Raw genomic sequence first — 72,089 nt, 5'->3', positions numbered from 1 at the left:
AGGTTATCTTCATAGTCTACATTGCTTCTGACGCTGGGTATTTGCCAAACCATTAGCAGTTCAGTGGCACTAGTTCTTTCCTGGTGGTATCAGTGATTACCTAGCCACCATCTCCTCCTGTCTTTTCTGTGATGGCCCCTGATTCATGCATTGCCGTAGCTTTCCTTGAAAGTACATTAGAGGCAGAGAGGGCTAGGTGGTGCTGGTAAAAAAGGTTACCCTCCGGCCCACAGTAAGGGCCGGGCCTCTGTCAGAGGGACCTGGGATCTGCCCTGAAAGGCCGTGCTCTGCGGACTAAACACACAGGCTCTTTTCTACCTGGACCAGCAGAGATCCTGGGGCACAGGCCTGGTGAGGTTGCGCCTTGAGTAACAAGAGTGCAGAGAGTGCTTAGCGGTGCTTGTGGAAAAGGTTCCTTTCCAGCCCACAGTAAGGCCCAGGCCTTTGTCAGAGGGAACTGGGGTCTGCCCTGGAAAGGCATTGCTTGGAGATCACCTCCACAGGCCCTCTTGCATCTGGACCAGAGGTGAGCCTGGCACATAGGCCCAGGGAGAGCACACCTGGAGATCTCAGAGAGCAGAGAGTACTGTGCTCTCTGCAAAAGGGTCTGTTTTGGCCTAGAGAAAGAGCCAGGTTCCCAACAGTAGTACTCAGGACCTGTGGGCAGAGAGCTGAGCTCCCAGAACAGACTCACAAGAGCTCCCACACCTGAGCCCACAAAGACAGAGCTGAGTCACTGCCACCAGAACTCACTGATTGCACACAAAAAGCCGAACACTCAGAAGCAATTTTCTTCCTGAGCCCACAGGCCCTCAGACCCACAGGAGAAACAGGTTGCAGTCACTGACAACAAAACCACATATAATCACATATAATAAGATGGCAAGAGGAAAATGAAAGAGCTTATGCAATGGAAACCAAGAAAACCTGGCAACATCAGAACCCAGCTCTCCCACCACAGCAAGTAGTGGATTGCCAAACACTCCACAAAAAGAAGACTCAGACTTGAAATCATACTTCATGATGATGATGATGGAGATCTTTGAGAAGTATGTGAATAACTCCCTTAAACAATCACAGGAGGACACACATAAACAAATAGAAGTTCTTAAAGAGGAAAAACAAAATCACTCAAAGAACTACAGGAAAACACAACCAAACAGATGAAGAAATTGAAAATGGAAATAGAAACAATAAAGAAAACACAAAAAGAGACAACCCTGGAGATAGAAAACCTAAAAAAGAAATCAGGAGTCACAGATGCAAGCATCACCAACAGACTACCAAAGATGGAAGAGAGAATCTCAGGGGCCGAAGACAACATTGAAAACATAGACAAAACAGTCAGAGAAGATGCAAAAACCAAAAAGATCCTAACCCAAAATGTACAGGAGATCCAGGACACAATGAGAAGACCAAACCTAAAAATAATAGGAATAGAAGAGGGCAAAGAATATCAACTAAACGGCACAGTAAATATCTTCAACAAAATCATAGAAAAAAACTTCCCTACCCTTAAGAATGAGATGACCATGACCATAAAAGAAGCCAGGGAAAAGGACACGTAACATATAAAGGCAGACCAATCAGAATCACACCCAACTTCTCAACAGAGACTATGAAAGCTAGAAGATCCTGGACAGACATCATACAGACATTAAGAGAACACAAATGTCAGCCCAGGTTACTATATCCAGCAAAACTCTCAATCACCACAGATGGAGAGACCAAGATATTCCAGGACAAAACTAAATTTACACAATATCTGAACACAAATACAGCCCTAAAGGAATAATAGATGGAAAACGCAATACAAGGAGGGAAACTACATCCTAGAAAAAGCAAAAAAAAAAAAAAAAAAAAAAAAAAAAAAAAAATAACTAAGCAAGAAGACCAAAAGAAGAAAGACACATAGACATAATTCTACCTCTAACAGCAAAAATAGCAGGAAACAACAATCACTATTTCTTAATATCTCTTAACATAAATTGACTCAGTTCCCCAATAAAGACACATAGACTATCAGATTTGATATGTAAACAGAATCCAGCATTTTGCTGCATACAGGAAACTCATCTCAGAGACAAAGACTGACACTACCTCAGAGTAAAAGGCTGGGGACAAAAACTTCCAAGCAAAGGCCCCAAGAAACAAGCTGGAGTAGCCATTCTAATATCAAATAAAGTAGATTTTCAACCAAAAGTTACCAAAAAAAGATAAGGAAGGACACTTTTTACTCATTACAGGGAAAATTTATCAGGATGAATTCTCAGTCCTTACCATATGTGCTCCAAATACAAGAGCACCCATATTCATAAAAGAAACCCTACTAAAGCTCAAACATATATTGCACCACACACAATAACAATGGGAGACTTCAACACCCCACTTTCATCAATGGACAAATCATGGAAGCAGAAACTGAATAGAGACGCAATGAAACTAGCAGAGGTTATGAACCAACTGAAATTAAGAGATATCTACAGAACATTTCATCTTAAAACAAAAAATATACCTCCTTCTCAGCACCTCACAGCACCTTTTTCAAAATTGACCATAGAGTCAGTCACAAAACATGCCTCAATAGATATAAGAAGACTGAAATACTACCATGCATCCTATCAGATCACCTTGAACTAAGGCTGATCTTTAATAACAACAAAGACAACAAAAAGCCCACATACACATGAAAGCTGAACAATGCACTACTCAATGATAACATGGTCAATTCAGAAACAAAGAAAGAAATTAAGATTTTCTAGAATTTAATGAAAATGAAAGCACAATATACCCAAACCTATGGGATGCAATGAAAGCAGTACTAAGAGGAAAACTCATAGCTCTGAGTGCCTCCAAAAAGGAACTGGAGAGAGCATACACTATCAACTTGACAACACAGTTGAAAGCTCTAGAACAAAAGGAAGCAGATACATCCAAGAGAAGTAGACAGCAGGAAATAAACTCAGAGCAGAAATTAACCAAGTAGAAACAAAAAGAACCATTCAAAGAATCAACAAAACCAAGAGCTAGTGCTTAGAGAAAATTAACAGGATTGATAAACCCTTAGCCAGACTAACTACAGGGCGAAGAGAGAGTATCCAAATTAACAAAATCAGAAATGAAAGTGGAGACATAACAACTAAAACCGAGGAAATTCAAGAAATCATCAGATTATACTACAAAAGCCTATACTCAACAAAACTGGAAAATCTGGAGGAAATGTATAAATTTCTAGACAAATACCAGATACCAAAGTTAAACCAGGACCAGATAAACTATCTAAATAATCCCATAACACCTAAAGAAATAGAAGCAGTCATCAAAAGCCTCCCAACCAAAAAAAGCCCAGGACCAGATGGGTTCAGTACATAATTCTGTCAGACATTTATTGATGACCTTATACCAATATTCTACAAACTACTTGACAAAATAGAGTCAGATGGAACAGTACCCAACTCATTCATCGAAGCCACAATGACTTTCATTCCTCAACCACACGAAGACACTACAAGGCAAGAGAAAAGAAAAGATTCAGAGGAATCTTTCTTATGAACATTGATGCAAAAATACTCAATAAAATTCTTGCAAATCGAATCCAAGAACACATCAAAATGATCATTCACCATGATCAAGTAGGCTTCATCCCTGGGATGCAGGGACGGTTTAATATACAGAAATCCATCAATGTAATCCACCATATAAACAAACTCAAAGATAAAAACCTACATGGTCATCTCACTAGATGCTGAGAAAGTATTTGACAAAATTCAACACCCCATTCATGTTAAAAGTCTTGGAAAGAGCAGGAATCTAAGGCCCATACCTAAACATAATAAAAGCAATATACAGCAAAGCAATAGCCAACATCAAACTAAACGGTGAGAAACTTGAAGCAATCCCACTAAAATCAGGGACTGGACAAGGCTGCCCACTCTCCCCCTACCTATTCAACATAGTACTGGAAGTCCTGACCAGAGCAATTAGACAGCAAAAGGAAATCAAAAGGATACAAATCAGAAAGGAAAAAGTAAATATATCACTATTTGCAGATGATATGATAGTATATTTAAGTGACCCAAAAAATCCTACCAGAGACATTTTGTAGCTGATAAACAAGTTCAGCAAAGTGGCTGGATATAAAACTAACTCAAACAAATCAGTAACCTTCCTCTACTCAAAAAACAAGCATGCTAAAAAAGAAATTAGGGAAAAGATACCCTTCACAATAGTCACAAACAATTTGAAATACCTTGGTGTGACTCTTACTAAGCAAGTGGAGGACCTGTATGACAAGAACTTCAAATCTCTGAGGAAGAAAATTGAAGAAAATCTCAGAATATGAAAAGATCTCCCATGCTCATGGATTGGAAGGATCAACATTGTAAAAATGGCCATCTTACCAAAAGCAATCTACAGATTCAATGCAATCCCCATCAAAATTACAACTCAATTCTTTATAGACTTGGAAAGAGCAATTTTCAAATTCATCTGGAATAACAAAAAGCCTACAATATCAAAATCTATTCTCATCAACAAGAAAACTTCCGTGGGAATCACCATCCCTGACCTCAAGCTATATTACAAAGCAATTGTGTTAAAAACTGCATGGTACTGGTACAGAGATAGGCACATGGATCAATAGAATAGAAGATCTAGAAATGAACTCTAACACATATGGTCACTTGATTTTTGACAAAGGAGCTGAAAAATTCAATGAAAAAATGACAGCCTCTTTTACAAATGGTGTTGGCTCAACTGGCAGTCAGCATGCAGAAGAATGAAAATAGACCCTTTTTTATTTCCTTGCACAAAGCTCAAATGCAAGTAGATCAAAGATCTCCACATAAAACCTGGTACACTGAAACTATTAGAAGAGAAAGTGGGGGAAAACCTTAGAAACACATAGGCACAGGGGGAATTTTCTTGAATAGAACACCAGTGGTTTGTGCTCTAAGACCAAGGATCACGAAATGGGATGTAATGAGATTGCAAAATTTCTGTAAGGCTAAGGACACTGTTAATAAAACAAAACAGCAGACAACAAATTGGGAAAAGATCTTCACCAATCACATCTGACAGAGGTCTAATATTCAATATATACAAAGAACTCAAGAAGTTAGACTCCAGAGAAACAAACAATCTTATTAAAAAATGGGGTACAGAGGTAAACAAAAAGTTCTCAGTTGAGGAATATGGAATGGTTAAGAAGCATCTAAGGAAGTGCTTGACCTCATTAGCCATCAGAGAAAAGCAAATCAAAACAACCCTGAGATTCCACCTCACACATTCCACAGAATGGCTAAGATAAAAAACTCAGATGACAGCAGATGCTGGTGAGGATGTGGAGAAAGAGGAACACTCTTCCACTGTTGGCAGGATTGTAAACTGGTACAACCACTCTGGAAATTAGTCTGGCGGTTCCTCAGACAATTGGACATAGTCCTACCTGAAGACTTAGTTATTACACTTCTGGGCATATGTGGGAGGCGATGTGGGCCTCCATTTGTGGTATGTGTATTACTAGCAGCTACTCAGAACCGGGCAAAGGCCTAAGGGTTTGAAAGAAAGACACAAGTCTATTATTCGTGTTACCAGAAAGTTTACTCCATCTTTAACTGCTGACTCTCAGAACAGCCTGCAGTCATATATCACATAGACAGTGGTCCCAGTATTATACCCTCAGGTAATTTCAGGGGAGGAATGTAAATTCCCTAGCTGCTGGGTATAAGAGTCACCCCCTAGGTTGGAAGTCTGTAATTATCTTTTAGCAACTGGGAACAGGAAGGTCAGGGAAAGAGTGGCTTGTGACTGGGCCAAATAGCATAACAAAAGTGGGGTGTGCATCTCTTCCAGGGTCCAGGCATGCAAGCAGGCAGAGAAGCTAACCCAAAGTGGGTGTGAGAGTTGGGATGATGATTTCAACAGGCATATACCCCAAAGATGCTCCAACATACAATAAGGACACATACACCACAATGTTCATAGCGGCTCTATTTATAATAGCCAGAACCTGGAAAGAACCCAGATGTCCTTCAGTAGATGAATAGATACAAAAATTGTGGTACATTTACACAATGGAGTACTACTCAGCTATCAGAAACAATGACTTTATGAAATTTCTAGGAAAATGGATGTATCTAGAAAATATCATCCTGAGTGAGATAACCCAATCACAAAAGAACAGACATAATATGTAGTCACTGATAATTGCATACTAGCCCCAGAAACCTCTGAATACCTAGGAAACAACTCACAGATCATTTGAAGATCAAAAAAAAAAAAAAAAAAAAAAAAAAAGAAAGACCAAAAAGTGGAAGCCTCAGTCCTTATTAGAAAACAACAACAAGTGTATAGCACCCTCTCACAGTGGGGTACACTTAAATCATTAAACCTTAAATCATTAATAACTCAAGAGCTAAGAAGATAGCTTTGTGGCAATTTTTTGGTATTTAAAAATCATTGTGTTTAATCTATACACACCAAGAAAACTTTGACTATTTCCATGTTACATTTTGTTTTACATGTACTTTATGCTTATGATAACTAGTAAGATTTCAATGCATACTATCAAACCTTCAAAAAAATCAAGTACGGACAAAAATATATTCATATAGTTTTATGCCAAAATGCTTTTAAAATCTGTACATGTATCTCTCTTTTAAAATAAAGTTGTAAGAAAATAAATAGATAGGTAGATAGATAGATAAATAAATAAATCACAAATCCTACAAACAAACAAACAAAAGAAGTGTATAAGAACATTCGCGGCAAGCCTATACTATGAGCTATTTCTCAGCACTACTATGCCTTGGCTTTACTATGCCTTTCACTCCCGTGTTGTGATGGTCAGACTCCATTTTGCTTGGCTGGCCAGTCTTTCTTTCCACTACTCTCCAACATAGCAGCCTAGCAGGGGAAGATTGCTAAGTGCTGGAGTCAAGAGGGCTGAGAGTGTTCCCATATGCATTTCTTCCTATGTGGACATGGCTTTGTGCAAATTGCTTTCTGCTTTCTGTGTTACATAGGAGTTTGGCTATAAAGCGCTCTCTCTCTCTCTCTCTCTCTCTCTCTCTCTCTCTCTCTCTCTCTCTCTCATACACACACACACACACACACACACACACACACACACACATGCATATCTATGTCTATGTCACACACACAATCAATGTGATTAAGATGAGCGTGATTTCTGATGTCTCTGAAATTTCTCTCATATACATATACCTATACAGATATTGATATCTGTCTCTGCTGTCTCTTTCTCTGTTATCATACATACACAAATCAATCAATATGATCAAGATCAGCATTATTTCCAATACCATCTTCACGTTCACTTGGCCTACAGCATCAGTAAAATATATTGCCTATAGTTTCTGACACAACCAAAGCTGTGTCACCTTTGTAGCTACCCCTAGTTATTTTAACCTCTTTGTAATTGTGGCAGTGGACAAATACCACATATAATCATTAATTCTGCTCATCCCCGTGACAAGTAACGTCAATACAATGTCTAAACAAAGTGCTTATTGAGCTTTTACTATGGAGACTTAGAGAAAAGTTTCAGGAGATGGGACATTTCAGAAGACATTACCTTTTATATTTTGTGCACTTAACCGAATTTCTACACCCCTCATCCCAGCAAAAGCGTGACCTTCTTGAGAGAGTGGCTATACCTTATCCCAGTGTTTGTGTAGCTTAAATAGAAAGTGGAGACTTGTCAGCAGTTTGAGTTTCATCTCTTCCTTCTGGAGAGGAAAAACAAACAGCTCTCCTTCCATCTACACTTCTAGCTTTCAAAACGTGTGGGTGCTTTTCCCACACCACACAATGCTGCTGTGGATGATAACCAGAGGGCTTCAATTCTGTTATTACACAATTTCTCTGCAGTTAGCACTGGATCTTATACAATGAAAGCTCAGTTCTTCAAGATGGTCCCCTAATTCAGATGGCAGGCCTCAGGGTAGTTCTCACTAAGTGACTACAGGTTGGGGTTCTCAGGATCCCATCTCAGGTTCCACAATTTTCTAGGACAGTCCACAGAATTTAGGGAGATTAATTCCCTTTTGTTTAGCCTTTAAATATAAGGTACCTTTTAATGTAAGGCATATGAATGAGCTTGACTCAACAGGGTAACACATGGGAAAGGGTGCACACTTGCCAAGCTCTTGAGGCTGCCACTCTCCAGAGTACTTCAAAAGTTTCCTCTTGTAGGCATTACCAGTTATTAGCTCAGCTCTCAGCCCTTCTCCTTTCCCTGAGGCTGGAGTTAAATGTCCCAGCCTCTGATCATAGCCTAGGCTTTCTCATGACTAGTTCTCACCCAGTGTCCCACTAAGAGTCACCTCATTAGAAGAAAAGACACTGCTATTGTCTAGAACATCTCAAGGCGTTAGAACCTCTGAGTTCTGAACCAGGATTAAAGGCTAAATAGGAGAATAAGATCAATACAGCACCCCCAGAGCTCAGGAAAGGCACAGGCCTTAGAGTTCCCCTCACTATCCCTTTTACCTTTACCAAGTGTTCTGGGAGGCAAATGATACTATGTCTTTACCTCTTGTTTGGGTCATAGCGCCCTTTCTGAATGGTCCTCTGTAGAAAATGTACATGTGATTTATAGCTTGACTATACAGCATTCTAGCAGGTTTCAGAAATAATGAGGTGTTAAAAGTTAGCCCCTAGGGGCTGGAGAGATGGCTCAGTGCTTAAGAGCACTGACTGCTCTTCCAGAGGTCCTGAGTTCAATTCCCAGAAACCACACGGTGGCTTAAAACCATCTGTAATGGTATCTGATGCCCTCTTCTGGTATGTCTGAAGACAGACACAGGATACTTACATAAAACAAATGAATAAATCTTATTTTTTAAAAAGTTAACCCCTAGTGTTATATTTTAACATTTGTGTTGACATAGTTTATATACTTTAAAACTTACTTATTTGGTGTTAATTCAGTGTTTAATTAAGCACATCTACAGAGTTGTGCAATCATTTGCATAAAATATATTTAGCATTTTACATCCTCCAAAAGAAAAGCCTACTTATTATCAGTCAATCTCCATTTCTCTCCCCAGCCCTTTTGTTACTTTCCTAAGAGAAATGAGCACAATATTGGTTGTTTAAACCAACAGAAATGTTCTGTTTCACAGTTTTGGAGACCAGAGCCTGGCATTTGGTGTCAACGAGGCCTTACTCAGCAGGCTGCAAAAGGTTGCCTCCTTTGCCTCTTTCAGATGCTGGCTTGCAGTTGTCTAACACTAGCATTTCTCCTCATCTACAGACTCTTTTCTCTTATCCTCTCAGTCGACTTTGTTTGCTCCTTGTAAGGATAGTTGCCATCAAATTCAAGGCCCACTTGGATCCTCTGGTATCATGTTGAAATCCTTCATTGTAGCTCTAAGGACCCTTTCCCCTAAAAGATCATATTCATGGGCTTCAGAAATTAAAACATGGCCATATCTTTTGTAACAAGAGGGTACCATTCAGCCTAGTATGCCTAGGCAATTATTAATTTACTTTTTACTCTTCACAGATTTGGCTGTTCTAGACAGTTCACATTTTGGATTTTGACCCAAAAACTTGAGTAGATACTAGTGATGTGTAGTGATTTTAATGACATTTCCCTCAAAAGTCTTGGATGTTTGAATACCTGATCTTGAGTTGGTGGAGAATTAGGAGGTGTGGCTTTGCTTTGGAGAGTAAGTTACTTGAGGCAGGCTTTGAGATTTTGAGTCATGCTGTTCTTGAAGTGTTCTCTGTCTGCTTCTTGCTCTTTCAGATGTGAGCTCTAAGCTATTCTAATCACTGAGCCTTTGGATTATGTGATGGTTGGTATATGCTCAGCCCAGGGAGTGACACTATTAGAAGGTGTAGCCTTGTTGGAGTAGGTGTGGCCTTGTTGATATAGGTGTGTCTCTATGAGTGTGGACTTTAAGATCCTCATCCTAGCTGCCTGAAAATCATTCTTCAACTGGCAGCCTTCAAATGAAGCTGTAGAACTCTCAGCTCCTCCTGCACCATGCCTGCCTGGATGCTGCCATGTTCTCACCTTGATGAAAACAGACTAAACCTCTGCTCCTGTAAGCCAGCACCAATTAAATGTCCTTATAAGAGTTGCCTTGGTTCATAGCAATAAAAGCTCCAAGACAGAATACCATTATACAGTATAACTTTGTCTAATTAAATATTTTATTTATAGGTTGTTTTAGTCATAGCACTTTTTGTATAGCAGTAAAAACCCCAAGACACTCTGCTTACTTAGGGTAGGTAGACTGAGGATAAATAGTGTTGACTCTGGGATCCTAAGCCCATGCTGTGTTTAAAATGTCTAATGGATATCTGTTTAGTTGTGAACCAAGGAGCTAGAGACACAAATCTTTGCAGGATAGTCTGGCTGTGAATGTGGGAGTCACTGGCATTTAGGAAGAGTTTAACTAAGAAGTCACTTGGGGTGAAAGAAGGGGTCAAATGAGAAGTGTACTGGGAGCATTTGAGGGATAAGCAGAGCTGTTTATAAAAGAAACAATGTTAGAAAAAGAAACAATGGATAAGAAGGTAGGAAACTCAGGAGGATGTCTTCACTGAAGAAAAGGATTTTATTTGTTTTAAGAAGGAGGGAGCAGTTGTTTCTCCCTTGAGATTAAAGAAAAATCATAAAATATAAGTAAACACTGGGTTGGCAACTATGTTAGTCAGGACTCTCTAGAGAAACAGAATCAGTGGGACATATGTAAACATTTGAGGACCAGGGCAAAGGCTGTAACTCAATGATAGAAAAATGTCTACCATGAATAACACTGCCCCGCCCCGAGGGACGGTCAACAGGAACCCGGGATCACCTAGACGAAAGTGGGGGAAACAGGAGATACAAAGAATGGACAGAAAGTCAAATGGTCTGATCAAGCTGACAAATTTTTATTTTTCACAGGCTAGTTTTATATAGGTAAAAGAAGGAAATAAGGCATGGGACTAAGTGAACTTTCTAGCTAAAGGACTTTTCACAATACCCTTTGTGGAGAATTACATGGGGAGGAGGACTATCCAGGTGCAGGAGAGAATGTTCTGCTAAGCAGGGTCTGTTGGGTGACCATTCTACTCGGCCAAAGTGAGATCACCTGATTTCTGGGAAAAGGCCTCTCTACTGTGGGAAACAGAAACCAAGGCTGAGATCTATGTAAAATGACATTACTCAGGCTAAGGGAACTTCTTAATTCTGTCAGCTCCCAGCATATTCTCCCTTTTCATTTGTTTTATGACCCATGTGGATGTATTCGAGTAAATATATATATATATATATATATATATATATATATATATATATATATATATATATATTCGTCTGGAGAGGGTGGGCTATAACCAGAGAGGAGAAGCATTGTCCTGATCCTCCTAGATGTGTTTACATGGTGTCTTTTTGAGGAGGAGAGGGTCTAAGTATCCTTGCCAGAGATTTGAGAATGGCCAAGGAGCACCTCTGAACACCAACCTCTATGCAACCAGGTTTGCTTCCCAGGGGACTCAGAGGCAGAATGCATGGTCCTTCCCTTGCAGTGCTTTGCCTCGCACCTCTTACTGGTGCCCACACTGCTCATAAGCAAGCGCATAGATATGAGTTCTATGCAGATCCCATAGGAGGGTCACTCACTGTGGGTTCATCAAGTTGGTGGTCATGGACTTGTATATGTTTGGATGCCAGGGAGTCAATTTGCTGACTCATGGAGTTTATCCACCAGCAGTATCAGGAAACCTACTAATGGGCCAAGAATGGAAGGGAGAAGGGTGGTAGGCCATGAAAAGGTGGGTGAGAAGCTCATCAGGAAGAACAGAGCAGAATATGTTGCTTAGCAATCTGACCACAAAATCCATGCAGGTGGTCTGAATGGCCTTGTGATTTTTATACAAGTTGAATCATAGAAGCTGAAGTAACCTACTAATCTAGACTTCAACATACTTGTTGTTGTGAGGAAGTCACTTGTAGACAGGCTGTTTTGGAGAACCCTTTGCTGGGTCTCTCAACTGGGGCTACTGGCCACAATATAAACGTAGACTTGTTGCAGTAAATATTAAAAAATAAAAAATGGTTTCTCTCTCTATTGGCTCTGAGGTCTCACTCCTCAGGCCTGACCCTGATATGGTGCCCCTTGCACCTCTGGTGCCTGGTCCAAGCCACCACCACAGCCCAACTTGTCCACACAACTCTCTTCCCTGGTGGTTTTCTACCACCTGTTCTAGGCCTGTGCCTGTTCCTCTACCTCAAAATCCCACAAACACAACTCTATAGCCCAGTAGCTTTTCATTCAGGTTTATATATTCAACTCTTAATCTACAAACCCTCTGCACAACAAAATTGCATCAAATAGACAAAGATACAACTCCCTTTCTATATGAGATATTAGACCTATAAATTCCTTAATGTTCATAGCTATTTAATACCAATCAGTCCCACCTGGGTCTAGCTGGTCCTTGGATTACTCCATGTTGCCACGATCTCTACCCTCTGTCCTCTGACCTCTGAGACCTCTCCTTTCTCCACCTCCCTCTCCCTGCACAATCACTGGTTTTCCTTTATTTTACTAATTAAAATTGGAAGGTTCAGATGACATCACCTCTTGAGTACATGACTGGGCAGCCCTTCTTGGGAGGGGGGTGTGGAATTAACATTAGAATACAAACAGCTTCAGGACAACCTACTTTTTGGCCCATGCCCTGCCAGCACTGAGGATGATAGTGACCCAGGAGAGTATGTTTATGATGCTGCCTTCTGTAGACTCATGATTCAGCAGGAAATTCACATGAGGAAGTGTCTTACTTAGTGTTCTACTGCTATAAGGAGGCACCAGACTAAGGCAACTCTTACAAAAGAAAGCACTTAATTGTAGGCCTTCTTACAGTCCAGAGGATTAATCCATGATCATCATGACAGGAGGCATGGTGTTAAGCATGCATGGGGCTGACAGCTTATACCTGATCCAAAGGCAGTAGGCAGGGTGAGAGAGACTAGGCCAGGTGTGGGCTGTTGAAACCTCAAAGCCCACTTCCAGTGATGCACTTCCTCCAGCAGGACCACACCCCTTTATCCTTTCCAAAAATTCACCAGCTGGGAAACAATTGTGTAAAAATTCATGAGACTATGGGGCCATTGTCATTCAACCCTCCAAAGAAGGAGAATGGGATTATTAACAGAGGTGTGATGTTTGTTATCTTTAGAAGTGAAGTGCTGGCTGTGCTGAGCCCAGCTGGAGCCATCCACTTCTCCTCCTTAGTATCGTCTCTTTTGCCCTTCATGTCTACTCAGTGCCTTTTCTAAAAACATGTAGACCTGCTTTACTCTGTAGTTCTGCAGAATGCAGATATGCACCCACAAAGCCTCTTTCTCCCTCTCTTCTCTGTCCATCTCCAGGCTATTCAGGTTTTCAGAGAAGTGACATGGTTAGAAGATCTAGTTAGCTCACATTCACCAGCTGGCGAGGTGGTTCTCAATTTGGGCTCCAGTCACATGGGGTGGGGGTGGGAGGCCTGTGGAACTGGGTAATGATGGGTAGAACTGCTAAACATTCAGCATGTGTCAGATGCTGTTTCAGATACTCATTGGTTTCATTATAGCCCAATAAAGCAGATGCCTGTATCACCATTTAATGGATTAGCAAGTAAATATTACATCCTCAGGTCCAGACTTATTACCATGGGGTAGTACAGGTAATATGTAGTAAAGACTCAAATCAAAACACTGTGGCTCTGGCATAATTCTTTCAACTATTGTTAAAATTCGAGTAGGGCAGGATGGTCCAAGATGACCTCATGCATATGCCTGACAATTATCTGAGGCTGTAGGCTCAGGCCAACTCCTCCAAGTGATCTTTTCAAAGGGTACTTTGGATCTCTTTGTTTAGCAGCTAGATGTGAATTCCAAATGTCATCCAGAGAATTATGTTGACACAGCAGCAGCCTCTAAATATGTCACCAAACTGAGTTGTCCCATATGCTATAGAACACACAGCCAGACAGGCCAAATCAAGATCCTCCAGTTACATATATACATATACGAATGTATGTATATATACACAGAGAGAGGGGGGAGGGAGGGAGGGAGAGAGAGAGAGAGAAAAGCATGCCTTTAAGTTCTTTTGTCCCCAGTTAGAAGTGGGGTATGTACACTGGTGATGCTTAATCTTGATTGTCAACTTGTTGGATTAATAAAGGCCTAGGAGATTAGAGACACACACATCTAGCTGCTTGTATTGGCAGACTCAGAGACAATTAAATCATGAGAGCTCAGGCTTAATCAATAGATTGATCACTTGATGGATTCATGTGATAGCAGTGCTGGGAGGTAATAAAACACAGGATTGGAGCCTTCTGGGAGGGAGTCTCTGGGGGCATGTCCTTGGGGCCATCCTCTGACTCTGTTTGTTTTTTGTTGTTGTTTTATTGGTATTTCCCATTTCTTTCTACTTCTCCTTCCCCAGCAAGTGAAGACTGCTCTGTGATACCTACTCTTGCCATCATGACGACTTCTCCAAGCACCTGAAGCTAAACTGGACACTCTGAAACTGCGAGTCCACAATAAAACTTGACTTCTTTGTTTCTTTGAGGCATGGTCATAGCAACTAAAGAAGCTGAAGAGTCCCTTTCCTTTGATGCTGGGCTGTCTTTAGTGGCTTGCTTTCCCAGAGAATACAGAGAATATTACATGAGGGATGTTACTTGACTTCCAAGGACCAGGCTGAATAGGCCACAAGCCCGTTTCTTTCAGAGTCTCATGCTGGGGAAAGCTAACGGCCAGGTAAAAAGTTTGCCATGTTGGAAGGGCTGAATTTCCAGGTAGCCAACAGCCAATGTCACATGGACAAACCAATTTAGATGTCTGGCCTACATAAACCTTCGAGTGGCAGCAGTTGCAGTTGATATCTGATTGCAGTTAATTTAGAGACTTCATGAAAGAATTGCCTGAGGAAGCCCATCCTAAAGTTTGAGCAGCAAAATTATGGGCAAAATAAACTAAGCCACTAAAGTTTGGTTCACTGGACGAACAGCAATTAACTAGAACAACTGACTCACTGAAGCCTGGGCAGTGCTCATGGGCCCCCTGCTCCTATGCTGTGCTGGTCTTCTCTCCAGAGAGTATGGTTATAGAACTAACACAGGGCAAGCATGTCTGCTCATTCCCAGCTGGTATGATTTGAGTGTCTCTGGGATTTATCCTCTTTATCTTAACTTTACCAGAGACTATGTAAGACTATAACTGGACTGCAATGAGTGTTACCAGTAGGTGTTCAGTTTAGGGAAGACATACCTATCAATCTAGAGATAATATGATTCCTGCCTTTATTTTAGCTTTAATCTCCACACTGCTTAGGATTGAACCTAGGACCTTGCATGTGTTTGGCAACCACGGGGCACCACTCGGCTACATTTTCATCCTGAGTGGAGAGGAACAGGTGCACTCTTTTTGAACTTCTTAGTATTTAAAGTTTACTCATTTTTCCATGACTTCTCATGCAAATCATTCTTTTAATCTAGTTTAACACTTACCCATTTATTCTAAGTGCAATTGGCCTCATAAGTAAGTGTCTTGCTTATACATTCTATTTTTCCTACTATTTTACATATAAAAGGCAATACAGTAAGTCCTATTGACAATCTACTACTTTTATTTTAAGGAAAGGGTCTTGTAATGACTATTCCTGGTTGTCAACTTGACTGTATCTGGAATGAACTATGATCTGGAATTGGAAGGCTCACCTGTGATCCAGATTTTGAGGCTAGGAGACACAAGTTTCTGACCTGGATCTTGGCATGGAGATCTTGAGGCATAGTGGCTATGAATCCTAGGAGACTAAGTCAAGGAGATCTCTGAGTTCAAGGTCAGCATGAGACAAAATAAGTGCCAGATCTAGGCATGGTGGTATGTACCTTCTGCTGGAGACCTACATAAGGACATTTGAAGAAGAAAAGACTAGGACTTGATTTACTGCTGTGCCTGTACATTATGCAGATACCACCCAGAAGTGGACAGCTGCAGCATTACAACCCTTTTCCGGGACAACCTGGAAGGATACAGGTAAAAAAAAAAATCTTCATAGTGGGCAGAACTTTGGGCAGTATACATGGTATTACAGTTTGTTTGGAAGAAGAAATGGCCAGATGTACAATTGTTCACTTACTCAATGGATTAGCTGGATGGTCACAGTATCTGTTCACAGCAGTAACACTCTAAGACAGAAGTTGATAGCAGGAACTGGGGCATTGCTGTGATAGGCCTGACTTTTTTTTTTTTTTTTGTGGAAAAATGTGTATTTGGAACTTTGGATTTAGAATGCAGTGGGATACTTTAACCGGGGCTTAATGGGCCATGCTTGTGGGAATATGGAAGACTTTGTAGCTGAGAGTGACTTGAACAGTGCAGACCTGGCCCAAATGGTTTCAGTGTAGAAGAATTTCAGTATGTGGCCTGGAGACTGTTTCTGTGGTATTTTGAACATTCAGTGCAAGTCTTATAAGGGTCAACATTTAATTGGGGCTGGCTTACAGGTTCAGAGGTTCAGTCCATTATCATCAAGGTGGGAGTATGGCAGCATCCAGGCAGGCATGGTGCAGGAGGAGCTGAGAGTTCTACATCTTCATAGGAAGATTGCTAGCAGAATACTGGCCTCCAGACAGCTAGGACCAGGGTATTAAGGCCCACACCCACAGTGACACACCTACTTTAACTAGGCTACACCTACTCCAACAGGACCACACCTCCTGGGCCATTCCCTGGGCCAAGCATATATAAACCATCATAGGTCTCATGTAGTTTACATTGGCCTTGAAATTGCTATGTAGCTAAGGCTGGCTTAGAGATCCTTGATCTTCCTGTCTCTGCCTTCCAAGTGCTGAGATTAAAATTGTGCATCACCAGGTCCTGCTTAAGAATGCACTATTAACACATTCAAGCAATGGCTGATAAGTGTGTCAGGCAGGTTCTGCAGAGAAACAGAATCCATTGTGTGTGTGTGTGTGTGTCTGTGTGTGTGTGTGTGTGTGTGTGTGTCTGTGTGTGTGTGTCTGTGTGTGTGTGTGTGTGTGTGTGTGTGTGTTCCAACAATGGCATTTGTATGCTGGAAAGGCAGAGAACCCAGGAGCCACTTAGTACTGTAGAAGGAACAGGTGCTCAAAGATAAACATGGAGAAACCAGGTTGTTTCCTCCATGGAGAAAATGTATGTTTTCCACCCAGAAGGCTGGGAGTTGATGCTTTTAATAGCTTGGAGACCTTTGTTATCTTTAGAGCTAGGCTACACTCAAATCCATCAGAATGTTTATCCCAGACTCTCCCTAGACCTCAGTCAGTGGAACCCATCCTAAGAGGAGGTGTCATGTGCACTTCATAACCTGATGACCTTTATTCTATCTGTAAGACCAAGATCACACCAGATCCCAGGCTCTTAAGCTAGAGAAGGATGGCAGTAGTCACATTTACTTTACAAAAGAGTTTCAATGTAGTCATGCCTTAAACTTTATTGTGCAGGTGGGACTGGGATTATTGTTACCAAGAAACTTTCCCAAAATTGTACTGTATTTAAATAAGTCTAAAATAAGCTGGCCTGGTGTGAGACTCCAGAAGTTTGAATCAGCACCAGCTGACTGCTGAACTGAGGTACCTTCTGCTGTAGAGCTTGCAGGGACCCACACCTTCTACCCCCTAACCACCCCCACCCACACACTCTGACACCTTCTACCCCCTAACCACCCCCACCCACACACTCTGACACCTTTTACCCCCTAACCACCTCCACCCACACACTCTGACACCTTCTACCCCCTAGCCACCCCCACCCACACACTCTGGCATGATGCTGAATGTGCCCACAGACCAAATCTGGTGCTTGGGACTGGGAAGATTCTTGGTCTTTATTCCAGATTGGAAGGCTGCAGAAGCTGGAAGGCGTCAGTGGAGGATGGCAGTAGTAACAAAGATGGACACGTTCACAGGTAAGACTTGAGTGTAGTGTAAACAAGGGGATGGAGTCCCCTTTCTCTCTAGGTCACAGGGCATATAGTGCCACCCACTCTAGGGGACGGTTTCCCCTAGGGGGCAGTTGACTCTTGAGGGCATTAATTTTAACCGAAGGGTTTGTAAAAATATACAGCTGATTGGACTCTCTGACATATCTTCTCTTAATTATAATAACTAGTACAGTGCAGGTGCACAGAAATAGTTGTTAATGGAATAATGACAAGGAGAAAGTCTGCACATGCTTCAGGCATATGCACCTTTTCCCCCAAGTACTTTTGGTCTGAGGTCCACTGCATTTGCAAACTCAAAACCACAGATGTGAGGACCTGACTGTGCTGTCTCACGTGCTTATAGCATATTCACTACTGAGGTTCTGACCTGTTTAGGGTAAAGAAGGGATTTGGATCTTAATTACACTTGAGTAGATTTATCATCTAAGCAGATTTATTTTTCTAAGATAGGGTGCTTAAGTGTCTTTAGATAGGTTCAGATAAAGTAGTAGTGATCTTCCTTACTAAGAAGGGAAAGCTTCATGGAGTAGGTGACATTTGGCCCCAGCCTTGAAGATATCTAGGATCTGGAAATGAGGGATGAGAGAACCACAGAACTCCCTCATCTGTGTGGCACCAAAAGAGGGACATAAATCGCTAGAGACTCCTCGAAAAAAGATTTACAACATTTTTGCCCTGGCTCCACAGTTAGCAATCTGTATGTAAAGAGCTGTCAGGTCAGGAAAGAGTATTCTCTCCAAACCTTAAGTATCAGTCTCAAACCCTCCTCTTTCTGGGACGGGTTGGACCGGCCCAGCCTTCCTCAGGGAGCTTCCAGAGAGGGCGTTTCAGCGCCGCACTGTCTGACAGGGGTGGGCACTGGCTTGGCGAAGGGCGAGGCTCTTTGTGATTCATATCCCACAGGCCTGGGAGGGTGCGGTGACCCCGCGAGGTTCTTATCCGTCCCGCATTTTCTCGAGGGTCGTCCGAACTCCAGATTTAGGACGATGCCTCCGAGAGCAGTGGGGTAGCTGTACCACCCCACCAGGCATCCAGCCCTCAACTCTTTCTTGCTGCTCCCTGCAGTGCACTTAACACAGGCTGACGCCCTCTGAGTACGGGCCCCTTCCTTACCTTGCCACGCAAGGGAGTGGGCGGAGACTCCTGGTGAGCGGCTTTGCGCCTGCGTAGCCCCGCCCAAGACACACCCACCACTCACTGTCACCCCGCCCTCCTATCCCGGGCTCCACCGCTAGAGGGGTGGCGGCGGCTGCTTCGGCCTGACAGTCACGGCGCGGTTGCTTTGAGGGCGCAGCAACCCTACAGTGTGGGGCCGGCTTGAGGCCAGAGGGTGGGAAAGCGGCCGACGGCGGAGGGCGGCGCCGGAGGAGGGCGGCGCGCGGTGACTCATCCCTCTGGAAGATCTGACACGCTCGCCTGGCTCTCCCGCGCTGCCGCTCCTCAACCAGGAGGCGCCCGCACCACCCGCCCGCTCCGAGCTCCGGGCCCGGTCGCGGTACAGAAAGTTTTCCCGGGCTCAAGGCCTGCGGGAAGCGGAGCGGACAGGGCTGGGAGGCGGTCGCCGCGCGGGCCCGCCGAGTGCATGGTGCTGGGCGCCCCGGCCGCGCGTCAGGAGGACCCGGGGCGGGGCCGGGTTGAGCCCAGCTCCTGAGCCTCTCTCGGCCCAGTTGCGTCCAAAGAGGTCTTCCCTTGGGACTGCCGCGGGGGTCGTGCTCCAGCGCCATGTCCCGGCTGCTGCCGCTGCTGGGGAGCCGGACGGCGCGCAGCCTGAGGCCCGGCCCTGCCGCCGCGCCCCGCCCGCAGTCCTGGTGCAGCTGCGGCCGGGGACTGCTTGCGCTCGGAGTCTCCGGTGGTCCCCGGCTTCTGGGCACACACCCCAAAAAGGAGCCCATGGAGGCGCTGAACACGGCGCAGGGCGCGCGCGACTTCATCTACAGCCTGCACTCCACCGAGAGGAGCTGCTTGCTCAAAGAGCTGCACCGCTTCGAGTCCATTGCCATCGCACAAGGTAAGCGGGTGGGGCCGCCCGGGAAGACCCAGTTCTCGGACCCCTGAGGCCTCCCCACACTCTGGCCCTACCCCTGGCACGACCGAAAGAGGAAACATTCCACCTCCCAAGTGTCCCCAAGACAGATAGGACACGCGCGGATCGTGCCAGGCTGCAAGGGCCGAGCTTGGCTGGTGCCTTCCAGGCTGTGGAATTTAGGAGCTTCATCCTAAAATGCCTGCTGACTCTCAGGGTTGCGTTTTGGTTTGTCTTGTGCCTCCTCTCTCTAGCCCTCCATTCCCCAAGCCTTCGGTGTCTTCTTGAGAACCTGTACCCATGCAGGTGGCATGCCCTGCCCGGTTTAAGAAAGTGCCAGGAACTGGGCAGGCAGGAGGAAACTTTTTTGAAGGTGTGTAGCTGTCTCTCTAAGATGCTCTAGGTTGTACATTGCTTCTCACATCTGGTTGTAGAATGGCCCAAGGAAATCTTTTCCTTTTCCTGGGAAGTGGAAAGATTGTATCAAGCCAACAGCTGATCGTGTACTGGAAACCTGGAGATTCAAATTGAACTCCAGAGTTTGTTTCCTTGGAGTCTGAAAGAATGAAGTGAGTTTTTGGGTGGTTGGGGTTAGGGAATATGTGACTTGAAAATGCAAAGCACACTTCTACTTAAAAATAATTGGGAAAGGATGAAAGGAAAACTATTTTTAAACAGACATGTTAAGAAAGGATATTTTTAAAACAAGTGGGAAATGTGGTAGGTCAGAATTTGAGTGTATGTGGCGAAGCTAACAGTTCAGAAGAAGATTTGAAAAGATGCAAAGACCATAATGGGTTCAGTCTTTAAAGTTTTTTTCTATGTAAATTCTGTTGTATACACAGAAACACAGCTAATATTTTACGTGACATTTAGATGCGTTAGAAAGTTTCAAATAGTTGAAGTTGGTACCATGTAGTAGTAGTATGTAAACATTCCATAGGTTCTGAAGTATAGAGCACTTAAGCACGGATTTGGAACCTGGCTTTCAGACAGTTTGGAAGTTTGCATTTGGCCTGTGCATGAGAGGAAAGTGCGTTCTTTCCTGATATGAGCAGGGCTTACCTTTGCAACTTAAGGAACTTTTTCTTAGTTGTATCTTTTACTACTTTAATTTTTTTCCAGTCTAGGGGATTGTGAATCAATATAGAGTAATGGATAGTTTCAGGCATTGCTTACTCACACACTGTGTTCAGGGAAATGCAGTATTCCAATTAATTCAGTTAGTAAATCACATTGCAGAAAATTATAACTGAATACTAGCATACCTTTAGTTTATGTGTGTGTTCTATGTGTGGCTTAAAAAGACCCAGTTCTGAAAAGATGCTCTTTGAAAACAACATAGGCAGTCATATCTTAGGAAGTCAGTTTTGTCACTCGGGTGAGAGGATGTAACCATTTTCCCTTTTCTACATCGTCAACATGCTACAAAATTGGAGTGTCCTTTGAATGTAGTTTTATAGCAGCTATTGAAAAGCATGTTCCACAATACCAATACCTGACTTGATAAGTTTTATCTAGTTTTGCACATGCCAGCCGTGTATTGGGTAGGAATGTTATGTTTTCTAATGAAGATAGTATTTTCAAATTTAAGATGGTTTTAGATATCCTTGGAAGGACCTAAAACCTCAAGTCCATGGGGTCATTAGCATCAATAAAGCTTAATTATTTGAGGAAGCCATTAGTAATGTAAATGTATTTGTTCAGCAAAAAGGGGGGGGGTAAATATATAGAAATAATTTGGTGTTTTAATGCCTCCCCTTTATAAGCCAAAGCAGTTTAAATGTTGGACATCTGTTTTTGTTGATGCCTTTGACACTTAGAGGTGCTGCTGCATTGATTTTTAGCATGCCTTGGTGCTCAGTTAACAATTTTATCACCAGTACAAATAGCTAAGGGGATAACCAGACTTGCTTAGTAAGTAACCTTGTTCACCAGTTACATAAGGTAAAAATGATCTTACTTCATTCATGCCCCTCATACATACTATTCTGAAACCAATGGGTTTTGTTTGTTTGTTTTAAATGAAAACTCTCATGTTTATTTTACTTTGTCAGCACATTATTATTATTATTATTGTACTTTAATCACGCACTTGTGTGTGAGCATGCTACTGCATGCTTGTAGAGGCTAGAAGACAATGTGTGGGAGCTGTCCAGTCTTTCCTGGGAGTTGTCCAGTCTTATCTGCCACCATACTGGTACTAGATCATCAAACTCAGGCTCTTGGGTTTGGCGACAAAGTGCCTCACCAATGAACCATATAATCCATTTTCATTCTGTAAGCTACCAACTGATGTACTAAGTGTCTGAGTACTAACTATACTTTCTAATGAAATACAGTCTGAGAAAGGGCTGTTTCTTACTATAGGAAGCCTGAGTGTCCTTGGAAAGAGGTACTTAGGTCATCCTGGGAAGCATTCTGGTTTTGACAAAACATTACAGAAAGAAAAAAAAATTATCTCTGCTTTTAGATGGGCCATAAGAACTGTCAGTCTGAAATTTGTCAGTCAGTCCTTATCTTTCTGATGTGTCTATCAGTAGTAGGCTGTGGTATACTTTGTGACAAGATAGCAGCACTCTAGAATCAGTTTATGACAGATGAGGCAGACCTTGTGATATCTCAGTGAGTTGGGTTGTTTTGATTTTAAAATTACAAACTGATTTTTCCTTTCCAATCTGAAGACAGTTTATGTTGCACTCCTACCTGCACAACTTGTTTTCTCTTCCAGAGGTAGGAGGCATCCCGTTGACAGTGGGGGTTGGCTTTGTCAAAAGTGGAGCAGATGAGCCAAGATCTTTAAAGGAAGATCTTTCTTCCTCATTCTTGCAACTAACATTTCTGCTAATAATTCTTTTAAAGCCTTTAAAAGTACACTTTGCTTTTGAAACAAGGCAGTAGTCACTGTATTCGTTGTTACCTGTTACTATAAGACAAGTTATATCTAACATACAGAAACACAAAACCTCTCAGTTTCTAATGTTCCCAAATCCCAGAGCCACTCACGTGGGCATTTCCTATTTGTAGTCTGTCATGATATTGAAATCAAGCTTTTGGCATCCTGAGGTCTTGGCTAGGGATGGAGGATCCATTCCCAGCTTGACTCACTCACATGGCTGTTGGCTGGTGATATCAGTTCTTTTCATATGGACTTTTCTACTGGACTGAGAGAACTTTCAAGACAGAATTCTTGGCTAGAGGGAGGGAGAGAGAGAGAGAGGAGGAGGATGGTGCCCAGGAGAAGGAGTTCTGAAAGCCTATCTTTTATAATACAGGCTTAGATGTAACATCTCATTTGCTGTAGTGCCTTGTGGGAGGTTCCTATACAGGATATGACTATTGCATCAGAGATTGGGAACCACTGAGGTCTTGTTGGAGGCTGATTGCCATACTTACTAAGGTTTAATTAGCAGTTACTGTAGAGTTATGTAAGACAAGAGCTTGTTTTGGCAGAGATATCTTACGAGGTGAAATTTGAAAAAAGCTTAGGGAATATTATTGTCATATACATTTAAAACTTAGAAAAACAATTTTACATATGGCAAATAAGATATATTAAGATGATAGTGACCTGGCAGAGGTGATACCATGATTAAATAGGTGGCTTTCCTAAGTGAGGCTCGCCTTTGGCGCTCAGGGCATGCTGACTTCTCTGATATACTTTGACTGTATAGTTTGTGGTAATGAGGGACTGTGTTCACACTTTACTCTAAAAAGAAAAGAAAGTAAAAGGATTATTTCTAGGTGGATAGTACAGTTTTTCCATTAGCAGCAGATTCATTAACTTTCATCTTTTTAGTTTGTTTCTCTATGTAAACAGTAACTATGTACTTCTAAAATTTGTGTTTACTACTGTTGTACTTCATATTACTTTTATAATTGTACGTTATAATATCTTCAGTCCTTCCCATTTGTGACTGTTTATTTAGGGTAGGATAAAGCACGCTGGAGTACTTGCAAGTAGACTAAAGGGTCTTAGGCAAAATGAAAGCCTGGCAGCTCCTGGGTTAGACATCTGTATAACACTTAAACGTAACCAAGTTGTGTCATGGAGCTCACTTTACTAGGGATCTTGTACCTTTAAAAACTCTTTCCCTATTCCCCACAGCCAGTTTCTCAGTACTATACGAGAAAGAAGCAGTTGTGCCTACCTCTTAGCCTCTGGGATGGATTAGGATGATCTCAACTTTTGTTCAAAGAGAACAGTATTTCCTATGCCAATTAAGACACATGAATAAAAACATTTCAGTACCTTAGTTGAGATGCTAAAAGTAGAATAAGCCCAACTGGGCTCAGCTAGAGGGAAGATAGCATGGCTTCACCAGAGGGTACAGAAGGGTTTACTAATGGGGTCTAGGCTTAGCTAGAACTGCTGACCTAGGCAGATACAGGTTTCTTTAATGACTATGACATTTCAGAATGGCTGTAGTATTTAGGTAATAGGTCAGAGTTCCTAGAAAAAAAATGTTCCAAGAGGGGTAAGAGAAGCTGTAAAATGTCATAGCAGTTTCCTATTGCTGCTGTAACAAGTTTAGCTTCCACTCAGTGCTTAAAACAATACTCTTGTAGTGTTTTTTGTTTTTTTTTTTTTTTTTTTTTTTTTTGCAATTCAGGGTCCAAAATGAGTCTAAAAGGTACTTGTCAACAGGCCCTGTCCTTCTGGAGTCTCAGGGGAGAATCTGTTCCTTGCTTCTTAGAGCTTTTAGCATTCCTTGGCTCTTGGCCTCATCACTTGAATCTCTGCTTCAGTTGTTGCATTACCTTCTTTCCCCTTGACCTTTTTGCTTCCCCCTTGTAAGGACTCTTGTGACCACATTTAGTTTTCATGAACAATAATCACGCCCTGGAAAAACCTCATGGCACATACCACTCTACAAAGCTTGTGATAACATTTAGGACCCAATGAGATAATTCAGGATGATCTCTTTCAAAATCTTAAGTCACATTTGTGAAGTCCTTTTGCTATATAGGTAGCATATTAAAACGGTAGAGGAGAAGGCTGTAGATATCTTTGAGGTCCTAGATCCAGCTTCCCACAAACTTGTTATGACCTAGTCTTGGAAGCCCACACTGTCATCTTTGCTGCCTGCTATTAATCAAGAGACCAAGTCATGAGGCTGTTCTAGATTCTAGACAAGAGAAATCATGAGATAGCGTTTTATGTGAGTGATCATGTCTAACAATTATAGTTCCTTTTATTTCAAAATTAAATTTTCTATTGAAGGTTTTGCAGATCATGTTAGTTTTTAAAAGGGTGTAGGGCCCTGTTTTGAACATTTGTTCCTCTACCAGGTACAGTGATTCTTTAGACACTGAGATGTACAGCATTCCTCTGTCTTTATCAGGATTGTTTACTTTCTAGGTGTTGGCATTTTGGGCCGGGAAATTCTTTGCTGTGGGGGCTGTTTCCCTCATGGGCTATTTCTATCCTATGCCTACCATCTGCTGGTGGTACCCTTGCATGCTTTCCTAGTTGTGTTGGCCAGAAATGTTTCTAACTGTAGCTACATGTTTCTTGGATAGTTGAGAATATGGAACTTCTCAGAGAGAGCCTTATCAAAATCTCCTGGCTGAGAGACATTATTTATATGGAATGTTGAAATTGTTTCTTACTCTGCTCCGGCCTGTCTCTCATCATCTGTAGTGCTTGCTGTTCGCTGCATGCCTTTGCGCTTCCCTCCCCAACCCAACTTCACTGTTGGTTTTCATGTGTTTGTGTCTTGATGAGGACAGAGAATAATTCCTGACCTATCTAGCCTATGATCTGTCTTTAACAATAACTGCTTTCCTCTAGTGTGTTGTTTCTTCACTTAATTAAATTCTAAACATGGCAAAGTTAGAAAATACAGCTTTCAAATAATCAAACATCGCCCTGGCTTAATATACCTCTTCCATCCAGCAGTCACTTCTTTTTCTTTAATAGCAGTTGTGGCAAGCAAATTTTTAATAAAGAAATTTGTGGATGGGAAAGTTGGAATAGTATGAAGTAAGTCATTTATAGGATCATGAAGAAGGTTGGCTGGGACTGAAAGAAACCAGGTGATCTTGAATGTTGAGTATGACCTGATATTAAATCATTATTAGAAGAGATTTACTTTTTCTAAAAATAGTGATGTTTGCATAATCACATTCTTGTCTGCTTTGCTGTGTTGTGCCTGCTTATAAAATCATTGGAACCAAATCCCTGCGTGCAGATTTTATTAACATCTTACTCAAGTCAGTTGAATTAATTAGAATGTAGTTTTATAGGATTCCAGTCTTGTCTTTGTCTTCTTGCTTCATGTCTTCTTTAAGTTAAGGCACACAGTCATGTAACAAGTAGTTACATGTTAAAAATCACCTTAATCTGGTTAATTAAAATTAATTAATTAAAATGAAAAAGGTGAGTCTCTTGTAAAAGGATTTTGCAGGGAAACTATGAAACGTTTATTCCGCTTGCTTTTTGTGTCGTATTTCTTTCTCTGTCTTAAAGAAAATGTGAGTATGCCTATCGTACCTTCCAGCAAATGCCACAGTCCTTCTGTGCTGTGTTTTGTACAGTCATTTTCTCTGAGGCTACTTCTATTTGTAGACTTACTAGTCATTACACCAAATGCCTGCAGAGCAGAGCTGTTTTAGGTGGCATCTCTTTAGACTATCATAATGAGAGGGAAGTACGTCGGGTTTAGCCTGCTCTCCACCTCCCTCCAGAGCTCACATTCAACTGTGCTCTCATTCATCCCTGGCGGCTCTTTCCTCCTCCCTGAGGAGCAGTGCTCCTCGGCACTTCTACTGTTTCTAAGGCATGTTACTTTGCTGTTGGTTACTATTCCACAGTGCTTATAATTTATTTTTCTTTTACTCATAAAACAAAACTTTGTGTCCTTCACTTCACTCCCAGAAGGTCTCATCTCCATAGACACTTCAAGGACCAGCTGCTGACGTCCATCACATGGTTATAGGTCCAGCCTTAGCGTTTCAATAAAACTCTTTCTTGCAAGTATCTGGGTTGTGGCTGGATTATCATTGTTCTAAATACCAAAACTGTAGTTGTGTGGGGGATTACTCTTATTGATCTTTAAGCTGCAGAGGAATTTAAGTTAGAATTATGTTCTGGGCTTAATCCAGATTTTCTGCTTTCCTTCTTTCTGTATTTTAGGTTAAACTATTTAGCATGTTAAAAAATGTATAATTTAAAAGTCAGTAACTTTTTTTTTCACACAAGATGAACAGTTTATTGAGTTTTGTTGTTGTTGTTCTAAAATACTATACATTTAAAGGAGTGTCTAAACATTAAGGACTTGACAGCTTTGGGTCATTCTGTGTGGCTTAGGGAACAAGAATTTCTGCTGGTAAGTTCTCATGACACACAGCCACAGCAAAACAGTGTTTGTGCTAAACATTGAAGAAATGCAAGTTGCTGATGTGTGCACCATTGCACACTGTCCCAGCTATGTGTCTATCCCTCACAACAGTCCCACTGCACCTGAGAACATGGGCAATTAGAGGAACGTGTGTGTGTGTGTGTGTGTGTGTGTGTGTGTGTGGGTTGGGGTGGAACCCTCCCTCTAACTCCAGTGAGTGACACAGGGACTGTGAAGCCTGTGACTATTTACAGAGTCCTAGGAGCGTTTCCAGTGCTGTCACGGAGCTTGGAGCCTGAGCAGTGAGAATCAGTCTTCTCAGCAGCTCCGCTCGGAGGCTAGAGCCAGCCATGCCTGTGCTTCAGTGCCATGGGCTTCAAGCAGTTGACAAGATCTGCTGTCAGAAGCCACCAGCTCTCATCCAACAGTAGGTGAACTCTATAGATTCCCTGAATATCAAATAATATATACAGACATGCATTGAGACACAACAGACTAATGTAAAGCATCTTAGTTTACAGATGCAGCTGTTTTGAAAAGTTAGTCTTTTTACTGTTAACTTTCCAAATCACTAATAAAAATTTTATTCTGCAAAAGCTGAAGCAGGGAAAGAGTAAAAACACTTTTTAACATGGAAGTGTTGGGGAACGCTGCACAAGGTTACCCCTGCAGCTGGCACTTGCCATGGAACCCCTCCTGCAGCAACCCCACATCTGGACACAGCACAGAGAAATGAAGACAGCTCACATGGAGAACATCTCAGATCAGTGTGGGCCATAATTTAGCTGACTGGAAGAGCATATAAAAAAGTATAACTGTACATTGCCTTTAAATTAAAACCTCAAACTCTTTACTCAGAAAATGGCAGGTAAGTCTGTTCATTGAACTTGCAGGTAGGGCATCCTCAGAGATAATAATCAATGGAACAAGAATCAGTTTGATCCGTCATTGACTCAGGAGAGACAAGGGCAAGAAGGTGCAGATCCATGATAGAGAGAGCTGGTGGGGTGAGGAGGGGACTGGCTCTCGCTGTTGGACCTTATCTTCCTGTGCCTAGATCTGCCCAGATGTGCTTGGGCTTGGGGCCAAGTGCCCAATGCGACCACCCGCTCATCTGCCTTAGAGCACACCAGGAAGCCAACAACAGAGCCATCGTCTTTTGCAGGTGGAGTGGATGCCTACATGGCTGCTGGGGACACTAGAGGTGTCACTGCCGGGGCCAAGGCTAACGGAGCTCCTGAACAGTCCATGTCCGTCTGCCCATCAGCCTGCCTGTGGACTGTCACTGGGTAGCCTTGACATAGTTGGCTGGGTACAGGCCCATCTAGCCGCTGTTTAAATGTCCCTCGCACCAACCGTGTTCATCTTCATCTTCTGTCTTGGTCAGCTCATCCCCAGCCTTTAAGCTCAGCTCATCGTGTTCCTGCCCCTCATAGTCAGAGGGCCCAAACTCAAACTCGCACTTCCGTTCCTGAGGTAGTGTCCTCATCAAACGGGTTAGAGTTCCCGTTGGCATCCGTGGAGGAGAAAGGGTTGTTAGCCTCATCATCAGATCAGTCAGTAGGGTAATTCTGAGTCTTCTCATAGCTGTTGACATTTCTGGCCTTAATGTCCTTCTCACTACTGCTGCTGCCCACGTCATCCTTGTCCTTGAGGGTGTTGTAGCTGGACTGTAACTGTGCCTCAGGACACTAAGGTTGCTGCCAGGCTTGATCTGTCTAGCCTGGTCACCTGTCTGGTTGATTCCTGTTAGGGTGACACCATCAGCAGCCTTCTTCTCTCTCTGGCTGAGAGTTGAATTCAGATCTGCAGACCTCTTCTCAAACTGTGGCCAGTTCATAGCCATGCCTGGCTCATGGTTAGCTCGGAATCACCTCAGGTCCTCTACCGTGTCAGCTGCCTTGATGCTGTGCTCCAGGTCTCTGGTAAATGGTTTTGTAGTTAGCCACATTGGACAGGTTCAAGTGCTTCTGAACCTCTAGCAGAACCTCCCGGAAGAAGCGCAGTCGCTTCTCTTCAAACTGCTGGCAGTGCTCGAACACCTGCTCGACGTTCTCCATGTACTTCAGTGTGTTCTGCTCAAGCTCCTGCAGGGCCTTCTCATACTTGTCCTTGGTCTTCAGAACATCCTGCTTGCATTTTTCTATCTTGTCTTGCAGTTTCTTCAGCTGCCAGGGTTGAGGGATGGATCTGCTTTGCCGTTGGCTTCCCGAGAAATGGCTCCTCTTTGCACGCCATGCGGTGTGCTTTCTTTGCTGCTTCTACCTCTTTCAGCCTCTTGGCCCAGGGCTTCTGGGCCTTCTGAAAGCCATTCTCTGCTTCCTTGGTCTCCTTGAAGCTTTCCATCATCTGCTTGTGAAAGGCTTCCTTCTGCCAGTTTTTGATCTTCTCAAAGTCTTTATTCATCAGAGATGCCTTAACTTCCAGGTGTAGCTCACTCACCCTCTCTGCTTCAGACATGACAGCCATCCAGGCCTTCCCCATGGTCCCATACTGTGGTCCCTTCTCTACAAGCTGCCTCTAGCACTCCGTGAGCTGCTGTGCATGTGCCTCCTCAATGCGTGCGTGTTTGTGCAAACAGTTCATGAGGTCACCACACAGGCGGTGGCCATCATCAATCCGCTTCACAGTTGGTTTGTAGTTCCCAACCTCCCAGAAGCTGTTACTGGACACTTCTTCCCACAGAACCATCGTAGGTGACAGACATTTCTGCAGAAGATGAGGGTGGCAGCAGACCCAGTTCAGGGATCAGATGCTCAAAGCCTGTTGCTCGCCTTGGGTCCCACTGAGCACGCCTTCCCACTGGGCTGACCCCTTTCAGTTTGCTCCAGCCACACTCCCTGGGCCTGCCCAGACCCGCCACGGCCACTTCTGCCACCAGCCAAGTCAGTAAGTTCTGAGTTTTAGCTGTGTTATTGCTGTCTGTTTTGCTGTTGTAAGCACATCATCACTGCTGCCTTGCAGGTTATTGGGTGCTTGCTGGGCGCTACACATAGAGACCTGACTCTTCACATACTTCTCTCATTTACTATTCTTGGAAGAGGTTACATTTTTATAGATTAAGAAACAGAGGTTAAGAGCACTTTGCCCAAGATCTTTGAAGCTCCTTGTCATATTTGAGTTATAACTCAGCTTTGTCTAGCTTTGCAACTTCAATTTTCACTTTTTAAAAAACTTTGTATTGGCATGAATATCCAAATAGCCAATGGAAAAAAAATCAAACCCAGAAACAAATATGCCAGTATCATCTTTTTGTTGTGTGTTTGTTTGCTTGCATTTTTGAGGTAGGGTTGCCTCAAACTTTCTATCATCCTGCCTCCTAAGTGCTGCTGTTATTATAGCTCTGCAGTACCATATCCATCTGGTAACATCTCCTAGTCTGTCTTCTGTGTATTTGCACAAATATGTATTCAATATAGAAAAGTAAGCATGGCATCATTACTTTGTTAATAGGGGACCTCAAGATGCATACTAGTTAATAAGATTGTGTAAAGGTTTGGAAAAGTAAGGAAAGTAGTATTTGAATTTATTCATAGCGTTTTGCCTGTGAGATAAGTATGGATACTATTTAGTAGTTAGTTGGGTGCCAGGAGTTCCAGGGAAGCATCCAAACTTGAACATCTTACTCACATAGGCAATAACAGGGGCAGGCAGAGTGAGTCTAGTAAAAGGGGAAGCTTCTCGAGCAGTGGTTCTCAGCCTTCCGAACGCTGCACCCTTTAATACAGTTAGTTCCTCATGCTGTGCTGACCCCAACCATAACATTATTTTGCTGCTACTTTAAAAGTTTAATTTTGCTATTGTTATAAATTATAATGTAAATATCCAATATCAGGCTATCTGATATGCAACCCCAAAAGGTGTCATCACCCACAGGTTGAGGACCACTGTCCTAGAAGATTGTTCTGAGAAACACTAATGCTTGCTGGACAGGGAGAAGAAAAAACAGAATTAGATGGTGATGAATATGTAGAGAGAGGTGGAAATAGTAGTGATATGTTCTGGATGCTAAGTAATGAAGAGAGCATTTCAAAAGAGAGAAATATGGCAATTCAGATACTGAGAGGGATACTGAATGGAATGTCCTTTGGCTTCTAGAACAGAAAGGAGCAGTGTCTTTGTGAGAAGCAATTTCTGATGGCCATGTGGGGAGTAGCCAGACTTAGTTGACTGAAAAGGAAATGTAGATAAGGAAGGGTGTGGAAAGGAGCTGTGGGGGTAGATTTTACCTGGTCTCTGTGCTCATGCCAGTTTGTTAATTAATATGTTAATTTCCACAGGTGGCTCCTGAGTAGAATTCTTGTTCGTCGAAGTCATGATTCCCAATCTATGTGTTTAGATATCTCTGCTTTGTCTCTACCACTTTTTGACCCTCAATTTATTTGCAAATTCAAAAATTTCTTCTTCTTCAAAAACATTCTTCTTCTGCTACATTTTGAAATATGGCTTCACAGCAGGATGATATTTAAACATTATTTTTCCTGTTGCCAACAACAAAAGGGATCGTGTAGGCACATGTTTAGAGGGTTATCTTCCATTGCTGTAATCTCAGAAACCTACTCTGTGCTTTGTACAGGTTTGAAGGAAACTGGAAAATAATTCAAATTTTCATGATGAAAAAAAATTTTATATATAAACAAATCACACTCTTTTTGGCAGCATTCTGTAGAAAATGTGTGGACCACTTAGCAGGTAGGATCTGTTCTTCATGAGAAGCTTGTAGGCAAAGTGAAAATTGCTAGCATTTACATTTGTACCATATGTAGATAAAGTGAGCAAAGTCTAGTTTGTATTTAGATAAATTATGAGCTGTGATCAGTTCAAACTATAAAAGGAAATTTTTTAGGGGGGGCTCAGGTGGTCTTGTGGCAGGGAGACATGAATTCAGATAGCTCTGTGTGTTCCTAGGAAGACAGGGAAGGTGGGAACTTACATGGTGAACTGGGGCATGGGCTTGTTGCTGTGGAAAATACAAGAATGTGTTAGTAGAATGGAAGAGCTCTTAAGACCAGAACCCTTAACGTCTTGATTTCACACCATCAGCCACTGGTACTGTGCCTTGTGTGCCTTGCACATTGCTCAATAGATCCAGGTGCTTGTGGTCTAAAGATGGCAGCGACCAAAGTTAGCATTTCAGGAGCAGCTGGGTTTTGAGTCCTGTTTCTGTCACAGCCTGCCACCTTGTCTAGTGTTGCTGTCATTGTGACTTTCCTGATTTCCTCTGACCGTTTTAGTTTTACTTTTGTATTGTGTCATTACAAATTGCAGAAAAATTATGCAGGCAGTATAAAACGTTTTCAATGAAAATACTTAAGAGGGCCAGAGGGATGGCTCAGGAATTAGGTGTATTATACACTGGCTGCTGTTCCAGAGCCAGCACTCACATAGCAGCTCACAGTGGTCTATTGTGCTAGTCTCAGGGTACCCAACACCTTCTGGCCTCTGTGGATAGTGCATCTACATGGTGCATAAATATGCACATACATTTAAAACGGGGAAAGCCTAATGGAGGGCCAAGGGAACTTTTCTCCTCGCCTCCGTCTTGAGATGTCTCTTCCTACCTCCCATGCTCCCACAAAAATCACTTCTACACTATAGTGGGCAAACATTTGTTATTAAAAATTTCTCTCATAGTTACATACTGGACATACTACTTGTAGCTTCGGGGTCAAGAAATATGTCTGCTTAGTTTTATAGCATAAATGTTTTTAAGTATTTACCTCCAATGATTTCCCTTCTCTGCTTAAGAAGTCTTTATAGGTTCTTAGGGATATAGGTATATGTCATAGATATACAAATTAACATTCGTGCTAATGAATATACATCTTTCTTATTTTATGTAGACACCTAAATCTTGGCTGATTGTTTGCTACTGCATAGAACATCTCCTATTATTCAAAGTTGATGGATATTTTGATTTTATAGCCATTATTGTCATGAATACTGCTCCATATAAATAAATACATAGTTCAGAATGACAGAAGTGTAGGGCCATTTCAGAAATTGTTGGAAATTCTGATTTGGTAATGGAAATCAAGCCACTTAAAAATGACCGTTTTGAAAAATCAAGCACTCTAACGATGTAATCTAGAGACATACTGATTTGATAAATAAAAAATGCTGAGGGTGACAGGAGTAAAATATCATCTTTGTTTTCTGTAGTTAAACCATTCTGTTTCTCTCTTTTTTTTCATTCTGTTTCTCTTAATAGCAGAACACTTTCTGTGAGAAGTTGAGAACTGCAGTTCATAAATAGTAGTCTTGAATTTGAGCCAAGGTCTTTCAAGCCATGTTTGTTGTCTTGAGAGGCAGTCAGAACCAAGGCACTACTCATCTGGGTAAGCACTGCCAGAGACTCTTTGGGTTTTTTTGTGTATAATTTGGGGTAGAAATTTTCAAGAAGGCGCAAACAGAAGCACCCCATCTAAGCGTGTCTCTGTACTCCTGTCAGCCTTCATGCTGCCTCTCTTTGCTCTGCATTTATTCTAGCTGTACTCTGAATGGTGTAAGGTTGCATGATCCCAGGTAAACAACTGTGATGTCTCCTCTGCCCTTGCAGTCTCTCCTGATGAGGTTCCAGTTGCTTGCCCTGTGACTCCAGTTCTATTAGAGGCCTGAAAGGAGCTTTAGATTTGAATTGACTTTGGAAGTCTTTTATTATAAAGGTGAATAATGTTCCTTGGAGCTCTCTGTATTTCAGTGGAAAGGAAACTTGGCTTAACAATATTTACTATATATACATCCCCTGGAAATACAGTATAAATGAAGATTCTATCTCAGTAGATATATAGGCTTCATAGTTCCTTGGGGATTTCCACATTAAAGGTTCAGGAATTATATATTAAATAACAAAGGTTAGAGTTTTTTATTCATTTATTTTATGATAGAGAATTGAAACTTTGCATATAGGTACATTTGAATTGAGAGTATAAACAAATGTGACCATGATGATATGAAATGTGGAACATTTTGCAAAATGGTAGAAATTTATATTTGAATATATGAATGATCTTATATTAAAAAATATTATCCTAGAACGTTTTTATCGGTTTCAGAGGGGCTTGCTTCGTAAAGACATTAGAAAAAAGGTATCCTGCTAATATGTTTTTTTGTAATCATCTTTGAGAGATAAACATTGAGTAACAAATGCCACATAAGGACACTGTACCCATGTCAGATTTATATTGCTGTAGTGAGTGCCTGAGACAGCTAATGTTACTAAGAGATAAAGCTTACTTAGCTCAGAGTTTTGGCTACATTCCCTTCATGGTGCAGACAGCAGCATACGAGCTGTGTGAGAGCCAGTAGTAGGTCAGAGAAGGTACAAAAGGTACAGTCTCTAAACAGAAAGTCAGGGGCAGTGGAGGGAGGATGTACATGAGAGACTGACAGAACCTGGGCCTCATAGGTTTCCATAATCCCTTTCTAGGGCATATCCCCAATGATTAAGGAATCACTCAAAGTCTTGTAAAGGTTCTGTCTATTGTGGTCACAGTGCCCACCCATAGAGGTCAGTCAGACTACAGTCAAACCATCACAGTGATGAACTGTGTATACTGTGGTGGTTCTGAAGTAGGAAATTGCCTGCTGACAACATCACCTTTAAGCACATTCTGATGTTTGCACAACTAAAATCTCTTGACAGTGCTTTTCTCACTCGTGTCCCTATTAAATGATGCATGGCTGGGTTACTTTTTACTCATTTTCTTGTATTTCCTGTTATTGTTTAGAACATACTCTCCAACTAAGTATTTCCTTAGTGAACATGCCTCCAGGCACAGATCTTTTTCCTTTGCTTTTTAAAATGCAGTTTTCCTTGTGTGCTTTCTTTTTCATTATTTATTTTTGATGATTTAGATTTTTTTGGCACAATCTCATATTTATAGGCTTCTACGTATTGTTCAGTAAACATTTTTTTTCCTTTGAATCATTAGAAAATGAGTTCCTGGGATAAAGTCCTATTATCTTAGTCATAGGTTATAGTTCCTTGGGAAGCAGTTTGGAAGACAAAGGTAAACACCCAATGGTACTATTGCTGCAGTCCTTACTTTGGGAGAGAAAAGAGGACAGGGGCCAGGCTCAGCAGGGAAAGAAAGGAAGAGAAGTCTCAGCTGACCTGTAGGACATTCTGGAGTTGGGATAACCTTTCTTTTTTGTCCTAAGGTGGTTGACAGCACTCAGCCTCTACTTCTCTGAAGAGGAGCTATTGACTGTAGACTGCTCTAGGCATAGTATAGAGCCTTAGTTAGGTAAAGCAGTATTCTACATTTATAGTTCTTCCCATTCCCCAAGACAAGTGGATGCTGAGAGTTTTCTCTTAGGAGGTCTTCAGGCAGCTGAGGATTATATTATATAGTCCAGGGTTCACTACAATCAGAGTACTTTGGTGTGCATTTCCTACACATAGGAACAGTTTTTCTGGAGGAAAGGAAGAATCGGAGAAGGACTAACCAAACCTTAGTGCTGAGTATAAGTCACCAAGTGGTCAGCAGTAGATGCTGTATCTCGGTGTTCTCAAGGTTCAGGGAACAGTGCTGAAGAGGGAGTGGAAAGAATATCACAGTCGGAGGATGGGAGCAGGGTTGTAAAATGCTGTCCTCTGGACAGGACATTACAACAGTTGCACAGATGACTTTACAAGATCAAACCAGTTAAAACTTCCAACATGGGAAGACAGAAGATTCCCAAGGTAATTTATTAGTAATTTATGGCTGCCAAGGAAGGGAGAGTCAGTTTTTGGGGCGGGGTGCTGGGAGTCTGTTCATGACTTTGTAGATGCCTTCTACACTCACATGCACATGGGCAACACCAACTGAACCCAGTGGGTTGTAAAAAATAGAAAGACATGATATGGAGAGGGAGATTTGTCAGTGGAACTGTGAGGGAGCTAGAGAGAGGGGGTGAGTGGTGGTTGTGAATAAGATACATGGTATTCATGTATGAACATTGTAAAGAGGTTTTAAAATGAAAAAACATTGTTCTGTATGGCTATATCATTACATGAGTGCATTACTCTCTCTTCTTTGAAGATTCTTTTAAGTTTCAGCAATTATCCAATACTTTTGTAAAGCAAAAAAAAAAAAAAAAAAAAAAAAAAAAAAGAGTTACTCATTATGTTTATTGGTTACTTTTGCAGGGCTCCTCAGATCTGTTAGTTATATAACCTTGACAATTAGTGGTATTATTTTCTAAGTGAACAGTTAGCGGACAAAGAGGTGTGTGTGTGTTTCCATAGATTGTAAAGACTTTGTAATTAACCCAGTACCACAAGATACATTTTAATTTTCTTACTCTCTGCATTTATTTGTAGCTCTGTCCTCTGGTGGATAGATACCCAATTCCTACTGTTTTTAATATATTCATTTTCTACTCACTGATTCTGTTTGTCAGTGGTGCACCACCACCAGCACTGCTGATGCCCTCTTGTGCAAATGTTCTTTCATTTTAGTTTGGGCACTGACACACAGAGCCACAGTCCCTTCCACTCTACCTCACTGAAGGAAGCCTTGACCTCGTTACCCTGCTTCAGCTGTTAAACCTGGTTATATAGCATTTCAGCTTCTGCACTTTTGCATAATGTCTATCTAATCTAGTTGTCTCATGGCTTTTAGACTGTGTTTTATGAGAAGAAATGGCTCCCTCCTCCTCCTACCTGCTTAAGCTCAAACAAAGCCTTTCTTTTGTGGAATCCTGTCGTCTCTTAGAAGTGCAGTTCTTCCTGGTGCAAAGTCACACTGTGCATTTTGTTCTCTGTTGACTGCTTATATGACTCTTTGGTATCAGGGGCAATTTTCTATACGCTTTTTTTTTTTAAACTGCTTTTAAGATTTGGTTTTGTTTTCTAGTCATAAATGGAAAGGCAGATTGAAAAAAACTTTCTAGTCAAATCTATGGTAAAACTCCTTTATTTTTAAATGCAAGGTTCAGTGGATAAACTTTCTTCTTTGTAGATCAGTAAATTCAAATCTGATACTTGAATGATAGTAAAATTTAATAATTTAAAAAGAAAACATTTAACTTCTAAGGAAAATAATTTATTAATCTACATATGTAGACTTTATGCATGACCTCTTAAATAATCTATTTTTTATTTGCATAGGCTGTTTCTGCTTTAATGGTTCTCAGGTACATGGATTTAAATGGTGATGCTTTAGTTAAATGACATAGGTCTCTAACAACATGACTCTAGTTTTGTTTATTAACTTTGAATAATTGTATAAAGGACAAACTTTTCTGCAAATTTTGTTGAGTTTTTCATTTCACAAATCACTCTGTAAACACAGATGTGTGTGCCGATTGTGACCAATCTCATCACAGTGCGTTCGTATTTGACCACTGTATCCATTGTTCAGTTCATTATTAGACAGAAACTCATGCAATTGTGTTTATTGTCCCCTAGTGATAAACCGAAGGGACATTTTACGGAGTGGATAACCAACAGGGAACTGAAGATCAAGCATGGTTGCACATGACTGTAGTAACTATTGGGAGAATGAAAGAAGAGTTTCATTGAACTCTGGGTAATACACTGCAACCCTAGCTCAGCGGGCAGGCAGATGAGAGAAATGGAAATGGTGCATCAGAGAAATGAAAAGTGTGAACTGAGTGTGAGTGTGCACTTCTAATCCCAAGCCAATTACATATTGAGGGGGAGGGGGAAGAAGAGGAGGAGGCAGCAGAGGAGGATGCATTGTTGCATTGGTTTGCTTTCTATTTTCATAGCCAGAGGCCTGAGACCAAGGTCTTTTGATGAAGATTCAATCACATCTGGTTATAGTGTCATATGATTGGAGCTGTCCTCCTGCTTCCACACAGGGGTACCTGCCCCATCCTCTTAATTGCTTTTTACATTTAAAAAAGGGTTACACTGAGCTCTGGGTACCTTGGAATTTATTCTGTGGTTCAGATTGGTTTTAACTGTTGATATAGTGCTAGGGTACCACTACCCCTGGGCTGTGGGGGATGGAAGGATACATCTTTAAGGTCACAGAATAATTAATTTTTCTACTGGTTATTGTTGTTATTATTGTTATTATTATTGTTGTGTTGTTATTCAGTGCTGGGGATACAAGCCAGGACCTTGGCAAATGCTGTACCTCAGAGCTATACTTGCCCCACTGGCTATTATGACTGTACCATTTAATATTTTATTTGCAGTGCTACCTTACTGTGCATAGGAAGGTGTACATGTATGCTAGTATGCAACACTTTAAGAAATTATTACATATTTTATATTTGTACACATTGTAATGACTTCTTTGCTTGACTGAAGTTGATTTTAGAATATTTTTAGCATGCAGATTTCCCAAACCTGAGATGGTCATTGCGAATCGTGCAAAGGAGGTGTCAACAGCAGAGACCCCTGATAGTTTTGGTACAGTACACGCTTACAGTGTTGTGTGGCAGATGTTTATTGCAAACGCAAAGCACTTATTTGACAGAACATTTTGCTTGTTCAAAATAGAATGGTTAAAAACATTTTTTGCATTTAATATTTTAGGTTGTTAGCAGACTGTTTCCATTACCTAATCCTGGCCTTGATGTGATTGAGTAAGAACTGCATGCTTAACTATCTGATGGATTACCTTGTGACCATGAGAAAGTATCAGTCAGGGAGCAGAGCATGCCTTTCTGCTCCTAAGGAGTCACCCTGGGCTACATCATGAGACCCTATCTTGCCTGCTCCTCATATGTAGACATGTATTCTTGAGCAATCGGAAAGTTTATATAAGCTCACAGTTCATGCTAAGGCCAGAAGTGAAAGGCTGTTTTGCTCTATTTTATTAGATTTAGTAGCTGTACAGTTGCATATACTAGTGGACTTGTTTGTGTGTTTATGTATGAAAGTCACACAGAAAAATAGTTTAAAATCAATGTTTTCTATTGTAATTTCAATTTGTAGTCTATTTAACATTTAATATAAATTAGTTAACATTGCTCAAGAATGCAGTACTGGGTATGAAAAGATCTGAATTCTTTTATGGCCTTATGGATAAAGACATTTTGTAAATACCACTCAGATAGTATTTTTGAGGTCAAGGACAAAAGCTGAGTTGTCAGAACTTCAGAGATATAGAGACACAAGTGTGTGTACACCTTTGCACTCACATTAACACACTAGTTCCTTGTCTGTAAAATCCTATATCCTACTTAGCCAATTCTAATGCCAGTGTAAAAGAAAAGTAAGCAGGTATGCACACACATTTACTGCTAGTGTCTTTTGAAGAATAGTTTTGGTTGTGAACTATTCTGGAGATTGTTTCCAACTTAAACATAGAGAAATGCTGTTTGTCCCATAGCTGATAGCACACATCCCTAGCAGCTACTGCACTGCTGAACAGTAACTGGACTAACAGTATGGATTATTTGGTGCCAATGTTTGAAACTCAGTCTTTAATTATGCCCTTAACTACGCCTCTTTGCACATTTATATAGCATCCTTCCAAAAGCTACCAGTACACAGCAAGGACTGAGAAGACAACTGAATCTTTGGAATGCAGAGATTTAAATCTCTTGTTCCTGCACGAAGAAATCATGTTCAGGATTTGGCATCTATTCCTTGTCAGAGCAGGCATTTGCATCAGGCCCTGTGGAATTTTAGTTCAGTGCTATTTCAGGACAGTGCATTTGTGCAGGGTTAGAGATGGAGACTGGCCTCATACTGGAGGCCACGTAGTTCTGAGACCAGCAGAATCTGATGTGTGTGCCCCACCCCCATTCATGTAGTGTTTTATCTGGTGATCATGTTGAGTCATCATACCATTTCATGATGAATGGGAATGAGATAAATCAGATTTCTTACTTTTAAATGACTATTTTTTGAAAATTATGTCCGAGAGAAATTATATTCTAGGAGGGAAAACAACTTAAACGGGATATTGGTATTTTATTTAATTGCAGTTTTTTTTTCTGTTTCAAATACTAATACATGACCAGAGTCTTGATAGTACTGTATATGTGCATGTTGGTATTTTTGATTGTTCTATATTTTCTGTTGGAGGTTTATTACATCAAAGAGAATTTGAACCTAGAATTCAGGTACATCACGATTAAGTCATTGTCTCTGGACTACATCATCACATCTTCGAGGCAGAATTTCCTGAGGGCCATGCTCCAGGCATTTAGACTGAACAGTTCTCAGTTGAGATGAACTCTGTCATATCTCTAGGAAGTTTAGAATCCCTGCTGCTAGTAGCTGTTCGTATTTTCATCATATGCAGAGCAGCCGTGCACTTGATTCTAGGGAAAGGCATCATCCCACCGAGAACGGGATACTTTCAAGGACCCTTGCATTGCTACTGTTCTGTGAAAGAATTCTTACTTGAGAAATGATAGAACGAGAAAGGGTAGCAATCCACTGAAAAGTCTGTTTTTCCTTGATGTTAGGCAATTTTATCTTAAAATGACTATCTTTGGGGGGGTTATGTAATCAGATAGGTAGGTTTTTCTAGCTTAGCTTAAGTTTTTTATGTTATATTATAAATGATCATATGATTTCTTTTTCAAAGACAATGCAAATACCCACAATAAGTAAAAGTAGCAAGGTGTGACTTAAAGTTACACTGTTGTTTTGACGTATTAGCCTTTTAAAAGACATATCCCATGTAATGATTTCCTGTCATTCACAGGCATAAAGGCAGAGAAGTCTGTGTTAAGGAGCATCCATCTGTAATTGTTGCATGTATACAGCCACATATATAAAAGCAGCCACACACCAGTGTTTTGTTTGGTTATCTTAGAAGACAGAAAGATACTGTGAAGTGAAAGACAGAGAAATAAAATTGTTGTACCTTAGTATTATAATTATTACTTAAGCCAAAGGTTAATAGATTAGTAAGTTCATATTTAGTTGAGCACGGTAGCTGTCTAGTCAACACCACGGGTCAGCTACTGGTTTTAGCTGTGGTATCACTGGCCCAGTGTTTCCTCTACATATGGGGTTGGGTGCAGTCCAGCCTTACACAGCCCATCAGGTTCTCCAGAAGGTCAAGGGGGTGGTGCAGCTCTGCTAAAACTCTGGGCAGAACTATCTTTGATTAAATATCATATAATCACTACATATATACATATTGTATATAATATATCTGTATATCTACCTTATCTTACAGTAATCACTTTTAATTGCTAAATAAAGCTACAGGACTACATTAGATACTTACATGGATTCAACCCAAAACATGCATTTAAAATAAAGTTAAAAATCTTTATTTAAAAGGACATATTAACTAAACTCTACTAAATCAATTAAGTTCTTTGTTGTTTCTAAAGAGTGTGCATTTTTTGTTTCTTGCAAATATGTTACCGAGTTAATTCATGATTATGTTATGAATTATGCTCTAAACCCCTCTTTTGGTGCATGGCTTTTTGTTTTCTAATATAACTAGTTAAATTATTTTGCATGCAGTATAGTTTGTGTTTTGTATTCTTTAATGTGTTACTGTGAATTTCATCATAACCATTTGATGGTTTTGTTCTTGTTAAAAACAAAACAGGCATTTGTCATGCCTGAGATCACGGTTCTTTGATTATTGTTTTAAAAAATCAGTTTGTCTTTGTTCTGCTTCATGAGTTCCTTAGTAGATGAGACCGATTTGTACTGCTGGCTCCACTCCCTGGGCGGATGCTGGGTGGATCTGTCTGTCTACTCAGAGATGTTCTTTTGCTATTTACACTTTGTTAAGAGGTTTTATGCTTACATTTATGGCCGTAGGCTGAAATGGACCGTTCTATTTAGAATTGCCTTGTGATGAGAGTGTAGTAAAGTAGTTGGACATACGATTCTTAGGTTTGCAAAACCTCTGTCATACCATAAAGATGTAGGTAAGTTTAATGACTGTTTAACACTAAAACAATGGATCTAGTTTCTATGGAATCATATGTAATAGGTTATTGTCTTCCACAGAGGCAGTTGCTGGAAACACATTGTGTAGCTGGACAACGGAAGCTAAGATATGGAAATTGTAGCTGTCTCAGCTCATTTATACTTCTCCTATTATACAGTCTTTTGATCCAGTTTAAAATCTGTCTTATAGAAGAATTAGAAAAGAATACACCAACAAGCATAGCTTACTCTAAGAATTATTCTTTAAATTTTATTAATATTGATAAAATTATCTTTAAAGGAAAATATAATAAAGAAGAGATATATAGATTAAATCCTACAGTAAACTCAGGTTTATCCTTTTTGTTGTTGTTAGAATATTTTCATTTAAGAGAAATAGACAGTTGGAGCTTTAACATTTTAAGGTTTCTTTCTTTCTGTATTTTATCTACATCTCAAAACATGAAAATATTTTCACAGCTTTGACCTAAAAATTAAGCTGTATTCTTGGCACTTCTGTGGCTGCAGCCCTTGAATGGCTGAGGTCAGAGGGCAGCAGAGCATGACCCGCATCCCAGGAAATGGGGTAAGGAAGCAGCATGGCGGGGGTTGTTAGGCACACTTCTCCTGGGAGACATTTCGTAGCGTTAGAGCCAGCAGTCTTTAAATACATGTCTTGCTCTTATTTTGGGTTCAGTAACACCACCAGGAAATACCAATTAATGACTTTTCTGAAGAACACTTAAGTATGGAATCCTAAGTATGAAAAAAACAACAACTAATTAAAGATTCCAATAAAGAATTAATCTGCTATACATTTGTCTAAGTTAATAGAAAAGCTCAGAATCAAAAATTAATGAATTTTGTTGTAAAATCTCATCTCTTTGGCTAATGCAGATGGGATATAAACAAATACTGTTTCCTCTTCTCCAGATAACATTATCAGACAATGTATACTCACTACATTTGTTTTTGAGTAGTTTATCTTATAATTTTGCTGTGAGTACAAATTTATATGACTTTTATTAGTCTTTGAAATCAGTAGTAAGGCATATGGGCTTTTGCCACTGGAATAAATTGTTTTGGAAATTTGCTGTCAGAAAATTATTTCCTCAAGTATGGTAAGGGTTTGATGTTTTCAAACATAAAATTGATTTCTCTTTACTATGTAAAAATGTTATCTCATGAAAGACAGCAAAAATAAGATTTGAGAAACCTGGGCTTTACCCAACCATGTGTTTTTGTTGGTCTCAAACCTCTTTCTTGGTGATTATGGCACATCACAGATTCAGCAACTAATAATGATTTCAGGGGCAAAAGCAATGTTAGAAATGTGGTTTGTCTTGTTATAAATAACAGAAGTCATATGTACATGTTTTAATTCTGTATAAGGGCAAAATGTATCAAAGTGAAGAAGGGAATTGTTGCCCTACCAATAAGGGAAAATATAAAGACACTGATACACACATGGCATGACACACTGAGGGTGTGTGTGTGTGTCTGCAAAGGCTTAGTTCTTTCTTTGTCATAGTTATAGGGGAGTATGCAGTGAAGGTTGGGAGAAAGTTTGTTTGTTTTGTTTTTCTTAGTTATTCCATTGTTTTACATCTCAAATGATATCCCACTTCCTGGGAGAAAGTTTTTTGAACATTCAGCTATATTTTCTGTTGTTCTGAATGTTCTGAAAGCTGTTAGTGTTTTTTTTTCCTCCACACAAAATAGTAATGATTGACTTTAGGATTTTGTTTCTCCAGTCTGTTTTTCTTTTCTTTTTCTTTTTCTTTCTTTCTTTCTTTCTTTTTTTTTTAAGGTTTATTTTATTTATGTGAGCACACTGTAGCTGTTTTCAGACACACCAGAAGAGGGCATCAGATCCCTTTATTGATGGTTGTGAGCCACCATGTGGTTGCTGGGAATGAACTCAGGACCTCTGGAAGAGCGGTCAGTTCTCTTAACCGCTGGGCCATCTCTCCAGTCAGGAGTCAGTTTTTGATAGCACACACTCATACTCACACAGTGACAAGCACTACAAATACGATGTAGGAGATGGGCGTGCACACACCGTAGTGGACAATTTTGTGGAGCCAAGCCTTCTTCCCCTCTTTAAGTAGGTTCTGGGGATCCTACTCAGGTCACCAGGCTTGTATTACAAGTACTTTTACCCGCTGATGGAGCATGACAGGTGACCTTTTCCTACAGTGTCCATATCTGTTCCAGCTGTGTGGATTCCTTAACACGCTCTTCCTTATGGGGCTTCTGATGTTTTCTTTGCCTTGAATAATCCCATAGGCACAAGGCTAATGCCTTTTAAGCTTGACTTGAATCTTACATTATCAGTTGGACATGCCCCTTCTAATGTTGCAATATATGCCATCCTATATCCCTGACCCACGCCTTTGCTGTACCCTGTTGCCCTTTGGTTTTCTTTTCCTTTGTCCTGCTCTCCTTTCTGATTCTCTCCGAGTGGCATATTAAATACGGAGACACCCATATGCTGAGCATAGTCTACCATGGAGATATGCCCTCAGCCTAGCCTTTTTGCTCTATTAGTCCCTGATGTACTTCATTGTTATACACAATGAATACACAGACCGGGTTTACACAGCAAAAATGAGCAGAAACATCCAGTTACATGAGGATTCTATTTCCTCCTGAAATCATACTAAAACATCCCCAACAGCAAAATGAGTACAACCCCAAAAGAACTGGAGACATTACCGGATGTGAGGGCGGTCAACCCAAGTTTCAGAGGGAGAAAAGCAAATGAACATAAGTTCTGCTTTAGAAGTCTGAACTGGAGCCTGCATATGGATCTGCTGATTTGCTTTGTGTAACCTAGGAAAGGAGGGGCACGTGACCCCAAAAGACCTTAAACATAAGAGTAAACAAAGAAAAGCTACCTGTTTACATGCTCTCTGTTTCTAGTCTTTTGCTTTCTTTTTCTACATTGTCTCCAATGTTCTGGAATTTTCTGCAGTTCTGAACCAGGGACACCAAACTCTGCCTAAAGTTACTAGTTCCTTGGTATCTGCCAATGTTTTCAAGCTCGTCAAAGAACGTCTCTCTGAGTTTGGCTTTAACAGATTTTTGCTCCTTTAATTCTGCAATAAGGACCTTCTCAGTGCATAATTCAATCTTATATTTCTCCTATAACTCTTTGATTTCCTGCTTGAGAAGTTGGATTTTTTTTTTCACTGAAAGGATTTGTTTCAAGACATTTATCTTCAGGAAGCAGGATGTTTGGAGGAATATGCAAAATCGATTGCTCCATTTTACCAAAAAGGTTATCAAAACATCCTTTCATGAAGCAGAGAATCTTTGCATAGTAGAATGCCCTCCAGCTTCTTTAGGATAACCTGTTCAACAGCCTGCATCACTTCAAACAGGTGGTCTTGAAATGCTATGTAGATCCTCAGCAGGCGAGCCTGTAGTGTGAAGCCAAAGAACTGGGCCTCGTAGGCTATCAGATCCTCAGACATCCTGCTTTACCTTGAACCTTCAGCTGTGAAAAACTCAGAACAATTTCTTGCTGTGCAGCCTATGGGTTGGCCTCAAACTCTTGTTTGTGACAGGTTTTCACGTAGCTGAAACTGGCCTCAAACTTGGGATGTAGCTGAATGTTGGGATTCCAGGTGATTCTGGGAGTGATGGAGTCTGCCACACAGTGGCTTCCTGCCACTTCCTCCAAACTATACTGAGCTGCTGAAAGAAGGCAGGGACACAGGCTCCTCAGAATCCACTGACCTCCAGTCTGTTCTTTTGTTCCCTGTGAGTGATAAGCTGGACTTACTCTCTGATACTGCAGCAGAGCTGATCATCTGCATTCCTGACATCTCAGGCTTTGCAGAGCCTGGAACCTGAGCTGACACACACCCTGCCTTCTTCACAGGCATTCTGTGTCTGTAGAGCACAATGTCACTTGATTTTATTCCATAACCTGAGCTTTTATAATATTTTAGTATAAGTCTCATTTCAGCTGTGAGTTATGGGCAAAATCTGGCAGGCGTATCCTAGGATTGAAGCAAAGGTGAACTCTAAAGTGGGAATGTTTAAAGGTGGTACCACTGCACTCCTGGAAGAGCTTCCACCAGTGAAAAAGCCTCTTGGATATTTTCCAGTACAGCAAAAATGAAAACCTAATTAGCTGGAGTTCAGTTTATTAGAAGCAACGTCTAGTTAGTCATTTCCTCTCCCACCAGATGCCTCATTAGAAAAAACAACTAAACAGTTGGCTAAGAATCCAGCATAATGGGGGCTGAAGAGATGGTTCAGTGCTTAAGAGCACTGACTGCTCTTCCAGAGGTTCTGAGTCCAAGTCCCAGCAACCACATGGTGGCTCACAACCATCTGTAATGAGGTCCGATGCCCTCTTCTGGTGTGTCTGAAGACAGCTACATTGTACTATATATAATACATAAATAAATCTTGAAAAAAAGAGGAATTCAGCATAAACTTTTTAGAATATATCCAAGGGGTCCTAGAACCTTAGTGGCAAGCAAAGTGTGGATACACCTAGGATGATTCCTTGCTTTCTCTGGGTGATTGGCACAGTCTGTATGTCTGTCTGTCAGTCAGTGATTGACCCAATGCCTAGAGACCTTTGTATGGCATAACAACAAAACAGGTAGGCCAGAGGGGCTGAATGGAGCCTCAGGCTGGGGTTCCTATGTGGCCTGGGTTTCTTTAAAAGTTTTTTGTTTTGTTTTTTGTTTGTTTGTTTGTTTTTTAAAGTCTGTTTGAGATCAAATCTCTAATTCTTATTTTTTAAATAAAAGTTTACATTATTCTTTTTTGGTTTTTCTTATTCAACTTGCTATTTTCTTAACATGAATGGAGTTTAGAGCTTACATGTATATGTAACAGATTCAAAAGCACCTGGACTAGGAGGGCCCTTTATTAATTACATTTTCAGAAATTAGTGTCTCAATATTAAATTACTTTAGTATTTGTATTATTACAAGTTAACTGTGTCCACAAAGGAAGTTGGCCTATAATTTTTCTTCATCCTTTTCAAAGTTTCAAGGATTGAATCTACAACTTTGCCCGATACACAAGCACTCTAGCTCTGAGCTAGATTTCTAGCCTGCAATTTTACATTTACTTTTATGTGTTAGGCTTTGCTTTTAGTATTATTCTGTTCTCAATATATGCTGGAAAATATTTCTCCAAAATACATAAACCACAGCTATTAATTGCTGTGACCAAATACGAGAGGTTAAAACACACACACACACACACACACACACCCCAAAAAGAACAAAAAACAATCTTTAAGGGAAAGATTCATCTTGGCTCACAGTTTCATGTGGTTCAGACTGTAGTGGGTTGGCCCCACTGTTTCTGGGGGGGGGGGTGAAGAGGTAGATCATCGTGGTAGAGGGATAAGGGGGTGAGCTGCTCCAGGTGTCTAGGAAACAGACTGGAAGGGGCTGGGCATAAAGCAGTTATATCTTTCCAAGTGTGTCTTCCAATTAGGATTCACAACCTACTTTCCACCACCTCCCAATAATAACACAATTTCACCACTCTGTAAAAGATAGATCCATTGAGGAAGTCAGGCCCTAGTGATCCAGTACTTCCACAAAGCCCTACCTCTGAGCCTGGCTGCACAGGAAACCAAGCTTTCTGTATCAATGCATGCCGGGGAACAAATCTGTAAGGTTCTTCTCTGATTGACCAAGTCTTTCTACTTAACATGGAATTATTAACCCTTTTAACTTTCACAGATGAGATGTTCTTTTTTTTTTTTTTTATTTGATATTCTCAGTATTTACATTTCAGATGTTATCTCTTTTTCATCAATCCCATTCCCCTCTCCCTCCCATTACCTCCATGAAGGTGCTCCCTCTCCCAACCACCCTCTCCCCCCTCAACACCTTGGCATTCCCCTACACTGGGAAAACAAGCCTTCACTGGCTCAAAGGCCTCTCCTCCCATTGATGCCAGAGAATGCTCTCCTCTGCTGCGTATGCACTTGGAGCCATGAGTCATATACCAGGAGTGGTATAGCTGGGTCCTCAGGTAGAGTAGTATGTCCAGTTTTCTGAGGAACTGCCAAACTGATTTCTAGGGATGTTGTACCAGCTTACAACCCCACCAAAAGTGGAGGAGTGTTTCTCTTTCTCCACATCCTCGCCAGCATCTGCTGTCACCCAAGTTTTTGATCTTAGCTATTCTGACTGGTGTGAGGTGGAATCTCAGGTTTGTTTTGATTTGCATTTGCCTGATGACTAGGGATGTTGAGGATTTCTTTGGGTACTTCTCAGCCATTTGATATTCCTCAGTTGAGAATTCTTTGTTTAGCTCTGTACCCCATTTTTAATAGGATTATTTGATTCTCTAGAGTCTGACTTCTTGAATTTTTTTGTATATATTGGATACTAGCCCTCTATTAGATGTAGGATTGGTAAAGATCTTCTCCCAATCTATTGGTTGCTATTTCGTCCTATTGACAGTGTCCTTTGCCTTACAGAAGCTTTGCAATTTCATGAAGTTCCATTTGTTGATTTTTGATCTTAGAGCATAAGCCATTGGTGTTCTGTTCAGGAACAAATGAGATGTTCTATTTGCTTATTTGTTATAATTCTTTGTTATATATATTTTGTAATAATTATAAAGTTTTACATGACAGACATACTTTTGTTAATATTTGGAAAAGCTTTGTCATATTGCCTTTCAGCTTTTTGATTAAAGATGAACTGTCTGCTATACATTATAAATAGCATATTATTATTTGATATTTTAGATAAAAAACACTGTCTTTTTATGGTTTTGTTTTTGTTTTTGTTCTAGTTGTGTAGACTTTTTATTCTTGTAGCATAGCTTTGACAATCCAAAAATTCAGTGTATTGTTACATGGAATTAACTGGAGGATATTATACAAGCCAGGAAAATGGTTATTGTAATGACATTGCTTTTAAAATGTAATTTCCAAGTGGTTGTGGTAGCACAGGTATTGTAGTAGCACTTGGAATATGGAAGCAGGAAGACTGTGGGATCCAGGCTATGGGTTCCAGGTCAACCTGGACCGCATGACAAGACTGTCTCTAAATAAATAAGCAAACAAGTGCAAGCATGTTTGGGGGATTTTTTCCTGCCCTCAGTATTAGTTTGTATATATTTGTTGAGTCATACAGAGTTGTCATATTTTCTAGATGGTGTTTCTACTTGATGCAAATTGGCTCCTTGCATAATGACACCGTGACCTAGATAAAGAGACCCCCATGTGTGTGATCCACTAGGAAATATTAGCTCCTAGTCTTATAATTTACTCCATTGCCAGTATTTTTTTAAAAAAATAATTTAAATCAACTAAACTAAATACATTTTTCCATTTTGTAAGACTGTTTTATACAATCGTAACTAATTCTTGCTCTGTACCCTTTCTTCCCCTTTAGAAAAATTGGAAGCTCTACCACCCACTCCTGGACAGCTAAGATATGGTAATGGCTCTCTAACTGTTAAATTGATATGCTCTCTCTTTTGGACCTGAAGGAACTATTTCTTATAGTAGCACAACAGTCAGTGAATTAAACCCTCCGTATAGAATAATGGGTTATCTTATTTTCTCCTGTAAGAGTGCTTTCTAAACCTAGTTGAAGATATATCACAGTATTATGGGATAACTAATATTTTTAAATGTTCTTATCATCTAGTAATAAAGTAAATTTATATTAGAAGTTCTCTTAATTTGCAGAAATATATCTATATATTATATTTTCCTTCCCAGGTAAAGGGATGTGTTGGATTTAGTTGGGTGACTGAAGAACTTAATTTTATATTCAGGCTAACTGTTCTCTGATGCAGATAGTGCTTCTTTGTAGCTAGCGTTCACAACAGTAAGAAAGTAAGTGCATTTCATTTGAGGAGAAGGAACCTCATTAGTGAGCTGTACTGTTCTTTCTTTTCAGATAAGACTGAATTTTGCCTGTTAACATCAGAGTGATGTAAAACAGTTTAGGGTCTTATTAAAAGGCAGTGGAAGAGAATCATTTAAAAGTGTGGCAGTGAATTTGAGTAGGTGGTAATAGAGTAGATAATTAAATATTAAATGTCATTTGCTAGCAGCAGTTAGCTATAGAATAGTGTTTGCCGAAGAGAATTGAAGAAATAGTGAGTTAGTAGGAGATAATTATTCATTGGAAGGCAAATTCAAATGACTAGGAAAAAAATTGATAGTTCTTTTTCCCCCTCTCTCTTAGGTAGAATATAATTTGTGTGAGAAATTAGTAACTTTCCTCAAACACTAAAACAGTTTAAGAATTCTTTAAGATCTCTCTTTTCAGGTAATCTTTCCTGATTCTCCCAGCCCAGATTTCTAATTCTGTATTTATAGTACATACATTATTGTCGTTTTTATAGGTGATGTTGAAATTAACTTCCTTTTCCTCCTCCTTCTCCTTTTCCTTTTTCTTCAAGAAACTTAGTTTTTCTCCTTTGTATTAAAAGTAGTTTTTAAATTTATTTGACAGATTTATTTAAATATAAAGATAAAGCTCTACTTCATAGTTCAAGTTGATTAATATGTACATGCCTTTGTGTTACTCACCAGGCTTCTCCTAGCATAAACGATCAGTGTAATCTTAATTTAATGCCATTAACATCTTATTGAGATGCCATCATATTATTCAAATGAATACTAAGTGATTTTAGCTGATTTCCTTGTTATTTTGTCATATTTGTATTTCAGAGACCACAGAGAAGGTTGTATAGATACACTTAGATATTGGGTGACTATAAAATTTCCAGTGTACCCCTTTGCCTATTAATTTTATATTGTCGTTGGAAGTTAGGATTGTGTGTGTGTGTGTGTTTTGGAAGCTGTTTACTATAAAAAGTCAGGATATTGTAGGCATCCAGTGGACGTGGGTGAAAAGCCAGAGAAGTAAGTGGTTGACTTTTACCATCTTTATAGCTTTTGCAGTGATAATCACAGTGGATACTCTGCTCTTTGTTATGAGCATTGTTACTGTGACAAGTGACACTGAAGTGATTGGTAATGTCTACTGTGTACTATCAATGTAATAATCTATACATGATGGTGCATGTTATTACACTGAATGTGACATCTCTTTGAGAGTACGTATGGGTAGAATGTAGGTTGATGTTAAGGTGATACATGATTGGACAGTAGAGAGGTAGGCGGGTAAATGTCTAAGAAAACAGAAGAGGAAGGAGAGTGGGCAGATTGACAGAGGAAGAAGATGGAAGCAGATGTGTATGTTTTGGTCGGCGCATCTCTAGCTTGATAAGGTTGTTATGATTATTTGTAAGGGTTTTATGGGTCTAATATATTATATCTGGACGAGCAGCTTATATCTTTGTCCTCTGGTGTGAGCTTATTGTGTAGAGGGTTTGTGAATTGAGAATTTAACATATAAACCTGCTTGATAAATTAATGATTGTGAAGTCATGTTTCTACCAGGTGGTGGAGGAAAGTGAATGAAAACAAGAGGCAGGGGTGATGAAGTGAACTACGCTGGAGTTCTTAGAGGCAGCATTGAGCGCCAAATAGAGATTCCTGCAGTGCCAGATGGCCCCCCGGGTGCCGGCACTAGTGTGGGTTAAAAGGTTTCCACTTTTAAAATATTTTCTGCAACAGTAGAAGTGTTTATTTTTTTAAATTTCTGCGTAGTAGCATTTCTGGATTGTAGAGCTCACCATTGCAGTATCATGTTTCCATAACTCTGGATTATATTTTAATTACATTGTATATTTAGCTTCATTAAAAGAAAAGTGAACCTGAAAACACTAGCAAATATAGCCATCTGGCTCAAGGAAAGACTATTTTTAAATACAGTATAAAGCTCAGAGTCTTGATGTTTACTGAAAAAAGTTGTCAGCTGATCTGACATTTTGATGTCTCAGCGATTGTAAAGATCAGTTAGAATTTAGTCTTCCTCTTCCCAGCTTGTAGTCTGTTCCACAGCCTCCTCTAGTTGTCTAAAGATGAAATTAGCTTCTTTTCCAGGCTAGTAGTCCTTGATGTAATTGGTTATTTTTGAGTATCTGCATCCTCAACACTGTATAGTATGCTAATGGCACAAATTTGAGAAAATGAGGTGGTATTATAAAATAAAATTTGTTTTTGCTACTTTGACTTTTAGTATCTCAGGTTTCAGGTTATATGCCAGATAGATGATGTGAGAAGTGTCTTTGGCAGGAGGAGGCCTTGAGGCCATATTTTGATATCAAGGAAATAATTTGATTCTTAGAGGTTTAGTAGCATTTGGAAATTCTGATAGGTTTTAAGATGTTAAAAACTGCACACAGATGTCAGATGAAGTTGAGGTAATTTCCTTTTCCTAAAATTTCTTTAAGGGAGTAAAAATGGTCAAATAACTTACCTGGAATTTGAGTGTAGGCATTTAAAAATGTATTATTACAAACACAGAGATTAGTAGTTTTGTGATAGTCCTCATGCACAAGAGAGAAATAGGTGACATGTGTTAGGTTAAGTAAGGTCTTCATATGTTTACAGACTGACTCTTCCATGACTGTATATATGTGCACTGCCGGTAAGAAAACATAAAGGCCTAAAAATTATTTTTATGTGTTACGTATTTGTGTTTTGTTTCCCAGTATAACTTCTGTCAAATAAACTTACAGTAGCAACAGGATCTCTGATTATTCTTAATTCTTTAATTTCGTGTTTTGTTTATTCTAAAGTTATTAAGAAATTAAAATGTATTTTTCTGTGTTTTGATGTTTTTCAGTGTTCTTCCACAATGCGATACCTTTCGTAGGGTTTGGCTTTTTGGATAACGCAATTATGATTGTTGCAGTAAGTCCTCACCACTGTGTTTTGAGTAAATAAAGAAATTAGTGTGCTCTACATTTTCCTAATAACTTATATATTATACTGGTTAGGTTAATTAACAGTGTGCAAGTTCAATTTTAAAGCATCAGGTATATTAATCATAAAACTTTTGGTAAGGCATGTAGACAAATGTTTATGGTTTATTTGATTCTCTTCTAACATTTTTATTAAGGAGCAAATGTGTGTAACATAGCTGGGTTCTTAGTTGTGTTGGTATTTGTTATTACATATAGAGGGTATTTGATTAGTTCATTGTTAAATTTCTCATTCTAGAATATCTTAGGTGTCTTTAGTCTTGGCATTTAATCCTATGATGTCCTAAGATTCACTTTGCAACATCTTCTGCCTTTGTTGCATTGTGTAGTATTATAAAAAGTTCCCCTTTTAGCCTTTCTTCTAGATTGCTTTATGGATATTAAGAGTAAATAGATCGAAGGTTAGCTAAATCCTTGGAAGAGAAAAAACTGTAAATTACTTATTACTTTTTATGTACCAGTTTGAAGTCCGAAGACTTTTTTTTTTTTAAACTGAGGCTTATTTGAAAAACAATGCTTCTCTGAGTTAGAACACTGAGAATTTATTGTGAGCTCCACAGAATCTATGAACTATTGTTAAGGAAACTACCCAGAAAGATGGTGGGAGAGAGGAGAAGGATGGGCAGTGGTGGGAAGAAAGGGGCAATGGAAGAATTTTTGGTGTTTTAGAACTCACCTGTCCTATGAATGAAGATAGATTTAGTCATAAAATAGAAAATCTTAAAAGTAAATTTTATAATTGTTTTATAGGCTACAGGCGTTGTTTAAAATGTAAAATCAGTTCATTTGAAATGATGTGGTTGCCACAGGGTCTAGTCTTGCATCCAAATTAATGAGGACCTGGTTTCCTGTGCTTCAGCTATCCCTTTGGTTTAGGAGAGGTCTAGGGATCACAGCATCATGGAGTCAGCTTCAGTCAGCCATCATAATGACTCTGGCCTGTGCATGGGTTCAAAAGCACCTCCGCAGGGTTTCTTAGTAGCATGCCGTGGCAAGACCAGACTTCCAAAGACTGACACAAATTAATTGAGTGGGTCTAAGATATAATTCTAGAATGGTCTCTTTTTAGGATTATTTTTCTAGTATACATATAAGAATAAAATTGATCAGTGTATGAATGTTAGACAAGTATTTAATTATTTACAACTACACTGCTTTTTTTGATCTACTAACATAGAGTTGTCTAAATTACTGTTATTAATTCAAAGCATATCTACTTGTAATAAAAGCTTCTTTGTGTTGAGTTTATAAGCTGTAGTTGATTGAGTACAGGTTTTTTTGTTAGAGAGCATCTCTGTGCTAAATATTTCGGTTTGCCATCATTTTAGTGCTCGAAGCCACCATTGTAATACATTTCCTTAATAAGGCACACCTTAAAGACTCAGGTGTTGAAATACTGTTGGGGTAGTTTGAAGAGAGAGAGGAGAATGGAAGTTAATAGCTTGTTAGATCTGTGCAGGATCTTATATAAAGCTGAAGAGCATCTGTGTGCAGTGGAGCTATTGATGGGACCTCACCAAACCTAGCAAAACAAACCAGTCTCCAGTCACTTCAGTATTATTGGTTATCTGTGTTCCTTGGAGCTATGCCTCATTCCCTAGCATATCAGAGTAGAGGGTTTTTCCAGACCTGAGATTAACTCCAGATTACCAATAACCTATTTACATACAATCCGTCTTCAAGGATACACCCTTGGCTTTTATTGAAATAGTATTTTAAATTACTAACTTCAACACCCAATGAAGAGGAATAATGGTTTTGACAAAAATACTATTTCAGTAATTGAAGGCTATTTCCAAGAGGGTGACATGTTCCAATGAGGTGTTTTATTTAAGTCCAGAGATGAGCACAGATGAGTGAAAGGGAACCGAGTAATCACTGCTGTCTACCAATGTGTCTTTTCCATTTGCTTTGTTTTTGCCCTTTACCATGTTTTAAAGCACAGATGGTCTTTTCTCATTGTGGAGCAGATATGAGTGTTTCAGACAAGGCGAGTTATACTGTCCTCTGCTCTATCATGTTATAAACTTACCCTTTTCCTTATCATAGATGTACCTTAATGGCTTTGTAGTTAAATTTTTCTGTAGTCAACTATATAGGGTGAAGTAGACCTTTATTATTGGCTGCTAGTAATAATATGCTTAGGTTATAGAGCTTATTATAACTGTATATTACTGGATTGCTTTTTGTAATTTATATTTGAGTCATTGGGTAATTGATTTGTTTTGCAATTCAATTAGAATAAAAATTTTAAGAGTAGGTTAATTGTAAAGTAAGAGTAATTAAGGTGATAAAGTTTAACTCTGATAACTGGTGCAGATTTATTTTAATTCCCATCCTGTCTATTTAAACAAAAGTTTTTGGAATGCAGAACAATATAAAGCTAATATTTTATTGTAAATAAATTTAGGGAATTGTTTCTTGATCTATAAAGCATGCAGAGACTTCTTGTTTCTTTCTTTTTTAAATATTTATTTACTTTATGTATATGAGCACTCTGTCACTGACACCAGAAGAGGCCATTGGGTCCAATTACTATTACTTCGTGTGTGTAGTGGTAAGGCTGAAACCTGGAACCTTGTGCATGTGGGCAGATACTCTGCCCACAGAGCTACAGCCTCAGCTCACATAAATGCCTTAAAAGGTTCTTCTTGGTTTTTTGCAATGGCTCGCCACTCTTACGGGTGCTGTCACATTTATGATTTACTGTACACAGCTTTGTAGTGGTGCTCTGCCATCTTTACATTTGTACAAGAGAATACACATCTTTGTTATTTTTCTCTCTGTTCATGTTTTCCTTTTATTTCCCTCAGAAATCTGCTATTTTAGGTGCCTCTGGAAGTTAATAATTGTATGTGTCTAGGAGATGTGCATCAGGTTGTTTGGTCATATTCAGCAAGAAATCTGTCTTCAAGGGATAGGACTGAGAGTAGAGGGACAGGAGAAGTGAGGAAAATGTTCTCCAGGTTTTACGCCCTGGACTGACTGATGATTTGTGTAGCACAGGAGACAGCCTCTTTTTAAAAATATTGATAGTTAATTTATTTTAAATGTCCATTGCCTGTCTTCTAAAGAGTGCATGAAAACTAAGTTTACCTCCATCAAGGATTGGAACTGAATTAGCAAAATAGACCTAGAGCCTCCAATGTCTGGGAGCCTGGGTGCCACGCACCCCCGTCCCCTCACTGCCACCTCTGTCACATGGGTGGGAAACATGAGCTCCTCCTCTTTACACAAGGGGATATAAATGTGGGGACAGCTGATGAGTAGATCCAGTGGGTCCTCATTACTCTGTCCTCAATGTTGTTGACAGTTAATGTCCCTATGTAAACATATGAATTCCAGCTGCACTATTTAATGGCTAAGGAACCAAAGGTGTTTAGGAAAATCTTTCTAATGGAGGTTTTCCTAGAAAATCATTTAGTCTTTCAAATCTTTTGCTAGAGTAAACAATAGTACAATATGTTTACAGAACTTAGCACCTGTCCATTCATCTTTGTGCTCAAAGAGCTTTCTGGGCTCAGTGGTTAAGAGGCTGTTCTTCCAGAAGTCCTGAGTTCAAATCCTGGCAGCCACATGGTGGCTCACAACCATCTGTGATGAGATCTGATGCCCTCTTCTGGAGTCTGAAGACAGCTACACTGTACTTACATATACTAAATTTTTAAAAAAATCTTTAAAAAAAAGCTTTAAAATGTATTTCTGGGAGATAGAAAAGTAAAATTAAGAATCTAGAAAGTAGGTTCTTAATGATGAATTGATTACTACATGCATTGCTATTTATTTTTAGGAAGGCTCAATTTTAGTGGATAAAATGTGATTGGTTATTTTGTCATAAATATATATGTATAAAGAGAATTAAAATATAGAATATAATAAATACATAAGGATATATAAATATAGACTTAACATAGGATATACAGAGAAAATTAAGCATATAATCTCATACTGTGCACATTTATGGGTCGTTTGGGGTGTAATTTTTGTGGTAGCAGCATATTGACTACATAGTCTGTTTTTATTCATGTTGATATTATTTTGTAGCCATGTCAGCTTTAATATTTTTCCCAATCACTTTTCAGGGAACCCAAATTGAATTGTCTATTGGAATTATTTTGGGAATTTCAACCATGGCAGGTATTTAATAATAGCAAGTGTTAAAAGCCTTATTGTCTGAATATTGTTTTAAAATGTCAGTAAGTTAGATTTAGAGGATTATAATTTATTTTAAATGAATTTGCTCACTGAAATATTTATTTGTTTAGATATCTTTAATGTTAATATTCTTGTTCTTAGTTTTTTTTTGTATATGTTCCTCCCTCTCACCCCCCAAGAAATGTAAGTAATTTATGTTAGTAGGTAACAGAACTCAACTAAATTGTCTGTGTTAAAGTAGTTTTTTTCTCATAATTCAGTATTACCAGTAAATCTTTTTACCTTTGTCACTATTAAATTATTTATTTTCAAGTTGAGTAGAAAAAAAAAATTAAAAGAAGTATTTTTCTTCATTTACTTTCTTGAGTTGTGCTTGCTAACTTGGCTTTATCCTTGAACTACCAATATCCAAATTTCCCAAAGCAAACATCACTCTAAATTTCAGTGTTGAAATGAGAACAGAAATTTTTTTACCATGATAGGTTAACACTCTATTCATGGAGGCAGAATATTACAATTTTAGGGTCATGCTTCATTTTAAACTCTTGGCACCTGGAGCTATCCCCGAGCTGCTTCAAATATAGTTGTTACAGCCGAGAAATAGGTTGGCTCTAGAAGACCAGGGCTCAGTGTCTCTCATGTGATGTAATACTGTGACCTTTGCTGGCTTGATTTTGATAATTCATTATGTGTTTTTCAAATTTGCAGCTGCTGCTTTGGGAAATCTTGTTTCAGATTTAGCTGGACTTGGGTAGGTTAACTCGTGATTCATTTCTGCAGTTATGTATAGACACACTCTCGTCTTTGTTACTCTCTAATTAACAAGCCTTTAAAACGACATGTATTTTCCTTTGGGTGCTGAAACTAAAAGTTTAAGTTGAATATTTCTATATCAGTAGTACTAAATATTTGTTGGACATTAACTATAGCTGTTGGGACAATGTGCTAATAACATTGAATAGTGGCTCTAAGAATAGATAAAACCATGTCACTATATAGCAAAATAGAATTTCTGTTTATGGAAGATATATTTATGGACATCTACAATGGGAACAGAGAATCTCTGTCGTTTTTCCACTTCCTTTTACTTACAAAATGCCCCAAAGATAAAGAGAGATAATAGCCCAAATTTGAAGATACTGACCTGCAAAGGAAATAGTGTCCAAGGCTGTCTCTGTCTGTCTGTCTGTCTATCTTTCTCTGTCTCTCTCCTCCCTTCTTCCCCCTTTCTCTCTCTCTCTCTCTCTCTCTCTCTCTCTCTCTCTCTCTCACACACACACACACACACACACACACACTCAGTAAGAGAGTGAACACAGACAGGGTCTTATGCATTTATGCTAAGGGTACAATCCACCTCTGAGCCACCCTACAGTCTTCAGGTATATTATGTTGACTTAGCCATTTCTCTTTCTTTTATATGGTAGGAAGGATAACACAAACAGAGGATGGCTGCCCTGAAAAGCCAGCTTTCTCCTTTACTTCCAGGTGGCAGATGGCCTGGACTGCTTCCCGGGCTTGGGAAAGCAGAGAAGTTAGCATTCAGCATTAGAATAAACCCCTCTCTCTCCCTCTCTCTCCTTTGCCCCTCTCTCCACCTCCCTCTTTTCTCCCTCTCTTTTTCACTTCCCCCTCTCCCTCTCTTCCCCTCCCCCTTCTTTCCCTCCCTCTCTTCTCCTCTCTTTTTCCCTTTCTCTCCCCTCCTCCCCTCTGTCATTGACATTGTCTTATCTTGACTACTCAAGGGGTTTATTTTGAAATTTGCACCTAGTAGGAGTCTATTTGTCTAGGCAGAGACAGTTTTATAAGTGATCCAACCCTTAATATTAGACATCTGCACTTGGGTTTGAGGCCAACCTAATTTTGAGGTTCTTTTTGTTTGTTTGTTTTTTTTTTTTTTTCTGTAGGGCCATGATAAGAATTTTATATTCCTGGAATTCTTGACATAAATCTTATCTTTATAGAGAGATACAGACTCTTTAGCATTTTCATTTATTATTTCCAAACTTTAGGCTTAATATTGACAGTATTATAGCTTCTATATAGCTTTTTGACGTATTAATGAAACAAACGATAGATTTTAAAGCCTCTTAGTTTTAGATTGAAGTCTAAAGACTTTTATGAAGAGCTTCTGTGTTTGAGAACTATTTCTCCTGTTTCCCTCCTCTCACAAGTACCACTTTATATATGTTCTTAGATGCACACTTTCAAAATGTCTGAAGCCAGAATGTGTCTAATGCTTGTTAAGGTACATAACTGGCAGGCTCTTTCTTTCTGATAGTACTTAAACTAAGATCAGTGGTTACTTAGAATTTATCACATCGGTTGGGCTGTAAGTTCTAGGCTGTCATTCTTAAGTATATTAATCTGATAATTTTTAAAAGCTTACTTTCTGATCATAATTATCAAATTAAATCATATATTCAAACACTTTGCTTTGGGGTTGAAGTAGAGCAATTTTTGTATATATATCTTTTCAGTGGTTGGTTTTTACTCTCTGCAGACATTCGCATGCCACTTTAAACTCTCTTGTTCTCTTCAAGCCTTGCAGGTTATGTCGAGGCCTTGGCCTCCAGGTTAGGCCTCTCAATTCCTGATCTCACACCAAAGCAAGTTGACATGTGGCAAACACGTGTCAGCACACACTTGGTAAGTTACATGGTTTATAAGCATGAACCTAATGGTCAGCATGGCAGTTTTCAGACTATAATTGATTTGAGTTTTACCTGGGCCTTGGACATTTTCAGAAAAATAATTTGTTATCCATTATTTTTTTACTAGCATACTTGATTGATTTAAGAAAAACCAACAACAAAAAACATTGTGCACCTTGGTTAATATGAAGGACTTGAGCACCCAAATATTTTGCAATTCTTTGTTCATTCTGGAACTGATTCTCATCTATACTGTAGTTGTCCGCTGGTGGTCACTCCTGAGCATTACTGTGGACTGATGGGGAGGAAAGGTCAAATAGTAATGGACTGAAATGTTAATGGTGGCAAGGAACACTGCTACCCTAGCATTTCTAAGGGGAGCAGGAAGGGACCCTTGGTCACTATGGGTGATAGTGAAAGACAGAATGGGTGGGTGGTTGGGGGTGTCTTAGCATTGGTCATATCATAGGGCAGTCATGAGCCAAATAGTAGTCTGTTGAAACATGAATGAACAAAACATTTTGATAAAAATAAGAATTTAAGATTAGCTTTATTAGTATCTGGACAGAACAAAGTTTTCTTGCTATATCTCTGAAACTATAGTTCCTTTAAAAGTATTCACATGAGATCGACAGATTTAACTGTTAATATAAAGCACAGGCATACCACTGCCTCCACAGCAGACAACACAGTTCCGTAGACTGGAAAGTGTTATATACATATTGTCAACGTTGATATCTACTCTGAAAGTTATTACAGATACTCCACAATCTGATTGCTAACTGGATGCTGTCCAAGAGAAAACATTCCCTTTAGGGCTGTAGATTATGTAGCTAACATAGCTTCCGTAATGTCAGATGGGACTTACTGTGTCTCTGTTTTCTTAACTAGAAGTCCAGGAGGAAAGATTAACTATATGTGATTGGTCTTTGTCTTGGGTTTAACTGGTACAGAGTTTAGTATACAATAGAATCTCAATAATTTTGTATGAAAGAAGAAAACTTAATTGAGGGGCTGAAGAAATGGTTCACACATTAGGAGTGTTCTTGTAGAGTTCAGTTTCCAGCACTCAGCTCGCTCACAACTGCCCATAACTCCAGTTCCAGGGGGTATCCAGTGTCCTCTTTTGGTCTCTGGACATCAGTACTCACATGCACATATCCATACACAAAGACATACATGCACACAAATAGTTTAAAATGATAAAACAAGTATTTTAAAGAAAGAAAATCTAATTGAAAAGTTTAAATATGATAGTCATCAGGAATGTAAAATTTGGAATCCTTTATAGAAGTAAAATTTTAGGGAGGTCACGTCTTCCCAATGCAGGGGAATGCCAAGGCACTGAGGTGGAGAGGGTGATTGGGAGCTAGTGTACCTTTGTGAAGACAAGTAGAGTGGGATAGGGGATGGGAGCAGGTGGGGGAAAGGGCTAACATTTCAAAGGTAAATGCAGAGAGTATCTAATAAAAATTAAATAAGGCTACTATGAAATAAATTAAAACGTTTCACAATGTAGGTTTCACAATGTAGATTGCAAAAATCTTGGTATGATATACATACATAATTAAAATTGGCACATGTGCATTTGTAGTTTTGTCAAGTGTGAAAGACTTCATGACCATAGTCTATGAAGATGCACAAATATTAACATTTAATTTTTAAACTATCAGTACATAGAACCCTTCAGTGTCATGTCTCAATTGTGGGGATGTAGGGGTAGGTTTTTTATGGTTAGGAAAGCTTTTAGGAGTCAAGAACCCACTATTGAGTGGAACTTGAAAGTCTTTAAACTAATGTATTACAGAACACATGCACAGGCAGAGAAGCAGAGAGAAGCACTGTTTCTATAATAGCTGTACCCGCTATAATTTGGCAGACACGGGACTGAGGACTGAAGGACAGGATAGAAGGGAATCAAGTCCAGACACACTGAGAATAGCTGGTACCCCCTCCTGTGCCAGTTTCTGATATTAAGAAACACATATGATTAAAAAATTTTGTACTTGAATATTTCTTTGATGTCATGTTGATGTTTTGTTTCTTCTGTTTCTTCTAATTTTAATGTGACATGTTCTTGAGTGTTTGGTAGCTTATTTTAATAAGTAGGTTTCTTTAATCAACAGCAATACAGTTGTAGTGGGAATTTCATAGTATGTGGCAATGGATATTTAAGCAAGAATACCTCTTTTCAGGACACGTAACTTTAAGAAATACTCTCTTCTGTTTCCCTAGGGCAAGGCTGTTGGGGTGACTATCGGCTGCATACTAGGAATGTTTCCTTTGATTTTCTTTGGAGGAGGTGAAGAGGATGAAAAACTGGAAACAACAAATTAGTCATCTTAGAACACCTATAAAAAGATGTAAACTAATGTACCTCAGTCATTAAATATACTGTCACAAAATTTAGCAGTGAAGACAGTAACAGTGTATAGATATGGGATCAAATAATTCAGCATGTATCATGGAAACACTAACTTATTGTGGCTTGGTCTTCTTAAGACATCTTTTTAAAAACTACTTAGTATCATTTTATGTAAATTGTTGAGATGCTTTTCATCAATGGCAGTCAACCTGTTACCTTTTTCTTCTATGTATCAATATATTATTTAACTTTCAGTGGTTGGTATTGTATTGTACTGACTTGGGGTTTGCTTATTTGTTATATAACATGCATGGGAATTTATGTTTTTTTCCCTGATGGTTATAATTCAGTGCTGAGGTTTTTCCCAAATTATTTAAGATGTTTAATATCAGCTAAAATTTTAACTCCCTGCCTGGCGGTATCACTTCTGTTCTATTTCACAGTAAACATTTACAATCATATAAATCCACTCAGTTTTAAATGTCCACATCTATCCAAAATGAAGCAGTGTTTTAAGTATATCTGACTATTTTAATTTTGAGCCACGCTGTCTTAAGAGCCAGAGGTAAGTCAGAAAGAACAATTCTGACTTCCCTTTTACATAAACCATACATACTCACAAGTGTACTTATTTCTGATTGGCTTTTTACCTTTAATTTACAAACTATGAGCAATTCTGGATTGTGAAAGAAAGGCAGTGCTTGGATACGTCCTGTCTTTTAAACTAGGGATTACGAGAGTAGGGTGAACTAAGAAATCTATAATGACATTTGGAAATTAGGCTAATTATTTTTTTTTTACAGAAATAAAATGGAAAATTTCAAGGAGATCTATGGAGTAGATGACAGAGTTCAGGTGGTATTTGGGAGGTTCATGAAGCATCTGCTTTGTTACTTTGGAAAGATTTTTGCCCTAACTTGTTGTCCACAAGTTAGGAATGGAATGGAATGAGTCTAAATATCCCATGCCCAGAATCCTAATCTCATTAGATCTTGCTTTGTGACCTTTTGCTGGATGAGTATTTTAGAAACAACATGTATTTTCTGTTTTGCTCTTTGCTCTCTAGTCTAGTCAAATGTAACATGAGGAGATACCCTTTCTCCTATTTTTGGATTTTTTTCTTTCATGGTGATTACAGCACATGGTTGGCGAGAGCCACTTGCATCTGTGGCATGTGTCTGACCTAAGCACAGTCCTGAGAACCCTGAGCTTTCGTTTCTGAACTCTTCTTTCCATTTGCTCCACTACACATGCTGAAAAGTTATGTGTAGCAGAATAGTTAGACATATAGAAGAGGGAAATTGAAGTTAGAATCTGTACTGGCTGGTTCTGTGTCAACTTGACAGAGAAAGGAGCCTCAGTTGAGGAAATTCCTCCATGAGATCCAGCTGTAAGGCATTTTCTCAACTAGAGATCAAGGGGGGAGGGCCCAGCCCATTGTGGGTGGAGCCATCCCAGGGCTGGTAGACCTGTTTCTATAAGAAAGCAGGCTCAGCAAGCCAGGGGAAGCAAGCCAGTAAGTGACATCCCTCCATGGCCTCTGCATCAGTTCCTGCTTCCTGACCTGCTTGAGTTCCAGTCCTGACTTCCTTTGGTGATGAACAGCATGTGGAAGTGTAGGCTGAATAAATCCTTTTCCTCCCCAGCAATGGTTGGTAGCAGCTGTTAGTAGAAGCCCAAGGATCTAGCAGATGCTCCGTCCCACAAGGGAAGCAGGCTAAGAGAGAGAGAGAGCCTTCCTTCTTCCAATGTTCTTATGTAGGTCTCCAGCAGAAGGTGTGTCCCAGATTAAAGGTGTACACCACCACACCTGGAGCTGGACTCCCTTTGTCTCAGATGACCTTGAGCCCAGAGATCTTCTGGTTTTAGTGTCCTAAGATCCATAGCCTCTGTGCCTCAAGATCAGGATGACAGGTGAGCCTCCCAATTCTGGATTGTGGTTCATTCCAGATACAGTCAAGTTGACAACCAGGAGTAGCCACTACCGAATTTAATCCTTGGGGAATTAAAATGATTCATGTTTGCTAAGTTGACTGAAAAAACTTCACATGACTATGCTTTTTAAATCTTATTCTGGAGTTTTCTTGCACATAATTATCTTTTAAAGATTTCTTTTCCTTAAGAAAGCATGTCACATATTGTTCCTTTTTGTACTTTGGGATGATTTAGTCCTTTCCACTTATAGAATTTAAGGAAAGATAGCATAAAAAACATGAGATTCTCATAAACACAAGTAAGTTTTGATCAAATTGCATCACGGGACTTGAGGTTGCAGACAGATTCATCTTTTGTGTCTTTGTCCACATGTCACATGGACAGCAAGCACAGGGTTGGTAGGCTAGAATGCATCTTTTACTTTCTATGTAAGCATGTGAATGCTGTTTTCCTCATTCTGTGTATTGATGGCTCTTCCTGTCTTTGTTTTTAAGTGTTGTATTGTGGTGCTTAACTTTTCTTCTTATTAAATACCATCTCCAGAAACTTGTCTTGGCGTTTAGAAAGCACTTTTGCTTGTTGATTTCCTTTTCCTTTCTCTTGAAAAATCTCCTAGTCCTTATTAACACAATTAATGCCAGTTTCGTTGAAAACTTCAGTCATGGAAGGTGTAGCTTTTCACATGAAAGACATTCTAATTTTCAGTCAAAAGATTTGAATCATATTTAATCAACAAACTGCTTTGAATCGTTACGATGCTTAGCTTTCAAAAGCAGACAAACAAAATTGAAGTCTCTGTCTTCGACCAAAGGTATCATTTTCTCAAGCTGACCTAATATGGTGCTTTGCAGTGTGATTTCTGCAGGTGGCTCCCTTTAAGTTAATGACCCCATAGGACCAGTGTTCAGCGGTTTTTCAGCAGAGAATCTGACGCCAACTGAAACTGGACTGCCCTGTTTCTCATAGCAGGTTCTCTATCAGTGTTAGAGCTGCGGCGAGCTGTACCCTGAGCTGCAGTAGTACTGTTTGTTCAGAGTCCATGCTGTTTGTATATTATGATTTATTGACTTGTTGATGCATGTAAACCGGGTGCATTTTGTTGCCTCTGTATGTTAAATAGTGACCAATATTTTTATGAAAGAATTGAACAAAAATATCTTTTAAGACATTTGGAATGTGGCTTTGATTTTAAAACTTGGTTTTCTTATCAGTCTCAGAGGCTCTGGGTTATTCTCATGACGGCTATTGTATCGTTGAGACAGCACTTGGAGTAGTTTTCCACACACCCTTAGAGCTTCTATTGACGTGAACCCTGTGGGGTGTGAGAGAGAAGTGATTCTCAAGGTCTCAGTGCCAGGCTCTTCAGCCCCAGCCACCCTCAGACTGGTCAGTTAGCTTCAGGCTTTTCCAGGCAGGACACTGAAAGCAGTAGAAAGAAGGCTTTAAACTTTCACAGTGCTTTTTGATCTTATTCACATTCTTTCCATGTTCTTTTCTCACCTGACTTTGAGCCCCCTACTTCACCCCCACCCCATCCTCCATCCCACCAAGGACAAATTGCCCTGCTAAATATTCCAGGCTGAGTGGCTTCACTGGAGTGTGGCTGGCTTCTTAAGGGCTGGCCACTCTTAGAGAAAACAGACCCTTTCCCAGCAACTAGCAAAAGACAATAGAAGTTTTTGTCTACACCAAAAGTTTGTGTAAATTGTTTTGAAGTAAATCTGACTAGTTTTAGAATTCTACTTTATTTATGGACATTTTTATTGTGGTGTAATTTGTACTGTAATGAAGTGTCTGAGGAATAGAATCAGTTTTCCACCCACATCTCTTTTGAGGTGTTCAGGTTTCTGGGAACGATTACTTAATCTGCTTTTCCTCATGTAAAGTTGTGTAGACTTAGAAAGTAGATTCCCGTTCATACCGTGAATTATTTGAAATGATAAGAAATGTGTTTTGGATTGCACTGTGATGGTGGTGGCAGTAGCAACACTGTCACCTTCCTTTTATGAACACTGCCTTGTTGCTGTGTGCTGCACTGTTTCATACACAGGGCCACAGTTAATCCCAGCAGTGCTGTTGGTGCAGGTGGCCCATTACTTCCCAGTGGACTTGAATTCGTTTTGTCCATGTGTACAGCATATGGTCTTATGTGATAGGACATCATTTTCATGAACTTCATGTTATCTGCTGTTTTAATAAAGAAATTCAAATTCTTTTTACAAAGAAAAAATATTATTTTTAAAGAAAAACATTTTCTCATGTATAACCTAAGCAGTTCTTATTTGAAATCTCAAGCTTTGCTTGATAAATTCTGTGAGTTTGGTTACATACAGTGTGCTTAGGAACTGTCCAAGGCACCAATACCTATTGTTTGTGAGGTGTTTTTATTTTTCTCTCTCTTTTTTTAAGCACAACTATTTATTTGCATTAGATCAAGGAGATTACAGAATATATCGTTTTCATGCATTTGTTAGGATTCTATATATATGTTAGCATGATAAATGGTTTAGGTCACAATAGGTGTTTTTGTTTGAATGAAGTTATTTTGGAGATATATTTACATGATGAAATAACCTATTATTTATCTAATTGCATTTTTTTTTTACACAAAGAGAAAGAGTATTTATTCTGCAGAAACAACCAGCATGTAGGGTCAACCATTTTTGGGCAAAGGCACACAGGCCTTCTTATACGGAACCCAGGGAACTCTCTAGAAGAATTAGGTAATCTAAAATTTCATTGGTGGGTGCTGGAGGGTCACAGGTGGTCAGTGGTCTGCATTCCTATGTCATGAACACTTAAACACAGGATGAGATAGGGCTGCCCACTGCCCAGCACAGATGGCCCATCCTGATATTTGCCCATCTTTGTGGTTCTCCCTAGGCTGTTTTTCTTTTTTCTTTCTTTCTTTTTTTTTTTTTTTGAAGGGTCTCTTCTTGACACCAAGTCTCACTATGCTGGTATCAATTTGAGGACATTATTTTTTATCTGTTTTCAAGTGCTGGAGTTAGAGGCATATACCACCATAAAGATTATTCTGCTGGCAACAAAGGTGAGGGAAAAGAACACAGAAATAAATGCACACGTAAAATGTTTTTATTTCAGTGTTAGGGTTAACAGATGGCACAAGAGTATAGGATTAGAAATACCAGTGATCCAAAATGGGGTTGTCAGGGAAGACAGGAAGCGAGCATGCACAGATAGGTGGCTGTGCAGAGAAGCATTCCTAGTTTCTAGGAAAATGATGTTGTGTTAATCTCAGACATAGGAAATAATATTTCCCCTTGGAGTGCATTGTGAGTGTTTTCCTCTTTACACTCAATGTCTGGACTAACCCTAAACATCAACACTCCCAGTGTTAGGATGAATATGTATCAGATGTTAAATGGATGGCAGTAGAAGAAAGTGTCCCAAGAGCGTGGAGAGGTGATTTTGGGATTAACCTGGCAGTCAGTAGCTGGTTTTGTCATGTGTTGTGTTCAACAGCAATCTGTGCTGCTGACCTATTAGGACTGACAAACAGAGTTAGGGTGGTTTGGCTGGGGGCTTGGCTTTTTGGTGGTGGTTGTTGCTGTTTTATCAGTGGAGGTGTCAGGTCTTTGTGGGATAAAGGTTGGGAGGGGTTGGGGAGGTGAGGTGGGATGGGGCTGGGTGTCTCTTGATGATATGTTTCACCTTGGCGTAGAGCATGGATGTCACTGATGTTTTTCACAAGCTGAGGTATGAAGATGTGCAAGCTTACCTCATTGCCTTGGAGAGATAACACCATTTTCTGTAATTACAAGAACTTCTTGTTTAAGTGGGAAAAAAGTGAGGGAGGAGGTGAGGAGGAGACCTTCCAGAGTAGTAGGATTAAGTAAGTATGTGAGATGGTGAAATTCAGTTGACCTTGAATTTGATAATAGTATGCAAACTGCATTTACATAGTGTTTTAGCATTCACAAAGCACATGCATAGATACTACACAGAAATGGGCTTTAAAAGACTGCTAATGCAAAAATAGCACAAAACAAGCTGGGAGGTACCTTAGGAATAAGGATCTTCTTGGACCCTGACCTGGAAGTTCTGGAAGTTCAGGCAGCACTCCTGTTGTGCGTCAGACCCCATTTGTGTACACCTCCCGTGCTTTTCTCCTGCTTTCTTTTTCCGAACCTCAGGACCACAGAAGTAGGCTTTAGGATACTTTTCTGTTCCGTACTGTGACTTTAAAAACATACCAATCAAACATTCTCAAAAGAAAAAGGTTAGCTGGGCTTTAAATGTCAGGTCTGAGGAACAGATGTTTCCTCTCTGCTCACTGGCTCCAAGGCTCTGAAAGGAACCTGGCCTTTACTCTGCTCAGTGGCTCCTTGTCTGAAGAGGGACTAGTCACCCAAGTCACTCTGATTTCCTCTTTTGGAACTAGAGTGCCAACTGGGTCTTCAGAGAGTCCTTTGGACACCTGTATCCATCCTAACAGATTGTCGTGTGACATTCTGCACCACTTCTGACCTTTACACATTTTGCTTCTGGAAAGCTGATTACAGGTAGTTCTCTGTGCCACTGTTTTTATTACAGGTAATGAAATACTTAATGAGAAATGCAGGGTGTACAAGCGTTCTTTATTTAAAAATCAATTTCAAGGGCTGGGTGTGATGGTGCAGGCTTTTAATCCTAGCACTTGGGAGGCCCCAGGGTGAGTTCTGAGACTTCAAGGCCAGCATGATCTACATATGTAATTTCAAGTGGGGGGGGGGATTCATTGTGGGACCTTTTTAAGAAAAGAAGTACTCTTGGCTTATTTTCAGAAGGTGAGTGTTGGAGCTAATAGCTGTTGTCATCTCATCAATTTTGAAACTCTGCCCATTCCCGTTCTCCCCCATTTCCTTTGCAGTATGCACTGATTCTTCACTTTGGGGATTAACGTGTGTTTTCATAAGAGAACAGCTTTGTGGTTATGTCTTAAATTCAGTATCAAAGATTTTAAACATTTTTTTTTCTTCAAGATGCCTTTATTCTCCAAACATTTGAGGTTCCCCAAATGGCTTTTATGTAATACCGAGCTAGAGATGCAACTAACATGTTATGAAAATAATTTATTCATTTAGTATAGCTACAAACCAACTTCATGCTTACATAAGTGATACATACTTTATGAAAATTATTTTTCAAAAGTTAGTGAAGAGAAAAGAGTTTTACAGTTTTCCCAAATGTCTTTAATGTCTGGGTTACTAGAAACAGCTAGATTCTCACCTGTTTTGATCTGTTGGATATTGTTTGGCTTGGAGAAAATAAAACCTTACACAGAATACTGGTTGCAAAAGGAGGGAATATGTATTAGTGGTCTTTTGCTTGACTATATCTTCGAGTTCAAACTGTAAGCTTGGCAGTGAAGAACACAGTGTCTGCTTAGGTCCTGCTCAGATCTAGGCTTGTTCCTCCTGACTCCTTCCTTCTCTCTCTTCTTTTTTCCCTCAACTTCCACTCCACCCTCTCTTCCATCTTCTCTCTTTCTCTTCCTCCTTTCTTCTTCTCCTATTTACTTGTGTTTCCCATGTCGAGCTCAGATTCCTGGGCTCCAGGCACACTACCTCACTCTCTGTAGCTGCAGGCATACTTTTACTTTTGCTGTCAGTAAACGTACCGTGACAGAAAAAGAAACAATGCCTTAATGTATTAGGAAAAAGTTTTTGAACACACAAACTGCCTTAAAAACAAACACTGAAACTCTGCAGATCACACCTCCAGTTTGAGAACTGTGGTTTGAACTGCAGTGATTACATTAGCTCCAGGCACAGATATCAAAAATCCCAAGATAACAATAACAGAAACAAAACAGAAACTTGTGTCCTGACCTGGTAAAGGGGTTTTGCTTCAGAAAATGGTCAGAATCCTAGATTCCTGTTGTTTCAAGTATACTTTTTATACTTAAAGCCAATTCTTGATCTAAAGCAGTTGAATCCCATCAGTTATACCCATACCCTGCACAGGAAGGAATAAAGGAAGGTAAATGGCTCAAAGTTACTTAAATCACTATGTGATGTTCATCTGGTTCTCGCTCTCACAGCCATTGCAGTCCATTGAGCTCCACAGAGACAGTGCTGGGGCAAGTGAGAGCCAGATGGGCACTGATGACTCTGTGCCTCATGGAGGAAAATCAACTTAACATGGGCAAAGGAGATCCTAAGAAGCCGAGAGGCAAAATGTCCTCATATGCATTCTTTGTGCAAAGCTGCCGGGAGGAGCAGAAGAAGAAGCACCTGGATGCTTCTGTCAACTTCTCAGTTCTCCAAGAAGTGCTCAGAGAGATGGAAGACCATGCCTGCCAAAGAAAAGGGAACAGAAGGCTTGTTATGAAAGAAATGAAAACCTACACCCCCTACATTTTTTGGGGGGGAGACCAAAAAGAAGTTCAAGAACCCCAATACACCTAAGAGGCCTCATTCAGCCTTCTTGGTCTCTTCTAAGTACCACCCCAAAATCAAAGGCAAGCATCCTGGCTTATCCATTGGTGATGTTACAAAAAAACTAGGGGAGATGTGGAACAACACTCCCTTGGATGACAAGCAGCCATATGAGAAGAAGGCCGCCAAGCTGAAGGAGACGTACGAGGATATTGCTGCCTACAGAGCTAGAGGAAAACCTGATGCAGAAAAAAGGGTGTGGTCAAAGCTGAAAAGAGCAAGAAAAAAAAAGGAAGAGAAAGTCATAGATTGGAAGGATCAATATTGTAAAAATGGTCATCTTACGGTGCTCTAAGATCAAGAATCAATAAATGGGACTTAATGAGATTGCAAAGTTTCTGTAAGGCTAAGGACACTGTTAAGAAAATAAAACGATAACGAACAGATTGGGAAAAGATCTTTACCAACCCCACATCTGATAGAGGTCTAATATTCAATATATACAAAGAACTCAAGAAGTTAGACTCCAGAGACTCAAACAATCCTATTAAAAAATGGGGCACAGAGCTAAACAATGAATTCTCAATTGAGGAATATCAAATGGTTGAGAAGCACCTAAGGAAATGCTCGACATCCCTAGTCATCAGGGAAATGGAAATCAAAACAACTCTGAGATTCCACCTCACACCAGTCAGAAAGGCTAAGATAAAAAATTCAGATGACAGCACATGCTGGTGAGGATGTGGAGAAAGAGGAACACTCTTCCACTGCTGGCAGGGTTGTAAGCTGGTACAACCACTCTGGAAATCAGTCTGGCGGTTCCTCAGAAAATTGGACATAGTACTAACTAAAGACCCAGTTATTCCACGTCTGGACATATACCCCAAAGATGCTCCAACATACAGTAAGGACACATGCTCCACCATGTTCATCGCAGCCTTATTTATAATAGTCAGAAGCTGGAAAGAACCCAGATGTCCTTCAGTAGATGAATGAATACAGAAATTGTGGTATATTTACACAATGGAGTACTACTCAGCTGTTAGAAACAATGACTTTATATTAAACTCCTAGAAAAATGGATGTATCTAGAGAATATCATCCTGAGTGAGGTAACCCAGTTACAAAAGAACATACAATATGCAGTCACTGATAATTGGATACTAGCCTCAGAAAGCTTTGAATACCCAAGGAAACAACTCATAGACTGTATAAAGCTCAAAAAAAAAAAAAAAAAAAAAAAAGAAAAAGAAAAAGAAAGAAAGAAAGAAAGGCCAAAAAGTGGAAGCCTCAGTCCTTCTTAGAAATAATAATAATAATAAGTGTATAGCACCCTCTCAGAGTGGGGTACACCTAGACCTTAAACCATTAATAAGTCAAGAGCTAATTGCCTGTGGCAATTTTTGGTAGTCTTTACATACCAAATACTTTGACTATTTTCATGTTACATTTTGTTTTACATATACTTTATGATCTTTGTAAATAGTGAGATTTCAATGCATATTATCAAACCTTTAAAAAATCCAAGTACTGTGAAAAATATATCCA

At 39.8% G+C, this 72,089-nt stretch overlaps 1 protein-coding gene and 2 pseudogenes across 4 annotated transcripts; 1 reads left to right on the top strand and 2 right to left on the bottom strand.

Moving 5' to 3' along the window:
- Window positions 1-19,353: 19,353 nt before the first annotated feature.
- Window positions 19,354-64,704, top strand: TMEM65 (transmembrane protein 65). Of its 2 annotated transcripts, XM_080939707.1 has the most exons (8): window positions 19,354-20,016; window positions 38,668-38,748; window positions 49,593-49,637; window positions 52,911-52,978; window positions 57,132-57,186; window positions 57,913-57,955; window positions 59,748-59,853; window positions 62,094-64,704. In XM_080939707.1, exons 1-8 carry the CDS (start codon window positions 19,731-19,733, stop codon window positions 62,193-62,195), a joined length of 786 nt encoding a protein of 261 aa, XP_080795833.1. In that variant the 5' UTR covers window positions 19,354-19,730; the 3' UTR covers window positions 62,196-64,704. The 2 variants fall into 2 exon arrangements, with proteins under 2 accessions (XP_080795833.1, XP_080795834.1); XM_080939708.1 differs by lacking the exon at window positions 38,668-38,748.
- LOC308438338 (protein kinase C and casein kinase substrate in neurons protein 2-like) lies at window positions 28,657-30,081 on the bottom strand (annotated as a pseudogene). Its single transcript has one exon. The product of its transcript is annotated as a protein kinase C and casein kinase substrate in neurons protein 2-like (transcript).
- LOC308438092 (protein MIS12 homolog) lies at window positions 45,100-45,674 on the bottom strand (annotated as a pseudogene). Its single transcript has one exon. The product of its transcript is annotated as a protein MIS12 homolog (transcript).
- Window positions 64,705-72,089: the final 7,385 nt, after the last annotated feature.

The sequence above is a fragment of the Micromys minutus genome, assembly GCF_963924665.1.
Source record: "Micromys minutus genome assembly, chromosome: 27".
Classification (NCBI taxonomy): Eukaryota; Metazoa; Chordata; class Mammalia; order Rodentia; family Muridae; genus Micromys; species Micromys minutus.
This window is presented reverse-complemented; position numbering and strand designations above follow the sequence as displayed.

What these genes read in the sequence shown, in the direction of transcription:
- TMEM65 (XM_080939707.1), top strand. Translation starts at nt 19,731, where the DNA reads ATGTCCCGGCTGCTGCCGCTGCTGGGGAGCCGGACGGCGCGCAGCCTG. An exon ending in ACGCAATTATGATTGTTGCA is followed by an intron (nt 52,979 to 57,131) that starts GTAAGTCCTCAC and finishes ATCACTTTTCAG; the next exon opens with GGAACCCAAATTGAATTGTC. An exon ending in GGGAATTTCAACCATGGCAG is followed by an intron (nt 57,187 to 57,912) that starts GTATTTAATAAT and finishes TCAAATTTGCAG; the next exon opens with CTGCTGCTTTGGGAAATCTT.